The following is a 58,043-nucleotide window of genomic DNA, read 5'->3' as shown; positions in this document are numbered from 1 at the left end:
AAAATTAAAATGTTTATCATTTTGATAATATTATTAAATGTATGCTTTATTGTATGTATTTGTTTAAAACAAGAGTTGTTTATATATTGACCAATACACAATTGTTTGTGTCAATATTCATTCTGTTGTGCACTGATTGAATTTGATTGCTCAACGAGTACTTGGATTCACTGAAAATTTATTGGTATTTATTTATTATTGTGTGTTGTCTTACTTCATCTTTCCTTCCTGAGTCTATACTAATTTAAGACAAATAAATAAACTAAAATACCAAATAGTAACCTATATTGACCCTGTCCTATAATAATAAGTATTATAGGCTTGTTAACCTGGTTGGTTTGGTGTGTGTTTATAGATAAATATACATTAAATATATTTATCTATAATATCAAAAAAAAGAACTTAAAATTACTTTGCTTATCAAAGAAAGCTCAGTAATTTGAAGTAAATCCTAAAAACAAATTTGTCGTACAAGAAATCTAACAATCTCGCAAATTCATTCGCGACGCGAACAAATAGCATTTTATACATAAATGATATATCTTTGAATGAATATGCATTCAAAGATCATTTTTGTATAAAAGTTGAATATTCTGACGTACAAACGGTTAAACAATTTTCGCATTAACGCGACACCACGATAGCATTGATAACATCACAAATATAAACGTATCTTGCATATATGCCTCCGTAGCGTATTGGGTAACGACAGCGTTTGTCACTCAGGAGAATCGAGTTCGAATCTTGGTAGAACCACACGCATTTTTTCCGACAATAATAGATTATTCATTTAAAACACGAACACTAAAATAAAATTAAAACATATCAAATTAAAATACATATATTTACAAATAAATATACATATAATATATTGTAATACAATAATATCATATTCACATTACAAAATATAAACAGAAAGGGAAGTAACAAATATAAACAAATCCAAATATACGGAAAGAAGTACATTGAAAGGAGAAATAATAACAATAAACTGTTGAAGATTAGCGAAAAGGGAATATATGAACGAAATTGTGTTGTGCTTGTATTTGAATAACTCACAAATAAAGTGAAAGGACATTTTCAAATACGCGACAAGTAACTTTGAAAATTTTGTTTTGCCTTGAAAGGATGTTTGAAAGAAACAGATAGACAATAATTATTGAAATAAAGAGAAAGGGATAGTTGATTTGAAAATTGAAAGTGAAAATATATAGTGAAAGGAACGGAAAGTAAAATTTCATTTTTTTTGAAATTTGTGTAAAGTAGTTAAGAAATAGTGGAGTGAAGTGAGTAGAGATATTGAAAGGAACGAAAAGTGAAATTTGAACACAGGGAGTGAAGTGAAAGAAGTGTAAAACACGAAACGTGAAGATTACAAATAATCAAGTTAAGTGGAAAGAGATAGTAAAAGGAACGAAAAGTGAAATTGTGAAAACACGGAAAGTGAATTAAAAAGGAAGTAGAGAAAAGAGCGAAAAGTAAAATCTTGAAATTATCAAGAAAAGAGAAAAGAAGTTGTGAAAAACATAAAGAGTGAATAAGATATTATAAAGTGAAAGGATGAAATGTTGTGAAAACACGGAAAGGGAATTTAAAAAGAAGAAGATAAAACCAACTGTTAAAAAGAAGTTTGAATGGGGTCCAAGTCAACAACAAGCATTCACAACAATTAAGCAGAAACTTATTACTGCTCCAATGTTAGCATATGCAGACTACAACAAACCTTTTAAGCTTCACACAGATGCATCGGGACTAGGGCTTGGAGCTATTTTATATCAAGAAGTTGATGGAATCGACCGTGTTGTTGCATATGCAAGTCGGAGCCTAAGACCATCTGAAAAGAACTATTCTGCACACAAATTAGAATTCCTGGCATTGAAATGGGCAGTTACAGAGAAGTTCCACGACTACCTTTACGGATCACAATGTTTCGTAACTACAGACAACAATGCATTAACTTATGCCCAAACTTCCGCAAAGCTTGATGCAACCGGCCAACGCTGGATTGCGAGTCTTGCCAACTACAACCTGAAAATAGAATACAGAAGTGGTAAGAAAAATATCGACGCTGACGCTTTGTCTCGAATAGAACCATCAAATCATGCGGTAAACCCCGATACAATTAAAGCAATGACAATGGCTGCTCAAGTCCAGATTCCACTTGTTGAAACTATTTGCAATCCTGATGCCGAGATACAACCGGAACTCATACCAGATATTCCTGACGACTTGATTATGTCAGTTAGTCTCTCAAATATGGACTGGTATAAAGCACAACATGAAGACCGCATTATAGCTGGAGTTATAAGTCATCTAAAGAATGGAACCAAACCGGCTTCTTCGACCTATGGTTCCGAGGCTAATATAATCTCTGGTTATCTCCGTGAATGGTCCAAGCTTGTCTTTCAACAAGGCGTTCTTTATAGAAGAACAACTGTTTCCGGTTTTACTCGCCTTCAACTTGTGTTACCTTCAAAATTGAGAGAAGATGTATTTCATGCAATTCATACAGATTTAGGACATCAAGGACGAGACAGAACACTATCATTATTTAGAGAACGCTTCTTCTGGCCAGGAATGGAATCATTTGTTGTGACAAAAGTAAGATCATGTGACCGATGTATCAAAAGAAAAGCCCGAAACAGCAAAGCAGAATTGGTAAACATATCATCTTCTTTTCCTATGGACATACTATGCATTGATTATCTTTCATTGGAACGTTCAAAAGGTGGCTTCGAAAACATTTTAGTAATGACCGACCATTTCAGCAAATACGCACTTGCATTTCCAACACGAAACCAAACTGCAAAAACTACAGCAAAAATTATTTTTGACCAAGTTATTGTTCACTATGGTTTTCCAGCCCGTCTCCATAGTGACCAGGGACAATCTTTTGAGGCAAATATAATCAAGGAATTGTGTGCAATTGCCGGTATTGACAAATCAAGAACTACACCATATCATCCTCAAGGTAATCCCGTGGAACGTTTTAACTCAACACTTTTAAAAATGCTTGGTACTCTTGAAGATTACCAGAAAAGCAATTGGAAAGAACACGTTTCAACATTAGTTCATGCGTATAATTGCACCAAACATGATAGCACTGGCTTTTCACCATACTTTTTAATGTTTGGCCGTCATCCTAGACTTGCAATTGATGCCTTTCTTGGACTACCAATAGACAATGAAAATTCTCAATGTCATTCGGAATATGTTCATCAGCTGAGAGATCGTCTCTTGAATGCATACACCATCGCAAGAAAATGTTCAGAGCATGTTGGAAAAAACAATAAAAAGTATTATGACATTAAAACAAGACATCTGAAATTAGTTCCTGGAGATAGGGTATTGGTCCGAAATGTGTCTATCAGAGGAAAGAATAAATAAGCTGATAAATGGGAACACCATCCATATATTATAATCAGTCAACCAAATGCTGACATACCCGTTTACCAAGTAAAACAAGAAGGAAATAGATTTAGAAAAATAAGAACATTACATAGAAATCTTTTATTGCCATTTATGAGCACAACAGATCTTAACAGTGATATGATAAAGGATGAGACAGAAGTTGCTGAAAATACTGAAACTGAAAAGTGTGAAAATATCAATAATAAATCTGGACAAGAAGATCCAAAAACAAATACAAATAATAAAGATGTATCTTACCTGAATGCAACTCTGGAACCAGAAATGGATTCATCTTTCATGAATTCTAATGAAGAAACAATTGAAAAATATGTTATTCCTCAACGAAGGAAGCAGAGAAATATGTCTGGAGAGTCAGATACGAATAATGATTCTGGTTCAGAAACAAATGATCAAATTCTTAAAACAAAACGAAAGATAACGAAGCCTCGGTGGATGAGAAGTGATGACTGGATTATTGGATAGTGTGTATTAATGATATTATATCATGGAACAATGTGACTTGACGTTCAGGTGTTTACAATGATCAGTTATATATTAAAACATTAAAGATGATATAAACAATATATCATTAGCATACCACTACATTATACACTCAATATCATATCATTATTATTTATACTTGTAGCGTGTCATATTGCGGGCGTCGAATCATTAACATTTTCGTCAAGATAAAATGTTATTATTATTTAGATATTTCAACTATTTTACTTTTCTTTGTGTTGTGAGATTACCTTATTGCGAGATTACCTGATTGCGGAAAGAGATTTTTTTTCGGCCGAAACATTTCGTTTTTCTACGTATTATTAGTAAATGTTGGGGACAACATTTAATCGGGAGGGGGCAAATATGTCACAGGTGTACAAATTTACCTATATCATCCCTATATCCCCAATATACTAATACTCTAAATTTCAGCAGTATGCCGTAACATTGTAAATCGACTACTCAACGTGATTTACAATAACACTATCTTTTCACCTTTCCTCTTTACTATTCCTTTGTTATTTAAATGATTTTTATGACGTATATAAGTTTGACCAATAGGGTCAATTAAACAATATATTTTGAAAGAAAATAAGATTGTACTGTGTACGTTTGGTTTATATAACCTTAACTTAAATCATTTAAATTGATTACATGTGTATAATAAAAGGAATATATTTTGCTACAGGTAATTCTCTTCATATGTTGCATTTGTAAATTGCGTACATCTAATGTTAATAGACTTGTATTATTTGAGTTCTAAGATCATTTCTTAGAATATATTTTCCTTTGTGTAATATGATGTCGGCCATTTTGTACATGTATGTTTACATTATTTAAATGCAATAAAATTAAACAATATATTTTGAAAGAAAATAAGATTGTACTGTGTACGTTTGGTTTATATAACCTTAACTTAAAATCATTAAATTAATTACATGTGTATAATAAAAGGAATATATTTTGCTACAGCCGGAAGTTGTTTTGATCCGTCATCCCCTGGCCCCAGATATATGAAACTCTACCGTTGAGACGGTCCAGTGCCCTAGACTTAAGAGGGACGTCTGGCGCCTCGGCGACATATTCTTGAGCAAACAAACTTTAACCGTTTAAGTTTCACGGTTCGTTAGCCCTGTCGTTTACAAAAAGGTAATCACCTAATAAAAAGATTGAATTTATATGAAAACATCCGTAATATAATGCGGAAAATTACCGTTAAATTGGACTGCTACTTAAAAATGTATGTTGATTTTTATTGATGTACGAATGACCCAAAGGCGGAGTTTCTCATGCAAATAGAAATTGAACTTCCGATTTCGCCACAATGAGGTTGTGGATTTATGGCTTATAAGACTTCTTTTGGTTGTCTGGATACCAAAATAAGAACGGGAGTCGATATGAAACATTTTTATTAACGAAATGTAGCTATTTCTTTTTTTTATAAAATTAATGTAGCTTTAATACATTCTTATATAATACATGAATAAAATCTTCTTATTAAAGAAGTTTTTTATTAGATCTGCATAATTATATGTTTCCATATTGTGCATGAAAGTTTTCATTAGATCTGAATATATGTTTCTATATTGTGCATGAAATGAATAATTATTACTATAAGTATTCCCGTATGATGTACAATATGTAAATTAAACACTATGATATTTAGATGTTTTGTTTTTAAATTAGAAATAAATAATTATGATATTCTTAGTGTATTTGTAGTTGACTATATCTTAAGAATATTTTCTAGGCTCTTTCATTTACACTGTAAAGGCCATATTGCGACTTCCCAGTTCGACTAGTGCAGAAAGACCTACATTAACTTTCCATGGATAATTTCATATTGCACTAGCATAAACCTTAGTAGAACCACTTATGTTCCGTAAGCTTGCTCTATAATTTTGTAACGTGATATAATCAAATGACAATGAGAAACGCAATAATAAGTTAGTGGTTGGAAGTCACTCGGTCACGGATGCCTATAAAAAGCGAATTTGTGATTGTTATAATTTAAATAAAAAAAGGAAATATGAAGATAAAATAGTTATAAAATCATTATTAAATATTTTTAAACTGCGCATAAATGAAGAAATGAATACAATAACATATTAAGCAATAAGAAAAATAATATGAAGAATATTTACGCTTGGCCGTCTTGAAGTTCAGATGAAGTAACTGATACATTATTCGAGTCGAACAATTTCTGCGTACAATTTACGCTTGATGATGTGTCCACTAAATGTTTGGTGAGACTTTCAGTGGCACGTTTCCCTAAAAACAATAAGTAGTCCTACTTTCTGTATAAGTGTTACACGTTGACTATACATTTCTTAACGAAAACACATTTTTATCTAATATATACATATATTTAGCGTATTTTTCTGTATATATTTTCGAAAATGAGCTAATATTTGTTAAAGTTCAGTCAAGCAAGCGTTGCGTTTTATTTTTCATCCCCGATACTTTTAGTAAGAATTTAAGAACGGGTCATCACACGGACCTTCCGTCAGTATGACTTAGATTACAACAATTGAAAACATGTGTTCAAAATTTATTATTTAAACCTTTGAAAATTAACAAAAAATAAATAAAAAATTCTGGAAACAAAGTGATCCCTCGGAAGCATCAATCACAACAAAATAACATAAGAATTGCAGACTCGGTTTGATTGAGTCTGTACATGAGGGATAATGAATAAGTGCAACATCCCTCACGCCCCCTAGCACCGGCTTGAGCGGTACTCAATTCTCAACACTTTATAGTGTTGGCATCAATGATCCCGAAGGACCAGAAAATATAACAACACTGAAGTGAAGTACGGGGCAACTTTCGCACTTTATGAAAAGTAATACAAGAATTAATAAAACGATTTGTTTTCACTGTCCTAAAAGATTAAATATTAAGTAAACCTTTTGGACCTTTAAAAACAATATATATTCCTTTCAGTTTTAAAAAGGTAAAAGTTCTTTATTTGAAAAAGATTATCGATGGTATATTCTGCAGCCAAATCGAATTCAAATGACGAAGGCTTAAAGATACCATACATATCAGCAAGATATTGACACTCTGAGGAATTTTTGCTGCTTCTAGCCTGCTTCTCCTCTAAATTAGGACCAACCACAACCGTTCCACATGTCAGAATAGATGGTAGTTTATTTGGCTGGCAGGAAGTTTCTCCACTATGTTGTATTCTTTTGAAATGTGGCGCACAAGAGCATCCTCTCGTCAGTTCGTTACTACAATATCCGGGCCAACAGTAGTGTTTGATCGAAGCGCAAATACCTGTTTAAATAAAACTGTCATCTAAATTGTAATAACTTATTTTTAACTGATTCTTTGTGAGACTTTGGATTAACTGAAAACAGAGTGCATGTATATTTTTGTTGTTGTGTTTAACTTAGAGAGTCAAAATAATATGTTCTTCATAGATAGAAAAGTTATTAGTATTTGCTTGTATTAGTTTTTATTCAAGTACTTGGTTATGTTTGATAGTTTCCTCAACTTGACCGTGAGACAAGTGTCTGACAAAAAATTATCTTTAACTGTATGCACATTATAAAATTAAAAAATACATTAACAAAGATTTCTATTAAAACACTGTTTTTGTTGTGTTGTCGTCGTACTTGTGAGTCAATTTCACTATCCTCTTGAAACAGAAAACACGAATAATCATTAAAACTAACGATTTCCTAAATTCAGGATGACCATCCAACGTGACCTCTAACATCAGAAATGTTATTGAGTTTAATAATAGCACACAAAAACAAACCATTGGTTCAACCATTTTTGTCAATTTCAATACCATTTAATATCAATTTAAAGAAATAGAAGCCCATAAGTTTCCCCCGGTAATTACAATCTAAACCAAGACGTATTTCGAAGCACGATAAAGTTTTATGATTGATCTCATTCTGTTGCTGTGCCTCATGGTAATTACAAAAAAACAAGCAGTCGACTTAAACTAGCAGTGACTTTGAGATTACTAGTACATATCTAACTTGAAATCATTGTAAATCCAGCTTTATTTCCTTTAAGATTAATCAATTCCCTACCATTTGGTATCAAAATTTTGAAATTCGTTGAAAAAAGTTAGAGTTATAGAGTTCACATTAAGATGAGTCCTGAAAATGAGCAGCAAGTCGCATAGCATTACTAAATATATATGTATCACCTTTTTATTTTGTTCTGCGGGGAATGAAGGAAATTGAATTAAAAGCATATATCAAACATTAAAACATATTCCAAATAAAAAAACAACTGCAGTTTACATTTGGAGAGGTAGGAGAGATGTAGAGTGGGCAAAATGCCTGGGAAGTGCCGAAGACTTGTGGCTGGATGTGCATAAAGTTGCACAAGACTTGCATGTTACGTCTCAAACTAGTCCTTCATTGAAAGACATCGCATTTTTTTTTGTTTACAGTTTTAAGTTTATCGGAAAATGCAAAGTCTTACCATAATTCGGATTTGAAAATTCTGTATTTCAGATTTGATTTGAAAATTCTATATTTCAGATTTGAAAATGCTATATTTAAGATTTAAAAATGCTATATTTCAGATTTGGTGTAATAACATGCGTAAAAAGGGTATGCTCTGTCTGTCTGTCTGTCTGTCTCTCTGTCTCTCTCTCTCTCTCTCGAGTTCGAACATGGGTCATCTCGGATGAAAAACTAGGTCACCGGAGCTATGTAATTGGCTAATTCACTATAGCACAAATCGGCATGCTTTTCGAGTCGATTTGAATTTTCCGGTAAATCACAACTTAAATGTAATTTATCACAAAAAGCAACTGATAGCTTAAAAAACGAAAGCATATTTTCTCAAAAGACCCCCCCCCCCCTATTTTAGAAAAGCACGGTCACACTGTGACGTAACTCAAAAACAATACTACGAAATTAGTCTAACGATTCTTTTTGTGTTGTAATTTAAGACACTGACAGATACAAGCAGTTAAGATTTCGTCTAAAACAATTGGTTCCTGTTATCACCGCTATGCTTAGTACACACCAATATGGAGGCTGTTAATTAAAAATACACGATTTTTACACGAGATTATGTAAAATTGTTTAAAAGTTGAATGAGTTGTTTTTGAGAAGGAAAATACACATTAATGGTATGATTTTGAATGTCAATCATTATTTGAAACATTGTACATGGGGAGTTTGAATGATTGTGCAGCAGTTTATTGTTTTTTCCTTTTGCTACGGACTTATTAGAAATCTGTAAACGTTAAAGCGGATTGGACCAATTTTAAAAAATAGCTTCAAATCCGCAGTTTACAGCTAAATATTTGGACTAGTCTAAAACTAAAATATCGTTAAGGACACTCTGATTGGGCAGGAATTGTTTCTAATTTAGAGTGATATATCTTATTATATAAACCATCTCTGATTTAAAAGTAGTGATGTGTCAACAGTTTGTTTTACAAACAGACAGTGTCGCATGAATCCTTGAACGCTAATATTTGTTTGACATTTCCTTACTAACACACAATCATTGTTTATGAACGCTACTTCTGTATTTGTCATGTTATGCGTTTCAGATAAAAATTGAGGACCGACTGCATTACTTTTTAGCTCACATTTAAACTGTAGTTTAACCGTTGTCACTTGCATAAAAGAGGTCTGATCAGAAAAGTTTACATAGCTTAATCACAAGTTTTTGCCGAAAAATGGCAAAATCAATCTCGGTGTGGTTTCAGGCTAAGTTTAAACAAAACACAATATGGTCAAATTGTATATGACTTGTTTGTAAATACTATGCAGACCTATTCCGAGTGCGGTAACTGTCTTACCTACATGCTTTTTTGTTTTTCTATCCATACATTAGTTTTTAACTCAGCATTTATTAATATTACTAACAAGAAACATATTATTTATGTACTTAATTATGTATAAGAAAGCATTCCAAAGCCATGCAAAGATACCATCCGCTACACTCTTGTAATTCATTCGTTCACAAATCAGGTATTTGAATATTCTCGTGATTTTCGTGGGGTTTCATTATGTAATAAGGTCAGGTAATATACTTGTTGAGTTGAGTCAGAGAAAATGAAAACAGAACTTGTAGAGTAGGCAGAGGTAAGATCATTATTTTGATATATGAATACATAACATATTAATAATATAAACAAATACTGAGGAAGATAAAAATGTTTTCTAATCATAAAAACGGAACACTTTATCTTTATATATAATAAATTTCTTGGTAAATAGATGATCAGGCTATTTCTTATATAATTGAAATATACGATTTTTTCAAAGGAAAGTAAAAGACTCGGTTCTATGAATAAATATTAGTAATACAAATGTAAGTTGGTTTTTGTTGTTGTTTTTGTTTTTTATGATGGCTGATTTTAAATGTTCTTAGAATTTCATCCATGTTTGGAAGAATTTTCTTTCCGTGTATTCTTAATTAGCAACATCCGTTATACGACCGCATGTAAGCACGCGGTCTAGAATGGAAGCGCAAGTCGTATTCTTGGTACTGGTATACAAATTCCAAATTGTAATGTAAAAATAACTGGGGAAAAAATGAGAAAAACGGTTTATACTTGAGATGAACTATACTCTCACTGAAAGCAACATTTTGGGAAAGAAAGAAGCAGAAGTTCGGTTTGATTCAATATGCACCAATAATATAATCGTCGTATATATCCCATAATGCAGAATTGTTAAAATAATGCAGGATTGTGCAAATTCATACATAGTTGTGGAAATAAATACCGAAAACTAGTATCTTATGAAGCTATATAGTTCGGCAAATGTGTTAGGTATACCGAAAAGCAAACTTTAAAGAAAGCTTAATGTGCGTTGTTATACTCATTAATATCGGCGAAACACAAAACTTCAACGCCAGAACAGTAGCCAGTTCGTTTTTCGCACAAATAATCTGGAATATAAGTTATGAGGGTCCTTACAGCCGCATGCACTAATTTATTTCGATTAATTTTTAAATATATATATCGACCCTTTTTTCCTATTCAAAGTGGTCATTACCCCCCCCCCCCACACACACACACACACACACACACGTACACGCCCACGCACACGCACACACACACTCATACACAATTCAGCGTTCTTTTACGGTGAATATTGTGTACTGTAATGCACGAGTTTCTCGACTTCACATATTTTCTATTGTATAGAGAACAATAGAACAATAACCGGTCGGTATCTATTTGCAGACCTGTTAACCGGTCGGTAAAATTTACTAGACCGCTTTTAACAAAAGAGCCGGCAGGTAAAAACATTTACCTACCGGCTCTTTTGTTAAAAGCGGTCTAGTAAATCACTTACCGACCGCTTAACAGGTCTGCAAATATATACCGACCTGTTATTGTTCTATTGTTCTTTATACAATAGAAAATATGTGAAGTCGAGAAACTCGTGCATTACACAATATTTACCGTAAACGCAGAAATTTTGAAAAATAACGCTGAATTGTGCAAATTTATATGGGGGGGGGAATAATGACCACTTTGAATTGGAAAAGGGTCAATATATATTTTAAAGTACATTTGATCAAATTAATAGAATAAAATTAGCGCATACGGCTGTAAGGACCCTCATAACATATATTCACGATTATTTGTGAGAAAAACGAACTGGCTACACTGTAAATTTTGGGAACACTACACGTGTTTTACCAGTGTTTCACACAAAAACACTGACGTTTTCATATAAAATGCTTATGTTTTGTATACGTTTCAGTGAAAACACATATGTTTTATTCATGTTTTCCGCTCGATGCCCAGAAAACGGTGGTGTTTTCACAGGACAACCTAGAATATATAATTAAATAATTTTACATTATTGAATGAGTTGAAGTCACGCAAGTGTTGTGAATAGGCCACATGTAAAAAAATAATGAGACAAAAACATCATTTGTGTCGGAAAATTCGTATATACTTGTCATCCGGAAATCTGAAAACACGTGTTTCGGCCGAAAACACTAAGGTTTAATCTGACAGCGGTTACTTCCCCTTAGCACAAAAAACATGAATTGATTAATTTTTTTTTTATAATTAGAATTATTTTTGTACAATCCCCATATTAAAATATCTAGATCCAGAAACAAATTATGATGAATTCAATTACATAAAATATTTAATAATAAATAAATTCGAATCATAGCAGCCAGATGCTTGCGTGTAAAGAGTACGCTTCGATTGATATCTCCGTAAAGCGCCTGGCGATGTAGCACATTGTAGATCAGACGACAAAAACCGCCAGAAATTGTTTGCCTCATTTTTGTTGTTTCTTCCATAACAGATATGTACAACAGTTGCTTAAATAGATTTGTTAATATTTTTAACGTTTTTACAGGTGAATGGTTAGGTTTTATGTACTATATAGTCCATTTTCGCTTCGATAGACGAATTGAAACAGGTGGGTGGGGAATGCTGTTTACGTTACGTGATAAGATTGGTCAGTTATTTCTGTTTGTGCAAAAATTACTAAAACTGTTTGTGTTCTTTTTCACGGATTTGTATTCAAATCACTTTGGGGTAGTTTTAAGTTGTATCGTTTGTTTCCTTGTTAAGGATTAAAATAATTTAAATTTGTCTTTCAACTGGTCCACCAGGGCAGGAGTATTTCTGTCCACACACACTTTCTAACAACAAATTGAAGTAAAATCTTATTTACATTTAGTGATGTAGGACATGGCGCATGATGTCCAATGATCAGCTATGGGATTGACTATGTTTATACCTGTCTGATAATGCAGGTATATAAATTAACAATTTTTATCAAGGGGCCCAGACTATTTTACATTAGTTATTTAGGCATTTCTTCTAGAAAGCTGGGGCCCTACCCAAAAGTTAGGACCATTGCGACTGGGTCCCTGTTATTTTATATCCCTGTAATGGAAGCACGATGGGCATGCGGCAGGTATTAATAATTGTCATTTAACAGTAACTGTATAAACCTTTTGATTGAAATTTCCTATAAACCCCCACACCCCTAAATTTCTTTATTTTCAATATTTTATAAACTTTAGAATGAAAAGACAAATAAACATATATAGTTCTATATTATTATCACACATTTATAATAAATGTTCCTTTGTCAGGGTGCAACTATTCAGCTTTCTCTGGATTTGATTCTTAATTCCATTAATTTCGATTTGATTATTGAGGCTAAGTTAACATTAATTTTATATAGGGAATACTTTAAAAATATTTTTTAACTAGTTACTTAAACTTTATTTAAACAAAAACATACTGAATAAAACTTTTAAACAACATCATGAGCTAGAAAACAGAAACCATATCATGTTACATTCAACGTGTTTTGATTGGATAAGCGAGAACACGTTGTCAAGTAAAGAAACGCTTATATTATATATAATATTTAGATATAAAACATTCAATTAATATCAGAAAGTCAAAGTGTTTTTCCCCTACTTTGGGAATGGTACAGTTAACGGTACCGGACAGATTGGGGAAAAATCCATCGGTTTGACTTAAATTGGGAATTTTATTTTAGATGCAAAATATTTATTGGGAATTTCTTTTATCCAGGGAGGTGATGAAAATTTTGCATAATTATACACTTTAAAATCATGTGATTATTAACTTTAAAGATTATTTTTGCTGCTTGAGGTTGAAAAAAAATTATAATCATAACAATTGTACATAAATAATGTTTAGTAGGTGTGAAACATTAAGTACGAAATGAACTGGGTACGAATATCACTCATGTGGTTTTACTTGGTTTTTATCGTAATATCACTTATCAATACGGAAGGCTCCGAGGCATGCATTACTGTTTTTAGAGGAAATTTTCAGTGTTAAATTTGGAATTTATCAGTCATGAATTGGAAAATTTGCTGTCTATTTTCTGTTGGGAACGGTGCCGTTTTCCGGTATCAGTTGTATAAGGAAAAACACTGGGTTGTTGTTAAGATTTTAGTCATTGACTAGATTTCTACCAGAATTTTTTTGTTTTTACTCTTCTTGTGCAAGTTGTGGTTATAGAGTGTGATGAACATATTGACTCTTACTTTGTAAAACGTTCAGATACAAAGACAGTTGCTAAAAAATATCAAGATCTCAAGTTTGTTTTGCCCCTGTCTTGCATATCTGTAATGGAAGAACAGTTATTATGGATAAATACAGGTACTTCAATAAAATGTAATTTTGGGTACTGTCAGATCTACATGTTACGCTACAAGTTTCTTCTCATAATTACATATTTAACAACTAGTATGGCTAATGAGTACAAAATTTTGGAGGTACTACACTACAAGGCAGAAGAGAATATCTGTCCTTGCAAGCAGTCTTGAAGACCTTCTGAAGAAAGGTAAGTATTTTTACACACTACAGCACAATTACAACACAGTGTTAGGTTGTGTGCTCAAAAGAGGAATCTCAGAATTATTTAGAATATAAAGCCTTGTCATAAGAAAATCTGTACAGGTGTGACTACTGTACAGCCACAGTTGATGGCGTAAAACACTTTGTGAAAGTCTGGTGATCCAGATGTCAAGTAAAACCGATATGTGAATAGAAAAAAATAGACATTTCACAGTATCATAGTTTTATTTACATTTGAATTGATTTTTTAAAACAAAAAATGTGATTCTACCTTTCTGTGTTTAATTTTTACTACATTTGCAAATTCAATAAATTATCATCATGTAAGTATTACCTAATTGCAATAACTAGTGTCCTCCACTTTGATTTTCACAAACATTTAACATGGTGAACCCTAAATGTTAATCATCATAATTATTCACAAAATTTTAGCCTTGCAAAAATATCTGATTTCACAGTATAAAGAAAATTCAAACAAGTAGACTCAAAACACAAGCTTTTCACAAAATATAATAATCATGTTAACAGTAAAACAAACCCTACTTGATGATATTATTTAGAATTTTCTTAAAAGAAAGGAACAGTTGTCAAAATTTAAATTGAGTTCTATATATGCTGTTGAGATCCATTTGTGATGGCAGAAATCATATTCATGAATATAACTACGGATCTCATCTATATAATATTTGATAGCTACAATACATAATTGTTATGTTAGAATGACTGTCTAATGTTTTACAGAAAAGATCTGTAGTTTGATAAATAATTCAAACAGTTTGATACTTCGATCTAGTTGGTATTGATGACTATTTCTCAGAAACACTAACTCAAGTTTTATTCAATATTTTAGCTGGTGACAAGCAACAGTTGCAAGGAGGAAGTTTGATTGTTGTGCTGGAAAAAGATGTGACAGAAATGGAAGAAAACGCCATCCTTGACATATTCAAAACTAAGTATTGATGCTTCTAGAAGACCAACAATTATGAGAACCAGATATTCCAAAAGACACTGTTGTAATGTTTGGGCAGACACCCAAGATGCCAACATGTCAAAGACTGAGACAGAGTCCACAACTGTTACCACAGCGACAGAAATTGTAACACCATCTTGTAAGTTGCATGAAAAAATAGTAGATTTGAATTTTCTGTCTTATCAGTTGACTATTAAAATCTGATATATAGTATAATATTTCTTGGCAAAAATGCCTGCAATATAACTGAAATACTATTGAAACAGGTGTTAAACTCCAACAATATTTCTGAGAACGGAACAATTAAGCTGATAACAGAACTTAAATTTGAACATTGGAAAATGCAATATTGTATATAAAGAATCTTAAATGAGTTGTCATATAATACATGTGACACATTGAGTAATTTATATATGAGCAGGGGCATGACCTTTAATTTACATGTATGCTCAGCAAAAACCTGGATCATCCCATCCACCCCTTTATCCAATCAGATGTTAACTGTGCGTTCAATGGTTACCCAAAGGTCCTATACTTCATTGAGTGGATAGCCAGGACCCAACCATGCAGGCATCTAGTCAGGTCTGAGTCCTTGATGGATGTACATCCTTACTGCAGGTTTATCATGCCATGGCTTAAATAATTTCAAAGATTAATATGTTGTACTAAAATTACAAAATCATTTTATCAATATGCATATTTACATGTCACATTATAAGTCTTTATAATGAGGTTCTTTCTAGCAAGTCCTTTGGATATAATAAAGTTCAAAGATAAATTCCTAAAATGTGTAGACTATGAGTATGTATAAAAATAACCATGAATGGTTATTATTGTAATATTTACAGTATTGTTTGGATGTATAATCATAAATGCAACGTTTAAACTAACATGAGGTTGGTATTGACCCCAACAACCATGTTACATATTTGTTGCTGAACAGAACTTTTTCCTGAATGTTGAGGAAAATACACTAAAAAAATAAACTAAAAAAAAAAAAGAAATAATTTATAAATTACATCATATATGAGCATACACAAATGGCTGTTAATTGTGTCATAAATTGCATATTAAACATTAATGGTTATAAAAATATTTGGAAAGTGAAATTTAAAGGCAGGTGATCTATGCTGTTTTGCTACATTTCCTTTTTTAATTATCATATGATTATCAAATAAGCTAATTATAATAATTGTTTTTCTTTTCTTTTTTCAGATGTTGTTGGAAATTAAATTAATTCTTGCAGTAGGCCACATCCAACCATTTGTTGACAATCTAGAGATATTGTTTGAAGCAGTAGCTACACTTAAACCTGGAGGAAAAGAGGTATGAGTTAAGATTACTGTTAGGGCAGGCAACCTTGTGGAAAAAGGAAAAAGATATCATTGCAATCTTACTATGCATACAGCACAGCCTTGTTATAATGCGGCTTAAGATATAATAATGTTTAAAAGAGGGTAAAAATTGTATTCACAAAAGTTATAGAATAGAAATAAAAATTCCATATTTTTTTAAATATATAATAAATACTTTTTTGTTTGGATATAATGTGGTTAACTAACATGGTCTATATAAAGGATTCAAACTATCATGTTATAACAAGGTTGTGTTGAACCTAGGAAACCCAGTCAGAAGTTGATTATGCTTCTGCACCTGTACATTAATCAAATAGTTCTGACAATGATTATTTGTTGTTGTTGTTTTTGTTTAGATATAAAATATCTGATTTTTAATACAAAATATGTAATTTTTAATTTTAATGTGCTTTGAAATACATTGTCTGACTGGACTTCAAAAATTTGCGACTTTATCCTGAGATATATTGCAGGAAATCCAACATGGCATAATCTTGTTTTGTGGCTGATGTTTGTTTTTACAGTGCTTTTGTCACTTAATGCAAATATGGTTAAATTGTTAACACAGTGTGTTGACTGCTAATCATGTGTTCATTTTGTCATATAAAAAGCTGTGTTTAGGATCTGATTGTGTGCGTTTCTGTTTACTTAGAATTACTGATTTTCTGTTGCAGTGCAAAGATGATTTGGACGTTATAAGAGCCATAGAAAGTAATACAGGATTCAAACATGGAAAGGGGTGCAAGACTAGATAAATTGTAGTTCTACATAAGGTATAGTAAATTTACCGGAATTTTTCAGTTTTCAGTTTTGTATAATACCACTGAATTTAATTTTAACTTGAATACTTGCAGCCGCTAATCATGACAAGACACATTTGTAACTGACAAGGGACAAAATTCTGAAATTTATTAAATAAATTAATGTCAAAACTATCAAAGGTATCAGCACAAGACTTTGATAAATTCATTTTATATTTGCTTTACATTACAAGACACACTGTTCAGACAAGGGGAGTTATTCTTAAAACTATATTTTGGAGTTATGCCCCTTTTCAACTTACAATTTTGTCAAAATAGCATATTAAATGGATTGACTTGTAAACTTATTTAAGTATATGATAAGTATCTCTATAGATATGCCTCTTTGTCAAACATGGTATCTCATTTTTTGCCTGTCTTGTCACTATATAAAATAGACGAATGTTGGCCCTGCTCAGCATGGCATGGCAGAAGATCGAATTTCTGACCTACTGCTCCAGAAGCAGACATTAACTAACACTTTATTATGTGCTGGTTGGAAATGCTTAAGGTAGAAGATTTCCCTGATCCTGTTATGAAGGATGGTACTTATTCATTGTTTTATTCCATGTTCATTTTGCAGGATATTGAAGAAGCTAATCTGTCAAAGGTCCTGTCATCACAGCCTAATACTCCTCCAAGTGAAGCCTTGTTTTTATTTTTAACAACATAGAACTGGACAAACAGTATATTGTTGGAGACCAGTGCAAGATACCACTTGAGACAGTCTTTCTTAGTCACAAGTCGGCTGGGTATTTACACTTTGTGGAAAAATTGGAAAAACTAATGAACAAATAGAACCAACATTTTAAATTAAATTCAACCTTCTGTGTCATGGACATATTATTGACTTCTTAACAGCTTACCTTTTACCATGAAAAAACCTGCTTTTTTGCACTTGCAAAAACAAAGGTGCAGAATAGCTGTGTGGTAACCATCAGCTGATCAGTGCCTTTATTTTTGCTGCATAGATGGTGCAATCCCTCCCCTTCCTTAATCAGACATTTAAATCCTCTTGATGTCTGAACATGAAGCTGTATATTTTGGCTCTATTTGAAATAGCAAATGTCAAGTGTCAATATTTTTCAAAACAGCTAAGACTATGCTTCTTTTTAGGAACTTTTAAATCCAGTGATTTATCAAATTATTATTCACTAGCAGAAAAGATTGACTTAATAATGCAGTGTTTAAACACTAATTTTATTATTTATGACATCAGTATGTTATTGCAGACTGTGACATTTTTATGTCAATGAAGCATTAAAATGCCATATATTATAAATTGTTTATTACAGTTAAGAAGTATTAGTGCTATTTGTTGTTTGCAAATGTTAATATGCTCTTATTTTGTACATGCTATGTAGTAAGTTTAATATATTGCATTGATGTCTTAAATAAGTTTGTATTTTGTTGATGTATTACTGAATTTACTGTCTAACTTTAACACATGCTCACTTCATTATCATATCAGATTTATTAAATTTTCATTTACTGATTTCAAGTGGTAAGCAGAATTATTTACAGAGATCACTAGTTTTCACTGATCAGGCACCTTTGTTGTGCATTTAAATTTTTGGTGTTTTTGGAGTCAAAGAAATGATTTATCAAAATATTGTTTAAAGTTGCATTGTAACTTTTTAGAGTGCTAAAGTGTACCATTTTTTTTGTCTAAGCCTTAAGCGCACCACAACAAAAGACATTTATGAACCATCAGGATATATACTGTTACTGATAAAAAATAGAGCACTAGTGCACAGACTTTTGACCCCCCCCCCCTCCTCGTAACCATGAAGTGTATTATAATTTGTCTGACAGTACTCGGACACATTATTGGGGACAGTCAACATTGAATGACCGATTTTTGACACTGTCTGAAAATACTGTTTGTTTTTTTCCAACCCAAATATGATACATATATGTGCCAAAACCGGGTTTTTTACATTTTACAGGGAGGTAGGCTTTACTGTGTAAAAAGGTTTTATTTTTGTAGAGAGAAGTTAAATCCATTTTATATATGTTTTCATTTTACCTGAAATTCTACTGATATCCATATATCAATTTGTTTTTGTTGTTTAATTGTCTATCTATTTATTTACTTAATTGTTTGCCTAAATATAACTGTAATCTGTTTTATGTATTTATTTTATACATTCATTTTTAATCCCCTTCTGCATAGAGGGGAGGGGTCAAATATTCATGTTTATAACTTTTTGACATGGAAGATTTTAAATATTTTAGCATAAATAATCACGACCATGGCACAACAGCCAGGTTTTTCTCTAAAAGACATGGTTTGTTAAAGATCAAGAAGTACAGATTCCTGTCCACTGCGAAGGGGATATAGTTGTCCTTCAGACTGCCTTGTTTTTAATTGTCTGAAGTTTCAATATGAAAATGCTCTTTTTAATTTTGTGATTTGTAACACCAGAATTTCGGGTATATTGCATTGGATTGTAACATGGCTGACAAGGTGACAGTAAAATTGCCACCTGTAGGAAATGCTACATGAGTTGACAGTGTTTTTCCAAAAGTTGTCAACTTTACTGTCACTCTGTCAGGCATGCAATATTAATTTTATTATACCAAAAATACTATTATGATAATGGTAGGGGGTCTTGATCTATTTAACATTTATGTGCAGTAATGAAGAACAATTAGTATTTAACCTAAATTTCAAAATGTTATTAAAATGTGTATAATATGTTTATGTGTCATTGTTCACATTTTTTGGTTGATCGTGTTTTGAAATAAAACATGGAAACTATTAAAACGTGTAAACGTGTTTTAAATCTGTTACAGTCCCAAAACACGTGTTAGGTGTTTTCAGACAAAACACCTAAACACGTTTTCTAGGAAAACACCCGTGTTTTAGTGTGAAACATCAGTGTTTTGTGAAAACACCGCAACATGTTTTAAAACTGTTACAGATAGGTGTTTTCACATGTGTTTGGAATCAAAACACTGAGATTTAGAGTGTACTGTTCTGGCGTTGAAGTTTGTGTTTCGCCGATATTAATGAGTACAATAACGCACATTTAGCCTTTCTTTATAGTTTGCTTTTCGGTATACCTAACACATTTGCCGAACTATATAGCTTCATAAGTTACTAGTTTTCGGCATTTATTTCCACAACTATGTCTGATTTTGCACAATCCTGCATTATTTTAACAATTCTGCAATATGGGATATATACGACGATTGGTGCATATCGAATCAAAGTCATCTTCTGCATCTTTCTTTCCCAAAATATTACTTTCAGTGAGAGTATAGTTCATCTTAAGGATGAGACCGGTTTGTTTTTCGTTTTTTTCCCCCAAATTTTTTACATTACCATTTGGATTTTGTATACCAGTACTCGCCCGTTCTTCGCAAGAATACGACTTGCGCTTCCATTCTAGACCGCGTGCTTACATGCGGGCTTATCAAACATATGAATAACGGATGATGCTAATAAGAATACACCGAAAGAAAATTCTTCCAAACACGAATGAAATTCTAAGAATATTTAAAAATCAGCCATCATAAAAAAACAACAACAACAACAAACCCAACTTACATGACGGTATATCTACATGTATTACAAATATTTATTCATTCACTTTCCTTTGAAAAAAATCGTATATTTCAATCACAGGTAAACGTTGCGTGGCCATGACTTACACTATACCCCCGTTCCCCCTCTACAACCCAATACCCTAAAAAAAATTATGAAAAAAAAAAAATTATGACTAAAATATTATAAAGGTATTTTACTCTACTTTCATTTTGCATAGAAATATCACTAGCATCTCAATTATCAGCGCATATATTCATCAATTTTTCACCAATCTTAACAATCTTGGTCTCAAATCTTAGATAAATAAATACTCTTTAAGAAAACAACACTGGCACCTTCGCTGATTATACGTAGCAAGAAATATCCAAGCCCAAACTGTCAACAAATGAAACTCGGAAGAGATCTGATTGCACCGTTTCGGTAAAACTCTCACGAGTAAAACACACTAAATTCACCGTGAAAGAATATTTCTTTGTATTGCGTATTTAAATATGATAAAATTAAATTATTATTTATAATAATTGTTCAATCAAAGCATCATATGAAACTATAACGCACCTTTTTTCCTATATGTCAAATTCTCAATCCAAAATTAAAGTAAATTGGCACAGCAGAATTGTTTCCCTTTAAGTATTTTCATTGGTCCGAGGTTTTCCTGTGACCAATGAAAATACTCCATTTGAAAACAATCTGCAGGCCCATTTTACTTTCATTTTGGAATGAGAATTTGACATATAGGAAAAAAGGTGCGTTATAGTTTCATAAGATGCTTTGATTGAACAATTATTATAAATAATAATTTAATTTTATCATATTTAAATACGCAATACAAAGAAATATTCTTTCACGGTGAATTTAGTGTGTTTTACTCGTGAGAGTTTTACCGAAAGGGTGCAATCAGATCTCTTCCGAGTTTCATTTGTTGACAGTTTGGGCTTGGATATTTCTTGCTACGTATAATCAGCGAAGGTGCCAGTGTTGTTTTCTTAAAGAGTATTTATTTATCTAAGATTTGAGACCAAGATTATTAAGATTGGTGAAAAATTGATGAATATATGCGCTGATAATTGAGATGCTAGTGATATTTCTATGCAAAATGAAAGTAGAGTAAAATACCTTTTCAATATTTTAGTCATAAAAATTATTTTTTTTTTCATAATTTTTTTTTAGGGTTTTGGGTTGTAGAGGGGGAAAGGGGGTATAGTGTAAGTCATGGCCACGCAACGTTTACCTGTGATTTCAATTATATTACCTGATCATCTATTTACCATGAAATTTATTATAAATAAAGATAAAGTGTGCCGTTTTATTATAAGAAAACTTTTTTTATCTTCCTAAATATTTGTATAAATTATTAATATATTATGTATTCATATATCAAAATAATGATCTTACCTTTGCCTACTCGAAAAGTTTTCATTTTCTGTGACTCAACTCAACAAGTACATTACCTGACCTTATTACATAATGAAACCCCACGAGAAACACGAGAATATTCAAATAACACCTGATTGTGAACGAATGAATAACAAGAGCGTAGTGGATGGTATCTTGGCATGGCTTTGGAATGCTGTCTTAAACATGATAAAGTATATAAATGATGTGTTTTTTGTAAGTAATATTAATAAATACTGAGTTTAAAACTGATGTATGGATAGAAAAACAAAAGAGCATGTAGGTAAGATAGTTACCGCACTCGAAATAGGTCTGCATAGTATTTACAGACCCGGTGGCCTTTTAAAAACCTCGATCGCTACGCTCTCTCGGTCTTCAAATCGCCACCCGGGTCTGTAAATACTATGCATACCTATTCCTCGTACGGTAACTATTACTTACTATAAGTGATAAATCATGAAAAGCGTGCACGTTCCTATTGCTTAATATGCAGACGACAGGTTTTGTTACACTAATAAGACCGGGGAAATAAAAGAATAACTGTAAACGGATTGTCAATCAGGAGGACGGTAAGATTGACAAGTTGTTGGTACTAAAATCCGACCCACAGGCCATAACGTATCATTCAATGTGACATAAAGACATATGAGCCGCATCACGACAAAACCAACATAATGGGTTTGCGACCAGCATGGATTCAGACCAGCCTGCGCATCCACGCAGTCTGATCAGGATCCATGTTGTTCGCTTACAGACCCTATAACAAGTAGAGAAATAGATAGCGAACAACATGGATCCTGATCAGACTGCACGGATATGCAGGCTGGTCTGGATCCATGCTTGTCGCAAACCCACTATGTTAGTTGTGTCGTGACACGGCTCATATCACTCTTTCTTATTGCCGTAACAGGTTTCTTATTCAATTTGTATTGTTCTAAGTGATTTGAATCAAATGAAATACTGTTAACGCTGAAGGAAGTATAAGTACATACAGTATAAACATAAGCTTTGAACAGGTGCGACTTTGTAAGCAGTTATTGCTTTTGGGGGATGCGAACTAAGTAACCTTATTATAACAACCTTAAGCTTAATAAATCTGCATGCCTTCAGATGAGCCATAATAGATCAAGAAAATCAAACTAGAGAAAAATTGTAAAGAGTTTTTTACGTAACACTTTACATTATAGATGTAATTCATGGCTAATTTTGCGGTTTTACAACCATATTTCTACTGTGCGACTAATGCAGTAAGAGCTATACATTGTATTTGTTTATTTTTGCTTTTTTTTTGTTTGTTTTTTTTTTTTTTTTTTGTTTTTTTGTTTGTTTTTTTTGTTTGTTTGTTTGTTTGTTTCTTTGTTGTTTTTAGTTCATTTACGTGGATTGTACATTATTTATTATTTGCAATGTGTAATTACTTTCTTTGTTCATTTCACATATTTTTTAACTTTTAAATAAATTTTCAAAATTTTAATGATCATTAACATGAATCAGGATGAATGCTGCTTTATATGTATTACAAATAGTGAGCTGTAAACTTTGTGCCAAATATTAACTTCGGCAATTTCAATAAAATACTACATAGCTTGTAAAAGTGATTTTTTCGAGATACATGTACTTACCACTTAATTAATAAGACGATGAATGTCTGTTGTTAGGATCTTTTTAAAAAAAATATGAAAACGGTTATTTTAGCACGAGGTTTTAGTGTATAGATAATTGGTAACTTGTAAAGGGCGGGAATTCTGTTGGTACAGATGCATGAGATCCATGAATGAGTAATCTCCCCTTCCTTTAAGATTTATACCAACCCAGCAGGGGATAATCTATAAAATGTTTACCTGTGCTTTCACCCCAGTGGAACCGACTGGTTATCTCAGTAAGTAGAGCGTTGGACTGAGAAACAGGCGATCCGGGTTCGATTCCCGTACCGTGCAGGTCACTTTCATTGTAATTGATCATGAAAGCTTTTTTACGGTCATTCGCACTGTACCGCTAATCTGGTATATACAGAAGTTTCAATTCCTTGCGAAATTGAAATTCCTTGAGAACTTGAAGGCAACTGGTACTGGCACACTGCTTGACAGCCTGTCCAGGAACGATGCTGTGCTCTGGTAAATTCAATGTGGCTAACTGCGGTAATCCTTGGTGAAAACTACCAACACCACTACCACTCAGCTCAGTGGTGTTAATTTTTTTTTCTGGTCCTCCGACACAGTTATTATTTAAGACTGACTACCACTTTAAGTCAGTGCTAGAGGCGTGAAAAATGTTACATCTGCGAAAGTGGTAATTAGTTCTTTATTGTAAAATATAACATTGAAAATGTAAAGTTATTTTTTTTACTTCTCACTGACCAGTTACATTTGGATGGTCCTAATGTCACTTGAATCAAACCGAGTGTGCAATTTTTATCTTGATACTTTTTCTTTCATGTCGCCAGAGGATCTCATTTAAAATTATCAAAACTGTATGTAGTACATTTTTAAATAACCAACATGAAAATAACAATAATTCTTGGCATGTCTGTGGCATGGCACAATTCTATGGATTCCTTTGAAATAAGCGCTCAGTTGATGTTTATTTAAGGTTCATAATTTTTAAGAGCATATCATTTAATACACTGAGATATATCAAAGATTCTAGTTTACAGCGTTATTATTTTTTTTTATCGTATTATCATATGAACAACGGAAAATGTCAAAAAAGATCGGTACCCTTCGGAATTCATTCAAAGTGTCCCGGAGTTTGGCGGAAATGAACGCGAGCTTAGTACAATGTATTCAATGCAAGTAAGTTTTAAAAATGACGATTTATATAGGAAAGAGGTCATCTGCGTTGCTTCTATGAGTAGATCTATATTAACCCTGAAGATGCTGAATAATTTAAATGGACTTGTTCCACTTCTATTTTTGGGACTGTCCATTATCAATTTAAGGGATATCAATTTGAATATTTAAAGTTTGTCAAGTCTGGTCAGACAGCATGGACGTTCAGGCTTGCCTGGCTCTATACTGGTGGCATAGGGTTAATGCTGTCGGCTCATGCACTTTTTTAAGGGTTAAAATATAATTTTATTTGGAATGTTTTCATAATGGCTTAGTTTGCATGGAAAACTAACTTCGAGCTCGTGACACACCACGTGAAGGACAACATAAGGTCAGAAACGTAAAATATATATTTTATGGTACTCACTAGATTAAAGAGTAGCACATTTTTTTTCATTTGTTGTAGTTGTCGATGTTGCTTATGTTGTTGTAGCTTTTTGTTATTTTTGTTTACCTCTGATTTAATAGCCAATACAGGGGGAGGCGGGTAAAGAAATCCCCAAAACGTGGGGCTCTAAGAATGACGGCTAGTCATCCCGAATTGATGTTTAGTGACCAATGTAGCCGAACTAGATTCAGTGCTCATTACCAAACATTCCAGCTTCAAGAGCTCCTACAGAGTCAGTGTACAGTCAAACTTGTGTTAGTGACCACCTCCGAACAAAGACATCTATGTTAATAAAACCACTCTTCGAAAAACCTTCATTGATAAAAAATAAAACAGTGTAATCTCCGAATAAAGACCTCTTGTATACGTAAGTCACGTATGGTCACTCCTTTTGGGTGGCACAAGGAACACAAACTCAATGGTTCACTTAAAAATGATATCATAAATACTTGTTTAAGATGTCGTCGTTCAAAATTCTCCTAGCCTTTTGCAAATACTGGTCTAATACAAGTCTTTTTAATAATAACAACACTAGAAGTAAGTTTGATTTAAACTTTATTTTTGGATGCTGGGGAAAGATAAAGATAGAAAGCAATGTCGACATCAATTTAACATTTAACTTTATAACAAGTAGTAAAGGGGGGACGTTAAACCGACCCCTTTACTACTAAAACATTCTAAACAAAATTGTTGAAAAGATGCATTTAATGCAGTCATAAAGAAAAATGTTATAAATAGAGAAAAGGAGAGAAGATGATATATTTTATCAGTGGATATGTCGGTAGTGTTGAAGCGGTGTCGGTCCGGGGCATAGTTCTGGTTTAATGAACTTGATTTAAGCAGAAGGATTACAACAAAATCCTGGCGTTGTGTCCTGACAGTCGTATCCCGCAGGACAGGCTGGAGCAAGTGTGACGCATTCATTAACATCTGTTGAAAAAAAACAACTAAAGTTAACTGATACCTTCATATAACTAATATAGTAATCATCTTTGCATATTTTCAAGACGTTTTGGTAAATTCTCTAAATTAGACTTTGCATGATCTTGCAATGTGATAGAAGAAACATTTCTACCAGAAATCATTGCTCGCAAGAATAAGTATCATAAAATTGATTAAATATAAGTTGATGTTATAATGGAAAAAATATGTTTAATCGTGTTGTATATTAAAATATCCTTACTTAATGTACTTGATTAGAAATCATAGCAAAAAATGTATCTTAGCTTTTTTAATGCACTGACACTGAATTCACTGGTGTCAGTAGTAAATCTGGTCAATTTTACTTTCGCTATTGTTGTAAGTACAAATGTATGTAAGATGTTGCATTGACCACTGTCAAAAGTATAATTAACTCATACACTGTATAATGATAACATAAAATATAGAAGTTTTCAGAAAACATGTTTTCCATGTTGATGAACTAAAAGAAAATAGTTGAAACTAAATCTGGTGCTAAAAGATACAATTTGGTAGCAAATTAGCTAAAAGCATATATTTCACCTCTTAATATATTTGTTGTTTTTTGTTGTTTTTGTTTTTTAAAAAGAAGATAAAAATCATTTTCTTACTATCGCAGTTGCCGGGTGTCCCATTTCCAGTATAGCCTGTATCGCAGGTACAGGAGAAACTTCCAAAGCTATTCTGGCACGAGGCATTGGTGTCACACGGTGATGGCGAGTTAGTACATTCGTTGATGTCTGTAAAATTTCCAAGTAAGAATGCAAGTGTGAATTTATAACAAAACACATTTGAAATATCCTAAATATTATTTTTTGCTATCCTCAATGTAAATTGACAGTGATTAGAAAATATACATGTATAAGATTACATTTTTTTTCCAAATAAATTTATGATATATGGCAATATCAATGTAATCTATATAACATACATACACTAGTATAACGTAATAATTTATATAGATATATAATTATATATAACATAATGAATTTGCCCTGAATTGATAATATAACCAACATAGTAATTTAATTAATGAAATTCCCCTGCTTTAATTATATAACCAAATAATATAGCGTAATGTATTTGCCCTGCTTTAAAAATATAACAAAATAATAAAACGCAATGCATTGCCTTGCTTTAAAATTGGAAAGTTTTATTTTTCAAGAATATAAAGATACCCAAATGGAGCTTCTACCGATACAGAGCCTTGTCTGACTGCACGGACAAGTATGCCTGACTTTTTTGGTCTTACACTGAACATGCAGCGGTTATATAACAACTTTTTTTGCTGAAAATATGATAAAAAGTGGTTGATATATGTTTCACACAACCAATGAACCAAACATTATGTGAGTTAATATGATCGGTAATCACCTACCGACGCATGTTACTCCGTCGCCGCTGAATCCGGCGTTACACGCACATGTGAAGCCTCCTGGGGTATTCGTACATTGTGCGTTCGCATTACAGTTGTCGGTTCCAGTGGTGCATTCATTAATATCTAATGTAGATAAAAAGACGGACGATAAAATATTATTAAAATCTCATTTAAAACAGTCAAGTTGCAGAACGGACTACAAAGGCGCAGACAACAAGACAAAATATACAATTGATTAAAGGCACGTGATGCTCTTAAAAACGCACTACATGCATTTGGAATTGAAGTAGCAAAATGTAAACAAAGAAACGTATTGACTTCCATACAAAAAAATAAGTATTTTGTATAGAAGTCAAAACGCTACTTTGTTTACATTTTGTTACTTTTATTCCAAACACGTGTAGTTCCTTTCTGGGGAATAACGTGCCTGACCTTTTTGGCATTACACTGGACATGCAACGGCTATATAACCTCTTTTGTACTGAAATTATGATAAATTGGGTTCAAATATGTCTTATACACATATGAACCAAACATTTTGTGAGTTTGTATGATAGGTAATCACCTACCGACGCATGTTACTCCGTCGCCGCTGAATCCGCTGTTACACGCGCAGGTGAAGCCTCCTGGGGTATTCGTACATTGTGCGTTCGCATTACAGTTGTCGGTTCCAGCGGTGCATTCGTTAATATCTAATGTAGTTAAAAAGACGGACGATAAAATATCATTAAAATCTCATTTAAAACTGTCAAGTTGCAGAACGGACTACAAAGGCGCAGACAACAAGACAAAATATACAATTGATTAAAGGCACGTTATGCCCCAGAAAGGAACTACATGTATTTGGAATTAAAGTAACAAAATGTAAACAAAGAAGTGTTTTGACTTCATACAAAATAATAAGTAATTTTTAATCCAAATACGTGTAGTTCCTTTCTGGGGCATAATGTTTCTGACCTTATTGGCCTTACACTTGACATGCAGCGGCTATATAACCTCTTTTGTGCTGAAAATATGATAAAAAGTGGTCCATATATGTTTTATTCACCCATGAACCAAACATTATGTGAGATTATATGATCGGTAATCACGTACCGACGCATGTTACTCCGTCACCGCTGAATCCGCTGTTACACGCGCAGGTGAATCCTCCTGGGGTATTCGTACATTGTGCGTTTGCATTACAGTTGTCGGTTCCAGCGGTGCATTCGTCTATATCTAATGTAGGTAAAAAGACGGACGATAAAATATTATTAAAATATCATTTTAAACAGTCATACTGCAGAACGGACTACAAAGGCGCAGACAACAAGACAAACTATACAATTGATTAAAGGCACGTTATGCCCCAAAAACGAACTACATGTATTGGAATAAAAGTAACAAAATGTAAACAAAGCTGTGTTTTGACTTCCATACAAAATAATAAGTATTTTTGTACTGAAGTCAAAACGCTACTTTGTTTACATTTTGTTACTTTTATTCCAAATACGTGTTGTTCCTTTCTGGGGCATCAAGTGCCTGACCTTCTTGGCCTTACACTGGACATGCAGCGGCTATATAACCTCTTTGATAAATAGGGTTCAAATATGTTTTATACACCCATGAACCAAACATTATGTGAGTTTATATGATTGGTAATCACCTACCGACGCATGTTACTCCGTCGCCGCTGAATCCGCTGTTACACGCGCAGGTGAATCCGCCTGGGGTATTCGTACATTGTGCGTTCGCATTACAGTTGTCGGTTCCAGCGGTGCATTCGTCAATATCTAATGTAGGTAAAAAGACAGAGGATAAAATATCATTAAAATCTCATTTTAAACAGTCATGCTGCAGAACGGACTACAAAGGCGCAGACAACAAGACAAACTATACAATTGATTAAAGGCACGTTATGCCCCAAAAACGAACTGCATGTATTTGGAATAAAAGTAACGACATGTAAACAAAGTAGCGTTTTTGACTTCCATACAAAATAATAAGTATTTTTGTACTGAAGTCAAAACGCTACTTTGTTTACATTTCGTTACTTTTATTCCAAATACGTGTTGTTCCTTTCTGGGACATCACGTGCCTGACCTTCTTGGCCTTACACTGGACATGCAGCGGCTATATAACCTCTTTTGTGCTTAAAATAGGATAAATAGGGTTCAAATATGTTTTATACACCCATGAACCAAACATTATTTGAGTTAATATGATTGGTAATCACCTACCGACGCATGTTACTCCGTCACCGCTGAATCCGCTGTTACACGCGCAGGTGAAGCCTCCTGGGGTATTCGTACATTGTGCGTTCGCATTACAGTTGTCGGTTCCAGTGGTGCATTCGTCAATATCTAATGTAGGTAAAAAGACAGAGGATAAAATATTATTAAAATCTCATTTAAAACAGTCAAGTTGCAGAACGAACTACAAAGGCGCAGACAAAAAGACAAAATATACAATTAATTAAAGGCACGTTATGCTCCAAAAACGAGCTACATGCATTTGGAATTAAAGTAACAAAATGTAAACAAAGAAACGTTTTGACTTCCATACAAAATAATAAGTATTTTGTATGGAAGTCAAAACGCTACTTTGTTGACATTTTGTTACTTTTATTCCAAATACGTGTAGTTCCTTTCTGGGGCATTACGTGCTTGACCTTTTTGGAATTACACTGGACATGCAACGGTTATATAACCTCTTTTGTGCTGAAAATGTGATAAATTGGGTTCAAATATGTTTTATACACATATGAACCAAACATTTTGTGAGTTTATATGATTGGTAATCACCTACCGACGCATGTTACTCCGTCGCCGCTGAATCCGCTGTTACACGCGCAGGTGAATCCTCCTGGGGTATTCGTACATTGTGCGTTCGCATTACAGTTGTCGGTTCCAGCGGTGCATTCGTCAATATCTAATGTAGGTAAAAAGACGGACGATAAAATATTATCAAAATATCATTTAAAACAGTCATACTGCAGAACGGACTACAAAGGCGCAGACAACAAGACAAACTATACAATTGATTAAAGGCACGTTATGCCCCAAAAAACGAACTACATGTATTGGAATAAAAGTAACAAAATGTAAACAAAGCTGTGTTTTGACTTCCATACAAAAATAATAAGTATTTTTAAATCAACGCAGAAGGACAAAAAGGCCGAAAACAAGCAAACACAATGTTTAAAAGGGCACGTTATGCCCCAAAAAGGGGAACTACATTTTTGGAAAAAAGAAACAAAATTAAAAAAGCTGTTTATGTTTCCATACAAAAAAATACGTGTTTTGTACTGAAGTAAAACCTTTTTTTACTTTTTTGTTATTTTTATTCCAATACTTTTTCCTTTCTGGGCATCAAGTGCCTGGACCTCTTCGGGGCCTTACACTGGACATGCAGCGGCTATATAACCTTCTTTTGATAAAATAGGGTTCAAATATTTTTATTACACCCCATGAACCAAACATTATGTGAGTTTATATGATTGGATAATCACCTACCGACGCATGTTACTTCCTTTCGCCGCTGGAATCCGCTTTACACGCGCAGGGTGAATCCGCCTGGGTTTTCGTACATTGTGCGTTCGCATTTACAGTTGTCGGTTCCAGCGGTGCATTCGTCAATATCTAATGTAGGTAAAAAGACGGACGATAAAATATTATCAAAATATCATTTTAAACAGTCATACTGCAGAACGGACTACAAAGGCGCAGACAACGAGACAAACTATACAATTGATTAAAGGCACGTTATGCCCCAAAAACAACTACATGTATTTGGAATAAAAGTAACAAAATGTAAACAATGAAGCGTTTTGACCTAAATACAAAATAATAAGTATTTTTTGTACTGAAGTCAAAACGCTTCTTTGTTTACATTTTGTTACTTTTATTCCAAATGCGTGTTGTTCCTTTCTGGGGCATCACGTGCCTGACCTTTTTGGCCTTACACTGGAAATGCAGCGGCTATATAACCTCTTTTGTGCTGAAAATATGATAAATTGGGTTCAAATACGTTTTATACACCCATGAACCAAACATTATGTGAGTTTATATGATTGGTAATCATCTACCGACGCATGTTACTCCGTCGCCGCTGAATCCGCTGTTACACGCGCAGGTGAATCCTCCTGGAGTATTCGTACATTGTGCGTTCGCATTACAGTTGTCGGTTCCATCGGTGCATTCGTCAATATCTAATGTAGATAAAAAGACAGTCGATAAAATATTATTAAAATCTCATTTAAAACAGTCAAGTTGCAAAACGGACTACAAAGGCGCAGACAACAAGACAAAATATACAATTGATTAAAGGCACGTTATGCTCCAAAAACGAACTACATGCATTTGGAATTAAAGTAACAAAATGTAAACAAAGAAGCGTTTTGACTTCCATACAAAAGATTAAGTATTTTGTATGGAAGTCCAAAGGCTACTTTGTTGACATTTTGTTACTTTTATTCCAAATACGTGTAGTTCCTTTCTTGGGCATAACGTGCCTGACCTTTTTGGAATTACACTGGACATGTAACAGCTATATAACCTCTTTTGTGCTGAAAATGTGATAAATTGGGTTCAAATATGTTTTATACACATATGAACCAAACATTTTGTGAGTTTATATGATTGGTAATCACCTACCGACGCATGTTACTCCGTCGCCGCTGAATCCGCTGTTACATGCGCAGGTGAATCCGCCTGGGGTATTCGTACATTGTGCGTTCGCATTACAGTTGTCGGTTCCAGCGGTGCATTCGTCAATATCTAATGTAGGTAAAAAGACGGACGATAAAATATTATCAAAATATCATTTTAAACAGTCATACTGCAGAACGGACTACAAAGGCGCAGACAACGAGACAAACTATACAATTGATTAAAGGCACGTTATGCGGCCCCAAAACAACTACATGTATTTGGAATTAAAAATAAACAAAATTAAAACAATGAAGCGTTTTGACCTAAATACAAAATAATAAGTATTTTTTGTACTGAAGTCAAAACGCTTCTTTTGTTTACATTTTGTACTTTTATTCCCCAAATGCGTGTTGTTCCTTTCTGGATCACGTGCCTGACCTTTTTGGCCTTACACTGGAAATGCAGCGGCTATATAACCTCTTTTGTGCTGAAAATATGAATAAATTGGGTTCAAATACGTTTTATACACCCATGAACCAAACATTATGTGAGTTTATATGATTGGTAATCATCTTACCGACGCATGTTACTCCGTCGCCGCTGAATCCGCTGTTACACGCGCAGGTGAAGCCTCCTGGGGCATTCGTACATTGTGCGTTTGCATTACAGTTGTCTGTTCCAGCGGTGCATTCGTCAATATCTAATGTAGGTAAAAAGATGGACGATAAAATATCATTAAAATCTCATTTAAAACAGTCAAGTTGCAGAACGGACTATAAATTCAAGGCGCAGGCAACAAGACAAAGTATACAATTGATTTAAGGCACGATATGCCAAAAAAAACGAACTACACGTATTTGGGATAAAAGTTACAAAATGTAAACAAAGCTGTGTTTTCCTTCCATACAAAATACTTAATATATAGTCAAAAAGCAACAGAAGGTCGAGATTGGTCAGGTAATATACCAATATGTAGCTTTTGGGGAATCAGGGGAATCATAAATAGTCACCAAAAATAAAAAGCTATAGAAATGGAAATTAAAGCATTTCATGATGGGCCATTAAACACTAAAATACAATATTATATACCGCTTCTTTATTTATAAAAGAGTCAGTGGGCCTTTAGATAGAATAATATCCACGATGACGTCAGAGGAAACTAAGTTTTTATCAGACCTCTAAAATTTAGTCGTATATAATCTTTCAGAATGCGCATTACATAAGCTGATTCCCAAAGTTTTCAGAGCAATTTATTAAGAAACATGTTGTTGTAGTAAGAATTCTTTACTTGTACCTCTAACACTTTGTTACAGTAAAGTGAAGTATAAAATAATGAATAACATATAGTATTAAAATGACCGATCAGTAAGTCCGCAAACAATTCACTGTTTCAGGCTGACTGGGAGGTCACTGCCCCCCATCGTTGTGAAAACTTAAATAAAACTTGGACAGGCGATATTACATACATTGCTGACACCGCTTGTATAGTTATAATTTTTGAAATTTACAAAAGATACAATATAAAGAGGTAAATCTATTAAAAAATATGCAAGTAATTTAATTATGGACTGTTATGTTCAAACTGTGTTCACTTAATGGCCGAAATGTGTACTTAAAATCTCACATAGTATTTGCTTAAATATACTGCATAATGCAAATTTTATATAAGATCTTTGTAAAATGAAAAAAAAAGTCAAAAGAACATCTGGAAAAAAAGTGGACAGACTAACTGCATATAGAAAGACAAGTCGGTCATACAAACAAGCCGGTCACACAAACAAGTCGGTCATACAAACAAGTCAGTCATACAAATAGACAGAATATTACCCGTTGAACACGTTGGCCCTGTGAATCCTGAACCAGTACAATCACACGCTACATTGCCATCTCCATTTATAAAACATTGTTGTGGCACAATGTTGCATGGACCTAGAAATATGAAGATCTGTCATTTAAAATATCAAACTTTGTCAACATGTAGTGCTTGAAATTATGCTTAAATCATAACAAATAATAACAACAATTTACATAAGTCACACTGGACTTGTTTTCCAATCCTCGAACTATTTCAGTGTGTTTCTATATGCTCACTCTATAAATCTTTTGTACAGTTTGAAATAACTAACATGTAGTCATCTGCTTGCACCTTCTTTGCGCAAAAAAGAATAATAATAAGGAAATACTAAGGCAAATTACTTGATAACTTGTTAATTACAATAAACTGAAGAATGTTATCTTCTTTGTTTAAGATATCGGTTGGCAACAAAATAACTACTAACGATCTTTGTCGAAGTATTTATATTTTAGTAGAATAAATTATAATATATAAAAGTCTTACAGTCGTAGCATTTAAATTGACTTGGATTATTTGAATTGCCTGGAGGTCCACAAAATTGGCCTGATGGACAAGACTGTATATGAAATAAACAATAATACTCTATATATCGATTATAAACGTCATGTGCTATTTATAGCCGTACCATTCTATATATGGCCGTAATATCACAAGGAACAAATTTAATTATACAAAATTAATATATAACATTAATGTTACATGAATCTTAAATAAGTGGAAATTTAATATACAATACAAAATTAATACTAGAAGTTTTACGATAAAATATGAAAACTTTATATTAAAAATTTAAAAATGACAAAGTACATAAAAATTCATACATTAGGAAAATTCTTTTTGCAATTTGTAACCGCCGCATTTGCCGAAGCAATACACACAAGCAACAACGCCTATAACAGAAAATGTTACAATTAGGTAGGGCGAAAGTATTTGGTTCCCTATAAAGTACACCATGTAAACTTCTATATGCATGGTTTGTTTGTATAGTATGCATATTTGAAGCGGCATTATCCTCCAAAATAGAATTATTAGTACTATCTACACTAAACAATTTTGCATGGAAGCGCTGTACATAGACTATTTCAGGAGAGATCCTCTTTGAAGCCATGTTGCATGGTTGGCTACCCCGATACAACAAAATCATGTTTATGTGTCACACATTTCATTCATAGGAGAAAAACACCTCTTAAGCATGATAACTGAATTTTCAGGTAGAATTTATGATATCAGTCTATGGGTAAATCAATACGTGAGTCTAACCTTCGCGAAATAAAACCGCCGGAAGCTCCACGTCGGAGAGTGAATCCTACCATTACCGGAAAGGATAAAATGACCCAAAATTAAACAGGAATTATCTTTAAAAAGATACCCGGCCGTTAACTTGCATAGGATAAGCTACTTCCACAAACAGAACATTTTATTCGGTTTATTTCAGTTTATTTTCCCGCAATGTTTTCCCAATTAGTTGTCATCTTAGATTTAAACAATATTACTTACATAATTTGATTTAATCAAAATGGAATTTGATTTGAATAGGAATGTATAATAAAATAAAGATTGAGTAGACACTGTACACAAATTCCACTAAATGCAACTGTAAAATAGTCGAAAGTTCGTTTCAATCGTCTTATACTCGGTTCCAGAAGAGAATGTAATGACTAGAACAGCTTAGAAGAAAACTCAATCGAACGCAAAAGTATTAAAATGGCTATCTATCATATTCAATTTAATATATTTATTAAAAAGCTGTTAGAAACATCTATAAAATATCATTATTGGATTGTTATATTTATCCTCCATATCTTTTTCCGACTTTTCTTGCCATCTCGCAATCGAACAGACCTCTACCTCTAACGGAAGCTATCGAACAGGCTATTAGTGTTAAAATAACCAATGAAAATTCTGCCTATATTCATTTCTTTTCTGCTTATTTTACCGGAAGTCAAGGTGAATTCAGATGGCATTCGGCCGAAAAAAATGCGTTAATCAGATGAAAACATATTATTAAGTATAAATTAACCAAACGAAAAATCACTTTAGAGAAGAGAGGTAAAATAGAAAGCATGAGAACTAACATCTTTTTTTAAAAAGTTAAGCAGCTATGAAAATTAAATTTGATTGGCCAAATAAATTTTCGAGTCCAGCTCAGACAGGTGAATCATATGAAAAGATGGAAGCCAAGCCGCGGTTAAAATTCGGATAAATATGGAGTTTTAAGGATGTTTTCTATTGCATCCTCAGTAAAATCCTAACATAATACTGGCTCGCCGTGGCGAGCCGGCAATACGTAAGTTTTCTGGAGTTCAGTAATCGTGTCTATGAGATAAAGGTGACTATGAAATATATTTTGTACTCTTGGTCTCTTTTTTAAACTTAGAAAATTCTGCGAATAGCGGTGCACGCTGACTTCCCTACAGCTTTTGTTATACTAGTTATACACAACAAATGAGCCGCGTCACGACAAAACCAACATAGTGGGTTTGCGACCAGCAAGGATCCAGATCAGACTGCGCATCCGCGGATGCGCAGGCTGGTCTTGATCCATGCTGGTCGCAAACCCACTATGTTGGTTTTGTCGTGACGCGGCTCATTAATTATCAAAATACGGGGAAGTCAATTCGCGCTTGACCGGCTATAGACTTCACGTGTATATTCAAAAGGCAATCAAATAAAAAAAAACAATTAAAGTATAATATATAGAATTCTATGAAATTGACTGAAAATTTCATTGAAAGGTATATAATTCTATACATTTTTTAATTGATTTTTTTTATTTAATTTTCTTTTAAGTATACACCTGTAGTCTATAGCCGGGCAAGCTAAAACCCAGGCCCGCTTTGACTTCCCCGTTTTATCTGAAGATATTTATCCTTAACAACAATCAGTAGAAAGCATGACATGGTATCAGACAATATTTCATCTCGTATGTTACAGTTCCTTCCCCGTCAAAATGTCTGAAGTACCACGTATATAATAAGAAGTAATCTTATCAAATTGTCATCAGAAATCTAATCATTAAATAACAAACTTTCAAAAGAACTGTAAAAAATATAAAACAAAACAAACAATAAAGACTCACCGCTGTCCTGAGCAATAATTTTCCTGCCATGTCCAGAAATGAAATACTGACACAAGTGATAGTTGTAACAAGTATTCAGCAATGATGAAAAAGCTGCGTGTCAGTCGCTATTTATCAGATGATTTTAATGAGTATTCATTGATCTATTATGTTTTTTTATGAAAAAATGGAAATTATACGCCTGACCCTTACACCTGTTGCCCGGCCCTTACACATGTTACCTGACATAATTCAAATGTCAGATAAGAGAACCGTTTTGTTCTATGACGCTCGCCTGAGTTGTAAAGCTAATAAAATAATTTGCAGAGTATTGTGGTTTGCAGACCTGTGGCAACACAAAATTTTCACATTACAATATGTTTGACAAGCTTTTCACGTGTGTTCAAATCATAATATATAACAAACAACAACAACTACAAAAAGAAGCTTGAGTGGGTATAGGAACACCTCGGCCATTATTCATAATAGAATAAACTCCATAATTATAACAATTTACCGCTTAGAATAATGCTGTAACAGCGGTCCGTCACAATGATTGACTCTCGGATAAAACGATATCCGCATAAAGCGATAAAAAATCGTTATAAGCGGAGTTTACTGTTATATCACGCGACGTTTGACGGAAAATGCCGAGAAGATGCGATTGGCGGGTATCATAATATTAGCGAATTAACAGCTCGCCTTTGTGCCTTAACGGGCGAATGAACCCTTATTAAGCATAGACTATATACATAATGTACCTTTTATGTGTGATTTAGGCTATATTTTCCGATTATTTTATGTTATTTTACCACACGCACTCATTTTCATATAATAAAGTACATTCTGGCTTAGATTAGATGTTGCTAGCACGAGGTCTTCGCGTGATCGCAGTGTGTTATAAAACAAATGTTAAAATATGTCAAAAGGATATAAACTTTATAAACTTTTCCTATAACGAAAACAATAATAACTTTAATAAGATCAATGTTTTCATAATGTCACGCTGAACGTGTCCCACTAGGACAGATACGAGACACTGGGATGTAAGTTCGCTTATTATCGATAAGTTAAGTGGATATATTCAGACAATAATTTTATAAACACATTACAATTATTTGATTGGAAGCTGTGAATCGCCATTAAATTGTTCAGTAATGCATTTATTATTGTATGCATTAATTCTTTATAAATCCTTTCTCATCACACATATATTTTTTTCATACCCCACACCTTTCTGCCAAATTACTCCCATCTTATTTTTTTTAAACCCATATTACTTTATGTCACACTGCTTAAACCTCTCATACCTTTCTGCCACATTAGATCTACTTCCATCTTATACTGCCCTGCCACGTACAGTGATATTTCCATCTTGTCCCCCCACAAATCTTTTAGTCACATAACTTTCTTCCCTTCGTTAAATGTGCATCACTACTCAAAAATTTACTTTCAAACCCCCGTTAGTTACACTTACCCCCATTGTTTTGGCGCCAAAACCCGGCAGTGCCGGTGTTGCGTGAGATTCGTCAGGACCGTGAAAAAAAGTAAGGCGGAAAGTATCAAGCGTATGTTCCGTCTATTACCATACCGACCCGTAGTGAGCGGTAGGGTGCTTTTCCTAAATTTGTTAAAAAGTTTTATATCATACGATAGAAGAAGAAACTTATTATTGTTAACATACATCATGTGAAAACATACATATCTGTAACACCTGGTGATATGGTCGATGTCCTTACAAAACTACGTAGTAACCTGAACAAACGAGGTTATCCTAGGATAGTTTTCATAGCTCGACTAAACAAAAGTTTTAATGAACTGTCATTTTTACATTTTACCAGTTATGTTTCACAACATGTATTTTTGCCCCACATCTCTTTTTTGTATCATTTCCTGAAATACTTCATGTCTAATCCCTCATAATTTCTCTTTCCGTTCATATTTATGACCTTAACTCTCGTATATTGTACTTCGCCACTCATATATCTGGTCATTTCCGTAATATTTCTTATCTCGAAGCTCATATTTCTTGTATCACCCTCATATTTCTTGTCTCAACCCACATATTACTGGTCTCACCCCTCATATTACTTGTCTCACCTCTCATATTTTTTGTCTCACCTCTCATATTTTTTGTCTCACCTCTCATTTGTCTTTCTCACCTCTCATATTACTTGTATCACCACTCATATGACTTGTCTCACCTCTCATACTTCTTGTCTCACCTCTCATATTTCTTGTTACACCCCTCATATTTCTTGTCTCACCCCTCATATTACTTGTCTAACCCCTCATATTACTTGCCTCACCTCTCATATTTCTAGTCTCACTTCTCATATTTCTTGTATCACCCCTCATATTACTTGTCTCACCTCTCATATTTCTTGTGTCACCGTAATATTTCTTTTCTCACCCTCATATTACTTGTCTCACCCCTCATATTACTTGTTTCACCTCTCATATTTCTTGTCTCACCTCTCATATCTCTTGTTTCACCCCTTATATTTATTTCTCAACTCTCATATTACTTGTCTCACCCCTTTTTTTGTCTTACCCCTCATATTTCTTGTCTCACCCCTCATATTTCTTGTCTCACTAGTAAGATTTCTTGTCTCATCCGTCATATTTCTTGTCTCACCTCTCATTTTTCTTTTCTCGCCCTCATATTACTTGTCTCACCCCTCATATTTCTTGTCTCAACTCTCATACTTCTTCTCTTTCCTCTCATGTTTCTTGTCTCACCCCTCTTATTACTTGTCTCACCCCTCATATTCCTTCCCTCACGTCTCATATTTCTTGTCTCACCTCTCAAATTACTTGTATTACCTCTCATATTTCTTGTCTCATCCGTCATATTTCTTTCTCACCCCTCATTTTACTTGTCTCATCCCTTATATTTAATGTCTCAACTCTCATATTTCTTTCTCACCTCTCATATTCTTGTCTTTCCCCTCAAATTTCTAGTGTCGCTCCTCATATTTCTTGTCTCATCTTTCATATTATCTTGTCTCACCCCACATACATTTTGTCTCACTTCTCATATTACTGTGTCACTTCTCATATTTCTTGTCTCATCCGTCAAATTTCTTGTCTCACCCCTCATATTTTTTGTCTCACCCCTCCTATTTTTTTCTCACCTCTCATTTTAGTTGTTTATCTTTTAAATTTTCTTGTCTCACCCCTTATACTTCATATTTCTTGTCTCACCCCTTATACTTCATATTTCTTGTCTCACCCTTATACTTGATATTTCTTGTCTCACCCCTTATACTTCATATTTCTTGTCTACTTTCTAAAAATTCAAACAATAATTTTTTGCATCAGATATATGTAGCTTTATACACTTTTATTTTTCATTACAATATACTTATACACGTCCACATACTTCATAATTTTATATTTTAGCTGTTAATTATTCAACCATTCATGCAATTAAATCTTTAAAGAAAATTAATCCTATTCAAACGACATTTTGTTTGAAGATTGGATTATCTCCCTTTCTAACCGGCATTCATTTATTATGACAACGCTCGTACTGGAGGGGTATATAAAAATCAATAGCGAAGGTGTGTGTATGTGTGCATATTGGTAAATTTCTCATTCGTTTGTAATTTTTGTTTGTACATATTGTGATCACCCTGACTTAATAAACAGGTATGTTAATGTATTTTCATCATTATAATGTCTTTTTACATTAATATCATTCTGTATTTGAAATATTGTTAATGATTATTAATGATTTAAATGTTTTAAGGTTGCGAAAACGATTGATTAATAACAGACGGATCAAGCCGCGACATGTTTTTTGTTTATATCTTTTGCTTTGTTTATGATCTTCAATTTAATGTTTATAGCATATTATAAAAAGATAGTATTATACAAAGTCATGGCATGATGATATAAAGCTTTATAATATAATCATAATGAAACATTTTTTTTTATAAAATGTAGTAATAATAAGATTATCATTATTTCGACGATTTCATGGACGATTCTCGAAGAATGTTTATAATAGAATATCTCTGTTATTTAGAATAAAATATTACTGATTAAATTAAATATTTTGCTGCCAATTTAAAGCAGCATGCCTTCCAGATTCATGAAATTTTCTTGAAATTTTTGAAAACGTATTTAAAAGCATAATATTGTGAAGTAACCAAAAGGAAGCAATTATAAGTGCAGCCGACGTAAACTACCAAAGGAGGTCACAATATGCAAAATAATCATTACTGTGTTAGTAACGCAGTAGATCTGTGGTATAAAAACTGAAAAATTAGTCATTAATCGCACAAAACATGTAAATTATTACTTGAATCGTGAATCTTTTTACTTTTTCAAAAATATTAGTACTTTTTTCTCAAGTTTTATTTTATCTTCATATTTTGACTCATCTGGAGGCATGCAGTTTTAAGTATGTTTTCACCATTTAGCAATGATTCCGTGCATTTTGTCAGTCAATGCTAAGGAAATTTTAAAACATATTTCTTTCAAACAATTATTTTGAAAGTTTACAAAAAATTAACAATGATTTTAAATCTTTGTGCAGCAAATATATAGCTTTATGCACTTTAAGATACATGTATATTGGTATTGGGTAATAAATATCCAAAGTTTTGAAATCATGTTAAACACATTTTTATCAAAAATTAAAATATTCGACCTTATTTTGACAGTAGCACGTGTTAACTGAAATCATCCATTTCTTATTTGGCAGACATGATTCGGTACTAAAATGCAGTTAGCTAATGAAATACAACTATACTGGTAGTTTAAATAAATGTTACAAATTTAAAATAGTGGCAGTTAATCATTTTCTTTTTAGAATGGGAATTGTACATACATGTGGTTGTCAAATACATTTTTTCAATATTAAAGGAACTTCACTACGGTCCAAAAGCCTAAAACATATACACATGTTATTTGATTTCTTACATAGATCAACTGGGCACTTAAAATGGAATGATGAATAGAAATAGATAAGAAATGTACGCAGAAAATCTTACTTTGTGTTAGTCTTAGCCTGATTTGAGTGGAAAAGAGTTGCAACGCTTTTCAATTTTGGATCATTTTTCACAGTTAAAATAATTATTTTGGAAAATAAAACGGAGTGAGCGAATTATCTGAAAATTTTCACAAAAATAAGTTTAGTCATGTCAAAAAAAAAAAACGTTAGTAGGGTCCCTTTAATATCCAGTTTTATTAAGTACATTTTTGGCAATTAACATTTGTATTATCATCTTAAGTTGACACTTGTATTCATTAAATAAATTACCGTTGATTTCTTTTTACTATTTCTCTTTATAGATAAAAACACAATTATTTGGAAATGCTATTATAATTTTTTCTTTGATTTCGTTGCGAAAGTATCAGTTTTATTTATTACCATAAATATACATGAACATATACTTAAGACTTAAGATAGTTATAAATGATGTCCTGGATTATTGCTATTATTTCATTTCTCAAAAAAGAACTTTTAACTTTGCCGTGTTACGTGTACAATTTCCGAAAAAATTCTCGAAAACCGTATAGCTTAACTTATTACTATTTATTCTTCTTTTGCTATTCTGCAATTAGAGTTACATAGTAATTTAGCATTTTGTTTGACAGTGAAAATACCACTTTTTACATTTTTATAACTTTATGATAATTTCGCATGCAGCGCTATTAGCTTATGGTTATAAAATGTAATATTATTAATCCATTTTTAAAATCATTAAACTTCTCTGGAAGAAGTAAAAACATTTCTGAGGCAAACAAATACGATGTATGTCCAAGACACTCGTGTATTTCTATAGAAAGCATGGACCCGTTGATTCGTTGATCTGGTGACTTTATTTAGGGATTCTGTATTTATCTATTTTATCGGCATATCAGGCACGAGTTTGCGCCTTTTAATTTAATAAAGTGGTTAAAAGTGCGACAATGATAATTCTTAGTCATGTTTTTAAAATCCTGTATCCTGTATTTAACTTTCTTTGCAGCAATGTTATATCTGTTTTTTTTTTTTTTTTTTTTTTTTTTTTTTTTGTAAATATGATAAAACAACAACAAAAACTACAATTTATATTTCAGTATATCTACAACAATGAGTCGTTTTGGCCCAAGCAACCCTATTACCCCAAATTACATGTTGGGAACATCCAGCCAGATGACACACCTTAGAAATAAACGAGTGGTTGACGATCTCCCCCACGTGTGCGCAGACGGACACAACCACGCCGCTAAATTGCAACACGTTTTAATTTTTAATTTGTTCGTGATATCTTTGATAGATAATATTCAATCAACTAGTATTTACAAAGACATTCTATTAAAGTGATTGGTCCTGAATGTAAGATAGTCAATATTATGAGAATTATCTTGATGTTGATAGGTAAGTATCATACTTGTTATTTATAAGTGCGAGATACAAGATCCGATATTAGCAGATGATCAAGTTTCTAGAACAAAATGTTCGTCTTCATATAAATAAATGTTAATACAAATTCAGACGAAAGCCTAGTAGTATTTTGTCTTTTCGTATGGCAGACTATTAATTTTAGAGTAACTAAGTAGTTTAAACATTCTGAGAAAAAAGGAAGCTCCTACGAGAACAATTAAACAAAAATTGATAAGAGAAAACCTTATATAAAGATTGATTGATATTTATCTGTAAGAAGGAAAAATATTATACACAACGATGTATTTGTATATGTATAATTGTAATATTGTATCAGCAGAGAGATGTCTTATAAATAACACATTTTAATTAATAGGGGTTAAATTGGCGTCTACACCGTCTACACCTGCGTTTGTCTCATTATAAGAAAAATGTTTCAATTTACTTTTAGTTTTATATTATCTTTATTTAATTTATTATCATTTTTTTTCATTACATTTAATTCAAAGTCATAAACATTTATCAGATATCCAAAACTCAGAATTACGGGCTGTTAAGTCAACTAAATAACTCGGCTACAACTTCTTACAGACACACAATTATTTGGTAAATAATATAGCTTTTTTCCCTCTTAAATATTAAATAAAAATTGCACAGTTTTATCCATATAGGATATTCCCAAACAGCTCGTATAATATGCTTGATACACATTGTCTGCATTGTATTGGTTTAAGATATCATAAAAATTAGCAAGACAGAGTACACTCGAGTAATGAGCTTTCTTTAGAAGAAATAAACAGTTATTCAATAACAGCGCATACATGTACAAACAATAAATAGATGGAAATCACACTTTCCTTTATCATATTTTAAGTCTCAAAATATTTCTGAAATCAGTGAAAATTTGGTTGAATATCCATTAATAAATGTCAGAGGAGCGTTCACAGACAAAATAACTGTTAAAATCAAATGTGTCTTTCCCACAAAAAGGAATTTTAAAGCGGAACATCTCGCACTCAAAGTTAAGCTAAAGTTATGAGCCATATATGTTTCACATACTCGTATTTTCGCTGAAAATTCCAATAATTGAATTGTTTCAATAAAAACAGGATAATCTTAATGCTCAGAAGTGTTGAGAACCAAATCCCAAACCAAGTCCCTGGAACTGACTGTTTAATAGTTTTGTGTTAGCAATTATAAACTTGATTTTGTTGCATTTCATTTAACCGTCAATGCATAAACGACTGAAACAGAGGGACGTAATATAGTTTGATTAAAACATGCTCAGGACTTGTCCCAACATGAAGGTGGGAAGTGCATTTGTCGATGTATATAATCTCATTTTAATTAATTCTAAGAGATGTTCTTGTTCTATAAAACTAACTTATACCGGATAAATGTCATATTTAAGCACTATTTAAATTTACGTTTAGCAACGTATGCTAACTTTGCGCAGTGGCGTTATATAGCCAAAAAGGTTTATCCGAGTTATTGTTATTGCTAGTTGAAAACTAAACCCAATACCCCGCGCCGACGCCCTGAAACATTGGCGACGAGCGCAATTTAGGAACTTTCCTACGGGAATTAACGCCAAAAAAACCAGTTAATGAAAATACAAGGAGAGAGGCGGGATATGTATGTCCAAATTACAGTAAGTATTTAGCTATTACGTAATGTTTTAAATTATAAATACATGTATAATAAAATTGTATACTGAATTTTATCATTGATACTTCTTTATTGAATTTTACCTAATGCGTTAATTTTAATTTTGTATATAATTATGCTAACTTCTTATTGCCAAGGGTTTACTTTGTGATAGAAATTGCTTGCAAATCTGCTTGCTACTATACTACTATACTCCTGTGTTGTTTTCTTTTGTCAATTTGTTTGCTCTCTTTTTTTTACTTTTTTTTTTCAAATGAAAGCAACACTTAAACACTTCATATCATTTTAACCTTGTAATGTAATAAAGTGGCTGCAGGATAAGCAAGAAGGAATATCTAACTATTATTTTAAGAAGTTTGTGTACAAATGTGTAAAAGACATAAATAATGCCAAGCAGCCTCTTACAATTCTGTTTAAATTAGAGTGGCTATGTGCAATGTATATGTTAAACTTTTATGTATTGATGTTATGAATTCTACAACGAAAAGGACTTAAAGGACTTAAAGCCGCACACAACTCCAGATGACCCAAAATATTTTTTTTTTAAATAATATTGAGAAAAATGCACTAAACTTTTAAGAAAGGTAAAAACATTCAAGATCCAAGTTATATTTTACATGTTATGTGCGGTTTAACACTGATTTTGCAGTATTTTATCACCATAATTCTACTGCGTTACTAACGCAGTAGGGGCTGTTTTTGCATATGTTGAGCACGTTTTGGTAATATTCGTGGATTGTAAGTGCCGATTACAATTTGGAAATTACTTTATTTGTTCATCTCATATTATTATGATTTTAAATACATTTCCTTTTTTTATGAAATTTAACATGAATCTGAGGCGTGCTACTTTAAATAAAGTATTAAAGTGCTACTTTAAATAAAGTATTAAAGATGATTGGTCAAGGGATCTATTTGGTATTGCTTTTTTGCGGGTGGTATAAAAAGCACTTGAATACAAAATGAGGAGACCTGTCATGACATTTTTGATATTTACTTGAACCTGAAATCATAACGTGCAAGATCAATTATGTTACGCTTCAACTCTTTGTCACTTATACCTGCAAGTGTTAAGTCTCTATTGATATCATATTCCCCCAAATTGTGACTATAAGTAAAATGACTTAAACAGCATTGTTAATCATCTAGCATTTACTTAAGAAATAATATATTCCAAACAGTGATTTTATCGCTCAATAACATCACTATTTGGAGTTCGGATGCGACGAATTATATCACGAGGGCGTAGCCCGAGTGATATAATGATGCGTACCGAACGACAAACAGTGATGTTATCAAGCGATAAAATCACTGATTTGGATATATTATTTCGATTCTTACACGTAATCAGCAATTAATGCTGCCGTACCTGATATTAAGCAAAATTGCGCCTGATTTGTTTACGTGCTTATTTTTAGCGCGTCGGATTCTTTAAGTGGTTACCACAAATGTATAATGATTACGTCAAATATCTAAATATAGAATGTTAATTGTGAATATGTGTAAACACGGCACGTACACCAGAGAAACTCTGTTTGCAATGACATTTATTTAAAACTCACGATTGTAAGAAATAAGCTTGAATACGCATTATAAGTTAGCAATTCGGTTATTTAAACATACACATTTGTGCATTGTGTTTCTTATCAAATGAATGATTACAATTTAGCTTTACCTTACTTTTTCATTACAACTTTTTCCCCAAGCTGCATCGACATTGTCCTACATCCATGGCATACATTACAGTTAAACATTTTCGTAATATTCTGCAACAAAATTTGTCAAGAGACAGGCAGTATCAAAATAGAACTATATTAAATCATCTAAACACAGGAACTTCAAGATAATCTATATGTCTTTGATACAAAACGCGATATTTTTGCCCTCGGTACTACTTTGAAGCGTCGAACTCTTTTTTAATTCAATGTTTTCGGAATAATTGTCAATCTAAAGAATTAATAAAATGAGATTAAACACCACGTTTCTCAGGATATTATTTGCACTGACAAAATAATAGGATTACGAAACTTCTAAAATAGAAACATAATATGGTTTTCCCTGAATTATTTATTGGTCTATTGTAATTTTAAGGATTAAGTGTTGCTACGAGTGAGCAGTGAATGTAGCATTGAGAGATATAGTAATTTTATTACAATTACGCATATCATATAATCGAATGTTTCTATTTTAATAATGCGTAAAATGCAAGTGCATGCTTTAGTAATGCAATGACCTCTTTCCTTAAACAGACTCGGTAATACATGTCTTCTACGTAGAAACAATAATGTAAAAGATATATTTACATTACGCGTTTTATCAATTTTAACAAAATAAATAACATTCATTTAGTCACTTACAAGTATTCCTTCTAAGCAAAAGAATTACGTAAAGAAGATGCAAGGGAAAAGAGGATACTAACTGACAATTAATATAGAGAGAAATAAAGAATTTCTAAAGAAAGCCCAACAAGACAAAATTGAAAATGTTGCAGGCTCGGTTTGATTGAGCCTGTTCATGGACGGTCATGGAAAAGTGCAAATTTTCGTACACCCCCTAGCATTGGCATAATCAGAATTCAACATTCAGTCATGGAATGGTGAAATTTTGAATTTTGAAACATTCGCAGATGTCTTCATACGGTGGTTATCATGAAATCTTCAATGTGGTACTTCCGTGCCATTCCATGAAAAGCGGTGTATGGTCCCCAAGTAAAAGAATGTGTGTGTTCTAAACGAGAAAACAATGGGCGGAACTAAACAAATGGAATTTTTAAAGAGGATCAGAGGCTATGGGGCCTGCATATCATAGATATGACGTCAAAAGACAAATTTAAAAAGCAGACAACATATCCTAAGGGTAATTCAACAATATTCAAGTAGGAATATTGGAAGCACCCAACAAGAGAAATGCCAAAATGTAAAAACTACAAGTACCACAAACACAACAATGATGTCGTGCTGAACGATCTTTAAGGATTAAAAATATAACATCCCTGATTGAATGTAACTAAAGGAAGCAAGAAAAGTGACGAAACAAAAAATCTGTAAGTAAAAGGATATAATTGGTAACCACATTGAAATGTATAGACGTGGCTCGAAGTACAATGAGGTATGTGCAGCTACGATTTTAGTGCACATATACCTAAACATCGCTGATTGCATTACATTATCGGACATGATTCAATATACTATACAAAGTAGCCGGGGTTCTATGATATCACGGTACTTAATGTTTATCAGAAAATATTTAAATATAAAAACCATACGTGAATGAGATTTTTTTCTATTTAATATGTAATCCTTTTCCAAACTATCAAAAATTTATTTCTTAAGATCCAATTTAAATGACATCTTTTGAACTTTTTCTATTTTCCGCCAATTTGTGTGATTTCAGAGAAGAATACTACGGAATCACGGTAATCCCAAAAAATGCAAGTATGGAAGGATACGAGTATATGTGTCACAATATTCAAATTAAGTTGTGGTCAACTTCCAACAGCTAATTTACTATAAAATTCAAGGTATTTGAACAATCCATGTGTTTCAATTGACTGTGTAAAAACGTTTTAGGGAAATAGTAGTCAAAATATGAAGAATTAATTGAATATTTCCTTACAAGGAATGTATTCATTATTCACAAAATTAAATTTATTGGCAGATGCTATGCGATTTAGTGTCAGAGTTTTCAGAAAAGTATCATCAACATCTGTTGCTTTCACACACATTCACAGATAATGTAAATACCATGATATCATAGAACCCATGATTTAATAGGAATTGGTATATACTGAAATATGACCACAGTTATCTCTTTTTGCCTAATTAACAATAAGATTTGATTAAATTCAAAATCTGGAAAAAAAACCTGGGTATGATCCTGACAAATTTGAAGCCACAATCCCTTGGTTGAGATTTTGACATTAAAATCATTATTTCTATCAAGGCCAATTCAGCATTTATGTGTGGACAAATGTTGCTCTTTATAATATTGTAATAGATTTATATCGCACAAGTTCATAATTTATGAGATCATATGAAATTTGTTTTCAGTAACATTGTGTCACCTACCGCTAATGGACGCGTCCATGACTTAAAAGGTACTTGTAAATGTTTCAACATCTTTCAATATTTGATGATAAACACACACCATGTGATATGTACAAATAATAAGGGTACATAGTTTTTTATGCAGCTCTGGTACTTTTCCTGTTATGCTTGCAGAAATTTGAGCCGAAATGTTACCGCATATGTACCTCAAAATATTGTTGCATTAAAACATTTCTGCAAGCATACAGTAATGAAGATGCACAAGAGCTACAAAACACCCTCTCAAAATGAATAGTCATGAATAAGTTTTAGACATAAAGCTCGTTGGTCTAGGGGTATGATTTTCGCTTTTGGTGCGAGAGGTCACGGGTTCAATTCCCGGACGAGCCCAACTTTTTTGTTATTCGTATGCATCAATACAATAAAACTTTTATGATTTATAGGAAATAAAAATTATCAACATATTAAGATCACTATGAAATTGGTTTTAGTTTAATATTATTTATTTTTAAGTTTTTATTAATTTTTATATTATTACATTTAACCCAAAGTCATAAACGTATATTAAATATCCAAAACTCATAATTACAGATATGAGGTCAATTAAGTAACTCGCCGTCAACCACTTACAAAACAGTCATTGTTATTTGGTAATATTATAACTGTTTTCTCTCTTATATATTCAATAAATATTGAAAGGGTTTATTTATATAGGATATTCCAAACAGCTTATATAATAAGTTTGGTACAAATCGTCTACATTGTATTGTTTTATAATAAAATCATAATTGGGACGACAAAGAGTACTCCCGAGTATTGAACTATTTTACAAGAAAAAAAAAACAACAGTTATTCAATGTCACAGCACATACGTGCACAAACAATAAATAGTGAGAAATAACACTTTACTCTATCATAACATAATAATAAACTTTAAGATATAAATTTCTCAAAACATTGAAAATTTGGTTGAATATCAAAACTAATTTAAACCTGAATAATTGTCATATCCAAGCACTATTTAGATTTACGTTTAGCAACGGATGTTAGCTTTGTGCAGTGGTGTTACCATAGCCAATGAGTTTCATTCAAGGCGTGGTTATTGCTAGTTGAAAACTTAACCCAATGCCCCGCGCCGACGCCCTGAAACCTGGGCGGCGAGCGCAATTTATGAATAGAAAAGCACTTTGACGACAGGGTGACGGGATTCGAAGCGACGACCTCATGAAAATCTAGATACATGCTTAAGATCATGTGGTCAAAGATAAAGGATATTTGGGATGTGCTGAAGAATTAACACTTTTGTTGCTAAGGTGCGTGCAAGTGTTAAGTTAGATTTTTTCGAAATGCATGTAGATGTCATATTCACCCAAAACTTTGTGTCTTTGTTTAAAATGACTACAACATTAAATTTAATACAATAGTATCAATTTAAAGAATTTATAAAATGAGATTAAACCTTGAGACTCTTGTATAAAATTAAAGGCAAAAACATGTTTAAATTGCGTGGAACACAGTTAAAGTATGCTGTTTAAAAAAAGCTAATTCAAATTCGTGTAAACACTGCAATTTCACCAGAGAAAATCCGTTTCTAACGACATTAATTTACAAACTTAAAATTGTGAGCAATGGACTTGAATACGCATTGTAAGTAAGCAACTTGGTCAATTAAACATACACACACTTCTATGCATTGCAAATGAATCATTAAAATTTAGTTGTACCTTGCTGATTTTCATTACAAAGCAACTTAGTTTTTTACGACTTTCCCATACTGCATAAACTTTGACATTGTCCTACAAACATGTCATGCTTTACATTTTGAAATTATTATCATATTCTGCAACCGATTTTCCTATGGACAGTATTAAAATAGTACTTAATCAACTCATCTTAACATAGACACTTCCAGTAATCTATATGATACAAAACACGATATTTTTGCCCTGGGCACGGTTTCTTGGTGTAGAATTCTTCTTTAATTCAATGTTTTCAGAATAATTGTCAATATCAAGAATTTATAAAATGAGATTAAACACCACGTTTCTCAGGATATTATTTGCACTGACAAAATAATAGGATTACGAAACTTCTAAAATAGAAACATAATATGATTTTCCCTGAATTATTTATTGGTCTATTGTAATTCAAGGATTAAGTGTTGATACCAGTGAGCAGTGAATGTGGCATCGGGAGATATAGTAATTTTATTAAAATATTGTAAAAGCAAGGTTGTCAAATTGATATCCCCTGGCGAATGATTCAAACCACTTAATTGCAGCTTCTAAGTATTGGTACCCAAAACATAAATATTATATTCAAATGTAGAGTTACTATTTTTATGTACTTAATCATTTTTAAATGACATTTTGTTTAATATATAAAATACAATTTCAGATGCATGTCCCCCTCTGTTAATCTATGAAGTTTCAAGTTACAATATCTATTTTTTATCCTAAAAGAAATTAATGTGAAAAATTACAATTGACAATAACGCATGCACTCCAAAATCATATAAAAGAGTGTTATGGTTAATAAAAACACGTGCGTCTCGTGAAAGGATGATATTTATTTCGGATGTTTAATATTTGCAACTGAAAATAACAAGGGGAACAACTCAAAATAATATTTTGATAGATACCTTTCTGTCGTTATCGCCACTGATTCTTGAACATTTTGGACAACAAACATTTCTGATTTAAGTAGTTCCTTCGTTCAAAATGACAAAATATACGAATTTCATTTTTTAAATAAATAGTCATGTCTGACGTCAAAATTAGTAGAAAGGTATCACAATTAAAACACACATGATAAATTGTATGGTGACTGATTTCTGCCATTTCGAATTCGTGTCTTCGTGTCTTTGCCCCCCGAATGTCGAAGGCAAATACATGATAATATGCTCACTTATCGTGATCTTCAACATTTCAGAGCGCCAATACGAAGACACAATATATTTTCAACGAAATAACGATATTTTTATAGGCGAAGACTTAAATTCTGCAGAATTATCGTATCGGCGGCTAGAAATCTTAATATTGACGCCGTATATTTGTCTTGTCGTCGTGTCTTCGCCTCAAAATACGAAAGGCGAAGACACGGTAATTGGCCAATTTATAGTGTCTTCGACTTTCGGGGCTGTACTTGTTGAAGATTTATTTTACGAGAAGTTATAGGGAGTAAATAAACATTTGTATCATAAGAACATTTAAATTGGGTAAAAAGTAAAGTGATGACAGGTACTGAGTGTGTGTGTATATCAACCCATGAATCGTAGAATTGTGGGATAAAGTTATAAAGTCATATAGACTACATAAAGAGTCATAAACAGGTTTCCTTTTGAGAACCAGTACTGGTTAGTTCCATAAATCGTACTCGGTCATTTTTTATAGAATCTTTCATACATGGTACATTTGTAACAAAGAAAATAAGCCAAAATCTATTTAAATACTGACAAGTTTTATAAGTAAGTTATTTAATAGAGCACTAAATAAACACAAAGAGATTAAATCAAAGATAAAATCCGACAAATTCCTATTTGGTCAGAATAAGTTCTGTCGTCAGATATATCGTCGAGATGATACCAAAACTTATAACGAATAAATACAAATTAATAGGATGTAATAACACACATGTTAAACACATTAAAACAGATATGTATGAAAATTCGATTTAAAAACATCACTTTTTATAATACTGCACGTTTGTTACGTCGATATTCATGGGTTGACTGTGAAGTTTGAATGACTGCTAATTTAAATATTGGTCGACTCCAATGGTACACAAGTTTTCCATGATTTTGATTTTTCCCGTCATACTTGCAATGAATGCAAAATTTTAATGAAAATATGCGGTAACATCGTGTAACAATTTCTGCCATCATATCTGGAACAAATACGAGAGGAGCATTAAAAGTTGTGACTAATGCGTGAACATGAACTTTAATGTATAAGTTCAATCATTACATTTTATAATATTTTACCCTTTGAACTCATCGGGTTAAAAAAGAAATACTTACCTTTTGAATTTGATCCTCTGTTAGGTCATTGATAGAAACATTCTGCGATTTCGACATCTTTGTTTAACTTAACCAACATTAAAACATATGTTATAAGCTCGTTTACCTTTTTATTACATAGGTGTAAAGAGATTACTTTGTAGCATACGGTCATTTTGAAGCACACGCATAATATCGTATACACTTAAAGTATATGTATGCTATACTCTATATGTATCCCTCCAGTCAGGAAAAACAAATAAACTGCGGTTCTCGATACGGAAAATTTATAATCAAATTGGTCGTCCGAACTTGTACATGACTTGACACGGTACAGGCTATCTGTGTGTATTTGAATTTATTTATACTCGGCCAGGGTGGTCTTATAGTGGGCGATTCCTTCACAAGACTATTAGAATTTTTATATTTTGAAGGATAGTGGAAGATGATGCCCCAATTCCAGAAGCTTCCTTTGGTTTTTTAAAGTGCCAAGTGTTTAAGCACTCATACACGGGACCTCAATTCAAAGTCTCATCAGTAATTTAGTTGGCCAGCCCGGGAATCGAACCCACAATTTCGAGATTACAAGTATCGCGCCCTAACCGATTGAGCTATGCGGGCAGTCATAATCTGTCTTCTTTCTAGCGTTCAATGATAGGATACTACATCATCTCGCATCAAAATGCTCTCTATGCAGGACAACTTTAAACGTCTTTTAGAAATATATTAAGTACTAAAGACAATAGTACACTACATGATTTTTGATATTCCAAAGATTTCATAGAATAACAACGTATTCTTCGAGTCGACGGGATGTGTTCAAAAAAGCAAACATAAAAAATAAAATAGTAAAAAAAAAACAATCAAATTGGGTGCATTTTGCAAGTAATGATATAGTACTGATATTTAATTTTTTTGGCTTCGATTTTTCGGGTTTTCTTTTTTCAATTTGTACATTTATATTTACTAACTTTAAAGTATTTTTACGAAACTTTTAAGTCAAAAACACTACTTTGCCTAAATTTTGCTTTTGGTGGCAAGTTATTTTACATACATGTTAAGTGCAACTTTTCTGAAGCGATACGCATATATAGCATACTTTAAACAACTTAAAACAAAATGTGTTTTTTCTTTCTTAAGAAGTAATTCAAATGTATTCATTTCTAAGGGTTAATTAAACCTTAAATAAATTAATCAAAGAAATTAAGAATTTTGGTTTGCTTTTAATAATTAGATATAAAACATCATTTATAAAATCTCTATTGAAAATGGTACAGCAATGATTAAGTAAGAAATCGCCAGTCAAAACATTACATTATCATTTGTTATGCATCAAAATATATATCTAAGATTTAACACAATCTTAGGAATTTCGTATGAAACTTTTTATGTGTTTAAATATCTGTAATAAAAACACCAAGTGCATCCGAAATACTTGTGAAGATTGGTGTGGCAAAAACTATTTGAAGCATATATAAATCAACAACACAAAAAATGCTATAAAAAAATGTTTATTTTGTTATAATGAATGCAATATACATGTATACACAAGCTAAACATTAACGAAATATGACGTCTAAATTTAGAGTCTTAACGCTATTCAATTGTAAAGATAGATTTAAATGCAGTAATGATATCGATGATACTTTTAAAGATAGGTTTCCTGCATTTGTAAATATATTTATATTTTAAAAAGTCGTTTTATGTGACATGTTAATCAAATAAAGTGACATTACGCCTATAAAAAAGTGGACGAGTGTTCAGATTAAATAGAATATACTTATCATGTGGTCATATTTGTTTTTAGTTTCATAATATACGTGACCCGGGTAGTCAATAACCCCCGTGACCCTCATAAATATCTTCGGAAATTATCGATAATGTTCAATTTACAAAAAGTGTTGGACAGTATTTTTTTATATTTTAGGAAGTTTTTATCCTAAACATTTGTAATTACAACTTATTGTACAATAGCAATTATGAGTGCCAATCTTTAGATTTATTCAGAATTTATTTCATACAGTTCCGATATATACAACTATGTACAACATGGTATAATACAGGATTGAAAAGAAGTCAAAGATTTATGTTAATGTTTTCCTGTGAATAGCAAAGTAAAGCATAATGTGCAGTAAGAACACGTATTTGTATATTAGCTACTAATATGAAATAATTACACTTATAAAATGTGAAATGAGTAATAATAATAAAAGAAATAAGAAAATAAAAAATATCATAATAAATGTTAGTTTAAACAATATTTTATTTATAATGCATACATTTACATAATAAGGTACATAAAATAAAATTTACGGATTAGGTACGAAGCTTGTAAATCTTTTTTAAAAACTCTCTGTAATCAGTATTTAATAAATTTTAAATACATGGTAACAAAATAGAAATATCTAAACTAAACATACATATTATATCGACTTGTTCTAGCTTTCTTACGCATAGATACTATGTTATGCAATCATATTGAATCACTTTTGTTATACACAACTCATTTATCTTAGCTTAATAGTGAAACAAAAATGAGCATACTATCAGTTTAAATAAAGCATTTTAAGAACATAGAATAAAATTCAAGGCTCAGTGAGTAAAAATGATTTCAAAATATTCTGAATTATCTCCTAATGATAATAAACCTTTTAAAATAAAATAAGAACACATTAGTATAAAATCAGTCAGTTGTTACAGGTTTGAATATGATAAATGAACAGATATAATATAATATACTTAACCCTATATCAAAGTAATTTTAAACACGAATCAAGAACTATTTTACAAAAGGGGAAATCCTAAACATAACATGAACAGTTCTGTATGCCGATGTCCTTTTTACTTTTTATTTTCATTTTTAAAATTTTGTGTACTGTTATTCTTTTCTATATCTACTTATTGGACCTGAATCATGGTTTGCGTCCGATGTGTCTATCTGGCAATTAGTACACTGATTAAAGAGATGTAGTATATTGTATGGAAGTCAAAATACTATCTTGTTTTCATTTCACTACTTTTATGGCAAATATTTTCACATTCACTGCTACTCTTTTGAAGTGATAAGCGTCTTAGATGCTCTAAAATTATTATTAAAAAATGGGTTACTATTCCAAAACTAGAAAAAGAACTCGTTTCTAAAGCATAATTTGCCTTTAAATGTCAAGCAAGCTTGTAAATAGTAGCATATGTAGCTCGTAGTCCAGTCTCATAGATACAGTCGATCGATATGAAGACTTCCTTCACTATAGGTGTAATGATCGTAGATCTAGGTATTGGCACATCAATGTTATCATCACTGATATAATGTATTTCGAGGACATCTGTATATCCTTTTCTCGTACCTATTGTAAGACCAAATGAAAACTGAATACTAGGTTCAATATTAAATACGTCAGCCCAACTTAAATGTAGTTTCTCAGCTCCATTTCTCGAAAATTTAGCTGAAATTCCTGAAAAATACAGACAAATACCCAATATATATTACCCTTAAATTTATCATTTGATAAACATTTAAATATTAGAGTTTGAAATAATAAACTAAAGAATTTATGAACGTTCTAATTGCAATAACACTTAAAATAAAATGATAATGTTATAAATGTAACGATCAGCGTATTTTTTAGTATAAAGTAAATTATTTCTTCGCAAAGATTTGATTTTCAAAATGATAGCCTTTCAAACTAATAGAAGCTGAAAGATTATTGCAGTTACCTGATAATTTTGGAGGATACTTGGCAACAAAAAGTGAAGCATTTACAGAGTCGCTGATATATGACCCCTTGTTAATAGCCCTGACTTCTGCAATGACTTCCCCATTTATCAAATCAATATTTTCTATTTTAACCATGTCTTTAACAGTTTTCTCCCATTCCTTAAGGACAACGTGTTCATCTTGGTATACTCGGTATTCATAATGCACAATACCAGACAGGTCTGTAAATCCATTCCATTTAAACTGGAGGCACGAGTGATTTGATTGCACCGGCAAATTTAACACTGGACCAGTAAAATGTCTATTATCTTTCTCACTTAGTGGAATAAACGCTAATTTTGCATTTAATGTGTCGGATTGCTGTAGTGAAACAACCAGTGGCCCAAACACATCTTCAGTCGATAGCCAAGCGTTATTAAAACACTTCAAATTAAGGAATACTTTTTGACCATGTGAAAAAATATGTTCATCCGATTCACATGATGTTTCTGTTTGTGCAATCCAGTTTGAATCAATATTCTGTAAACCTGGCCTATGGCCTGAAATATAAATTTACCAGAAAAAATGCAACTCGATTCTGTAGAGAGTAAAAATTTAGATCTACATTAAAGCACATTAGACAACTGTCTGTATTGAAAAAATGCTAAAAGTCAAACATTCTTTAAGGAAAATATACTATCATGTAGTACAAAAAAGAACATTGACTTTACAAAATAGTTTTTAAAAAGAAACATTTAAAATGTATATTACATGTTGTCTATAACTACCTATTGAGCAATAGCAGATGCCTAAATTCCACTTTCGTCATCAACTACATCCAGGGGT

The 58,043-nt window shown here is 32.4% G+C and overlaps 2 protein-coding genes, 2 long non-coding RNA genes and 2 other non-coding genes across 6 annotated transcripts; 3 read left to right on the top strand and 3 right to left on the bottom strand.

Moving 5' to 3' along the window:
• Nucleotides 1-13,558: 13,558 nt before the first annotated feature.
• LOC132719335 (uncharacterized) lies at nucleotides 13,559-20,131 on the top strand. The gene is made up of 5 exons (XR_009624208.1): nucleotides 13,559-14,222; nucleotides 15,087-15,345; nucleotides 16,422-16,532; nucleotides 17,236-17,334; nucleotides 17,945-20,131. It is a non-coding gene; the product is annotated as an uncharacterized LOC132719335 (long non-coding RNA).
• A 5,935-nt stretch (nucleotides 20,132-26,066) lies between these two features.
• Nucleotides 26,067-27,984, bottom strand: LOC132719333 (uncharacterized). Its single transcript, XR_009624207.1, has 3 exons — nucleotides 27,867-27,984; nucleotides 27,100-27,228; nucleotides 26,067-26,458 (listed from the first exon to the last, which is right to left on the bottom strand). It is a non-coding gene; the product is annotated as an uncharacterized LOC132719333 (long non-coding RNA).
• Nucleotides 27,985-28,953: 969 nt separating this feature from the next.
• LOC132719336 (fibrillin-2-like) lies at nucleotides 28,954-30,504 on the bottom strand. The gene is made up of 4 exons (XM_060703102.1): nucleotides 30,483-30,504; nucleotides 30,086-30,208; nucleotides 29,516-29,638; nucleotides 28,954-29,084 (listed from the first exon to the last, which is right to left on the bottom strand). The coding sequence occupies exons 1-4, from the start codon at nucleotides 30,502-30,504 to the stop codon at nucleotides 28,954-28,956; spliced, it is 399 nt and encodes a 132-aa protein (XP_060559085.1).
• A 14,732-nt stretch (nucleotides 30,505-45,236) lies between these two features.
• On the top strand, nucleotides 45,237-45,376 carry LOC132719338 (U4 spliceosomal RNA). The gene has a single exon (XR_009624210.1). It is a non-coding gene; the product is annotated as a U4 spliceosomal RNA (small nuclear RNA).
• Nucleotides 45,377-50,554: 5,178 nt separating this feature from the next.
• Nucleotides 50,555-50,695, top strand: LOC132719337 (U4 spliceosomal RNA). The gene has a single exon (XR_009624209.1). It is a non-coding gene; the product is annotated as a U4 spliceosomal RNA (small nuclear RNA).
• Nucleotides 50,696-55,000: 4,305 nt separating this feature from the next.
• LOC132719334 (uncharacterized) lies at nucleotides 55,001-58,034 on the bottom strand. The gene is made up of 3 exons (XM_060703101.1): nucleotides 57,986-58,034; nucleotides 57,218-57,757; nucleotides 55,001-56,955 (listed from the first exon to the last, which is right to left on the bottom strand). The coding sequence occupies exons 2-3, from the start codon at nucleotides 57,351-57,353 to the stop codon at nucleotides 56,666-56,668; spliced, it is 426 nt and encodes a 141-aa protein (XP_060559084.1). The 5' UTR covers nucleotides 57,354-57,757; nucleotides 57,986-58,034; the 3' UTR covers nucleotides 55,001-56,665.
• Nucleotides 58,035-58,043: the final 9 nt, after the last annotated feature.

The sequence above is a fragment of the Ruditapes philippinarum genome, unplaced genomic scaffold (genome assembly GCF_026571515.1).
Source record: "Ruditapes philippinarum isolate M1 unplaced genomic scaffold, ASM2657151v2 ctg5628_1_1_1_1, whole genome shotgun sequence".
Classification (NCBI taxonomy): domain Eukaryota; kingdom Metazoa; phylum Mollusca; class Bivalvia; order Venerida; family Veneridae; genus Ruditapes; species Ruditapes philippinarum.
The sequence above is the reverse complement of the archived record's forward strand: the minus strand, read 5'-3'. Positions and strand labels throughout refer to the sequence as shown.

What these genes read in the sequence shown, in the direction of transcription:
- LOC132719336 (XM_060703102.1), bottom strand. Translation starts at nt 30,504, where the DNA reads ATGCCCCAGAAAGGAACTACAC. An exon ending in GCCCCAGAAAGGAACTACAC is followed by an intron (nt 30,209 to 30,482) that starts GTATTTGGAATA and finishes TACCTACATTAG; the next exon opens with ATATTGACGAATGCACCACT. An exon ending in CGACGGAGTAACATGCGTCG is followed by an intron (nt 29,085 to 29,515) that starts GTAGGTGATTAC and finishes TACCTACATTAG; the next exon opens with ATATAGACGAATGCACCGCT.
- LOC132719334 (XM_060703101.1), bottom strand. Translation starts at nt 57,353, where the DNA reads ATGGTTAAAATAGAAAATATTGATTTGATAAATGGGGAAGTCATTGCA. An exon ending in GTATCCTCCAAAATTATCAG is followed by an intron (nt 56,956 to 57,217) that starts GTAACTGCAATA and finishes TGTATTTTTCAG; the next exon opens with GAATTTCAGCTAAATTTTCG.